The sequence below is a fragment of the Lepidothrix coronata genome, unplaced genomic scaffold (assembly GCF_001604755.1).
Source record: "Lepidothrix coronata isolate B3197 unplaced genomic scaffold, Lepidothrix_coronata-1.0 Scaffold18, whole genome shotgun sequence".
Lineage (NCBI taxonomy): Eukaryota > Metazoa > Chordata > Aves > Passeriformes > Pipridae > Lepidothrix > Lepidothrix coronata.
In genome coordinates, this window is record NW_016690198.1 from 2,369,824 (window position 1) to 2,441,912 (window position 72,089).

Sequence of the window (72,089 nt, forward strand, 5' to 3'; positions counted from 1 at the left end):
TGGCAGCTCCCAGCCAACTCCCTCCTGGAAGGATGTTCTATGATGTGGAATAACCCTTTGGCTAGTGCATTCAGGTCAGCTGTCCCAGCAATGCTCCCTCAGGGCTTTTTGTGCATACGCTTGCTGGCAGAGCATGGAAAACTGAAAAGGTTGTGATTTAAAATAAGCACTATTTAACAACAATTCAGACATTGGTGTGTTATCAGCATTATTCTCATACTGAATCCAAAATGCACTGTACCAGCTGCTGAGAAGGTTAACTCCATCCCAGCAGAAACCAAGACAATTGTGTTACTATGTAATGTAAGAATAGTACTATCTCAAGTTCAGCTTTCAGCTCCAAAACTGCAGAAGTGCATCTAATGTCTTTCAGATGACTTCTCACTTCACCTGTTCTCCTTCTTGTTTTATTTTTTACATTTCTTCAGCTGTGGAATTGGACTTGTCCCCAAGTCACAGTGCTTAAATAATAATAAATGCTCAAATCAATTTTTTTTCTATGCTTTCTGAAGTTTGTGCCACTGGTATGCTTACAGTTTAAGCTATTGGGATCGTATTTTGGTGAATTTTCCTTTCGTCTGAGAAGCTTCTAAAAACTTACTGCTATTACTTTTGGGGTAGCTCTTTCTGGTCTCTTCTCATATGGGAAGGGCTAGAAAATAATACTATTTTATTTTCATCATGTTTTGTTCAGTTGAAACATGGGATTCATTCTTTACCAGTGTGAAATCTCAGTGGGAAAATACCTGTAATTAGCATCCTTTTTGAAGCAACCATGCTGTTTTATGTAAGGAAAACCACTGAGATCTTTGAACATCATTTTCTTAGAGTGGTTTTTAATTTTAATGGCATTCCCACGAAGTCACTGTAGCTTAATAATTTAGGATCTGAGAAGAGTTTTGTTCTCCAGTTTGTAGGACCCTTCTGCATGTAGATTGAGTAGCTGTTAGGCTAACTGTGTGGCTAAGTCCTTCCATCTGTGGCTTTGCTGCTTCTCTTGTAAAGATACATCTTGCTGTCAGACTACATATGAAGGAAATTTTCCCAAGTTCTTGACGAAGTGGAGTTTTATCAGGCACCTCTCCCAATACTAGGATTATGTTAGTCTTTATCATCAATCTGCTAGGATAATAGTCTCCCTTGGGCATAATGGTAATGTATTTTATAGTGCCTACAGATTAATTTAAGACCAAAATACTAGTTAATAAAAACCTGCCCAGTTCTGAAAATCTGTTGCTCCTAAGTTTTTTGGCATTGTAATAAGAGAACTGATCTGATAAAATTCATTTGAAGTAAACCTTATCAGGTCTTGAGCCAGAGGCTGGGAAGGGAAATGACCAAGGTGATGGAGAGGGGTACACAGAACCGTGGAATGCGTTGTGTTGGAAGGGGCTGTGTAAAGATCATCTAGTTCCAACTCCCCTGTTCCTGCGCCTCAGTACTTGAAGTTAAGAATTTCTACCCAACATCTAATCTGATTCTCTCCTCTTGTAGTTGAAAAACATTTCCCCTTGTCCTGTCACTGTCTGCCCATGTATAAAGGATCTATCCCTCTGTTTTATAAGCCCTCTGAGGACTGGAGGGCTTCAATGAGGTCTTCCCAGAGCCTTCTCATCTTTGTGCTGAACAGCCCCAGCTCTCAACCTATCTTCACTGGAGAGGTGCTTCAGCCCCCTAATCATCTTTGTAGCCCTCCTCTGAACTTGCTCCAACAGTTTCACATTTTTCCTGTACTATGGACCCCAGAGCTGGATGCAGCACTCCAGGTGGGGTCTGATGAGAGCAAACTACCACATGGAGAGAATCCCCTCCCTCGACCTGCTGGCCACTCCTGTTATGATCCAGCCCAGGATGCAGTTGACCTTCTGGGCTGCCAGCACGTGTCCAGCTTTTCATCCACAAGAACCTGCAAGTCCTTCTCTGCAGGACTGCTGTCAGTGAGACACACTCTGTGTCCTCATGTCTGTGATTGCTGCAACCCAGGTGCAGCACCTTGCACTTGGACTTGTTGAACTTCATGAAGTTCTTGTGGGCCCGGTTCGCAAGGTTATCCAGGTCTCCCTGAATGGCATCCCATTCTTCTGTTGTGTCAGCTGCACTGCTCAACTTCATGTCATCTTTAGATGTGCTGAGGGTGCACTCGGTCCCACTGTCTGTATCATTGGCACTGGTCACAAGACAGAGCCCTGAGGGACACCACTCATCACCAGCCTCTGCCTGAACACAGAGGCATTGACCACACTGCTCTGGCCTCATCCATTCAGTCAATCCTTTGTCCACCACATAGTCTATCCTTCAAATCCCTTTTCCTCCAGTTTGGAGATAAGGATGAGGAAATGCATGTGTGCCAACAGAATCTCTGGTAAAGTGAAAGAAACTGTTTTTACAGTGAGGAGTTTGCTTCCTCTGAACACAGTTCCTGAGGAAGCAGATCTACAGGTACCAGTAACTACTGTTTTCGAACTTTCAGTATTTTGCTGCTACCCATTCCATGGTGATGATACAGAAATCATTTAGAGCAGTTTGATTAACACTGTGTGATTTCTGGCATGAAATTAGTTTAATGTATTGAGGACTGGAATTGTACTTCCCCAGCTGGATTTGGCATCTATGTTAAACGAAGCCTTTTGTGAAAAACAATTGTAACAACAGTGGTTTAGTTTAAATGAGCTCCTGATGTCATGGCGAAACAACTACAATTTTCAATATTTTTCATCTAAGATACAGGTTGATAAAAGAGGAGTTTTATTTTGAGCATCATCAGGCTTAAATCTGCTGGTGTAAATGAACAGGAGAATCCTTTATGGGGAGTAATAACTGGACATTTTAATTTGGACTTACGGGGCTATGTCCCCTTGTCTTGGGACCTTTTAATGACCATTACTGCATATTATATACTGCTTTTCCTTCTTGAAAGACGTTTTAGTTCTGGAGGAAGGATTCTGTTCAGCAGCCTGTGCCACTGCAGTTTCTTATAATCACTTTCATCTCTTCACAGTTTTTAGTCTGCCAGTTATCAGTTATTTGATGCAAAGAAGAAAGTATACCTGTAGTAGTTGGTAACATTTTCCCCTAGACGGATTTGTTCTCAGTGTCTTTGCTTTGTTGTAGAGTGATCTACTAGTATGTTGCTTAGACTTGGTAGTTCCTGGGAAGTTGTTTCCATTTTTACTTCCTTGTTGACATGTTAGACAGTGATATAAATTGTTCCTCTTCTCATTTTTATCTTAGTGTATGTTCTGAGTGACTTTGTCACTTTATCACTGTTTATTTGACCCTTCTACTTTTTTTTTTTTTTGGCATATGATTGAAACAGCATGCATACTCCCAGACCAGAAATTTTTAAGTTAATTCTGATGCAGATGAGGCTTTCCCCTAGCAAACTACACACTGAATTGCAAAGTGTGTGTTTCTGATTCCTCCTTTTCATCTGTCATGGTTTACAATTAGCATTTCATTTTTAAACAAACTAGCAATAACAAATCTAAAAGGATTTGACCATGGTTTTTGGAAGGTGTTTAGTCTTTTTGTCATTTTATGGCCATAGGTGATGGCTGTTAGCCAAGGTGCACAGTATCCAACAGCTATACTCTGTGATATTGCTGGTTGTTAACCCAGTTTTTGGTCACAGGCTCTCTGGTAGATAAACTCGTGCTGAATACTGCTTTTCTTGGGATTTAAAGACAAGTTCAGGGGATCATATTTGTTTATCTAGAAAATGGTAATCAAGACAAAGTTGTTTTCTCAGGGGAAAAAATCAGCAGAAGTAACAATAGGAGTAATGATTGTAGTACTGGTACTGTGATATTTTTCTTATCCTTTGTACTTGGCAAAATAGCAGTAACACTGAACTTCCCAAATTTTTTATAAAAAAGATCCATCTGGTGTGACAAAAAAATCAAAGCAGAAAATGGCCTTGGTTGTTTGTTCGTTAGGACTGTTGCTGTAATGTGTAAGTAAACTATAAGAAAATATTAGCAACAGCTTGTTTTACTGCATGAAATTTTTTGGTGATGAGCGCTGAAGATTCCCTGTTACTTCTCAGAGCTTGTCATGTTTAAATCTTGTTCTGATTATGCAGTTGTCTTGCCTGGAACCTTTCTTGTTGTACAATGAATTGTGAAGCTTTTTTTGTGTTAGTGGTAATAGTGAGCTGATTTTCACAATACTTATGAATGGTAATGCAAACACACTTTTAAAAAAAAACGTACTGATCCAAAAGAATCTGAACTAACAAACCATATTTGTCTGTATAAAGTTAATTACAAATAAGTCCTTAAGGCTTATGTGCTCCATTTATTCTGGAATGCATTTTGTAGTTTACTCTGTTCCAGAACAGTAGATGTTATCAAATAGCTGGGAGTGGTCAGCAAACCTGTACCAGGAGCAGGTATGAAAGTTGTGTACAACTGCACCTTTCTCAGCTTTCCTTGGTTCCAGTTTGGATATAAAAAGGATATCAATAAAAAAAAATTCTGAGAAAAAAATTACTCTTTTAAATAAAATGAACAGATTCACAGAAGGACATATTTTTATTCTTCAGAGAACTTCAGTAAAATTTGACTCAAGTTTGTTTAAAGATGTTCATAAAAGAGGCAATTTAGAAATTACTCATTTTGACTATACCTGCTTTGACAATAAAACTGGATAAAGAACAAAAATGCAGATATTCAATCAAATCTACACTTTGTTATTTAAGTGAGAGCTCTTTTGAACTGTGTGTTTTGTAGCTGTGTTCTGGATCTGTCACAGAATTAGTGGCTTGCTAGCTACTGTCTTGATGAACTGTTTTAGATTCCTGACTTCGCAGGAGTAGTGGCAGAGTAACCCAGTACTGTGGTAGTAACATATTACTGAATTTCATTTGTTTCTAAAGTATGTTAGTTATATTTTCTACAGGTATTCCTCTGTTCAGCAACTTTAGCTGTGACAATATTGTTACTGTTTTAGATTGTTACTTGATCAGATGATTTATTTAAATATTAAATGTGTACATGGAATTTCTGGAAGGAATTTTCAAGGCTGTATATGTGTAATGAATAAGTGCTATGTATTTTGTAGCTGGTGGAAGTGTTGGGAAAAGTCTGATTGTCTCAAGTAGAGCCAGAAGGGGTGAATAAAATACCTAAAAATGCCTATTTCTGATTGATATTTTTGTAGACTACTCTGTGTAAGTACTTTAGACAACAAACATCAGGGGCTTGGTGGGTGAATTAAATCTTTAATACGTGTATGCTACTGAATACCTAGTGAAGTCAAGAAAAGCAAATTTAACCCTGATTTCCTTTGCTTGCTTTAATAGTTGTTACTCAACCAAGCCCATCGGTTGCCCAGCCTAGTACTTCAGAGAGTGAAGAGAGAGCTGCTGAACTGCCGAAACCAAAGAAGAACAGATGTTTCATGTGCAGGAAGAAGGTTGGCCTTACAGGTATGAGAACACTTTGTCAATTTTGGACAAATCTGGATGATTAGTTACATCTTGCTAGATTAAACTTGATAAATTATGTGTTCTACTAAATTTATTTGCAGCCATTCATTTTTCTTGCTCTGTATGTCAATGTAGATGAACATACCCCCTTTGTGGTAACTATGCTTTTAATTAACAACTTTAACCTAATTAAAAGCAAATCTTCCTAGTGATGTTGCTTTTTTTTCTGTGTACAGGATTTGACTGCCGATGTGGAAACTTATTTTGTGGACTTCACCGTTACTCTGACAAGCATAACTGCCCATATGACTACAAAGCAGAAGCTGCAGCAAAAATCAGAAAAGAAAATCCAGTTGTCGTGGCTGAAAAAATTCAGAGAATATAAATTAACCTGCTTGTGAAAAGACTGACTGACTTTTTGTGGGGCTTTTTTTTTCAATACATCCTAAAAAACATGAAAGAGCAGGTGCATGGCCATTTTCCTTTGTTCTTCAAAATTTTACTTCTAGTCCTGTCTGTCTAAATGATATTTCGAAATGTTTGGGTGTTTGTTACAGGCAGAATTGGATAGATACAGCCCTTGAAAATATACATGCGCTTCCCAGAATATAGTTGGATGATCAGAAAGCTGCACAGGAATACACATGCACAGAGGACAGACTCTAGTTCATGCGTGCCAAACAGATGTGTGCTGTCTGCATGTATGCAGCAGATCTGCCTTTTGAGATGTGCTTGAGGTATTTAATGTTTGGCTAATGTTACTGGCCTGTTTTGGAGAAGGATACATCAAAACGGTGGCAGTCTACTTCTATCATTTAAAATCTCATTCTACTTTTAGTTTCCACACTCCATTTTAGTTTTCCAGCAGAATGTGAGCAGTATAAAAGGGTCCACCATCCCAGAAATATGAGTGTTGGTGCCATATTTAAGTCACTTAACAATTGCACTGAGAAAAATGGAAAAAATCAGATACATAGAAGAAGAAAATTGTTTTGGAAAAGATTACATTGACTTTGAAATCTTGAAAAGATGTTCCCAAATGAAATGTCCTGTTAAGAGCTTATGAACTAGCCTGCAACAGAGTTGTCTGCTTTTCCTTGCATAGCTAAAAATGTGTAGCACAGTATTGTAAGATTGGTTTACAGAATAAGGTTACATACGTTTCTAGACATACCACAGCAGCTCTATCAAGCAACACGGGTCTAAATAAGTTGCTGAAGTATTAGGGCAGTTTATTAGTCATATACTACTTCTGTTCTGTGTGTTCCAAGTTCAAAAGAAGATTAGGAGTTAATTTTTCTAGTTTTAAATGTAATAACAGTTGCACCATTCTGCATGGAAAACCATACCCAACATGGCTGCTGTAGTGGTAGCTGGAACCACTCTTGGAGGGCTGCTTTATCATTTTTAATTGTACTTGGGTATAGGACTGTAGTGTTCTTGGGTGTATTGCATGGGCTGCATTATCTATGGCATTGTACAATAACAACTCTAGAAAAGGCAGTATTCTTCACTGATGCTTGTCTGGTAATATATATCACTTCTGTGTTATAATGGAAGGGGGTTTTGTGATGTATGAAACTTGTGTTTTTATATAAACAAATACGGTTTTAGACTAGTGTTGTGGTAATGCCTGTTCCCATCTGTAAATAGTTACGTATGTACACAAGGCGCTACTCCTGACCTTCTGATTTTTATTGCCGGTGTTCAGTCTTAGTTTTTACTTCACTATTAAAAGTGTCAGGTTTTTGCTTCTAACTTTGTTCTTCTGAGTTATTAGATATGCAAACATGTACAGATAGTTCTTATTTATGTATTGCACATAAACTACCCAGCATCTATGCTATATTGTATTATGTAAATAATAAAAATAATGTACAGAAGGAAATACTTCCTTTTGTGATAGTTCATTGGTTTTAATTATTGCTGTAGTGAGGATATGACCTTGTAGAAGTTGAGGTGCAAAGTTTATACTGAGTTCTTACAGATGTTGTCTTTATGCTTTAGCCTGCCTACATCCTTATTTCTTATTTGGATTTACCAGCTTCTTTTGAGACAACTTTCATGAGCAACTGGAGTACAGGTAACTACTTGATGGCCTGACAAAAATGCCAGTGAACAACAGTGTGCTTAAAGGGAGCAAAGGACAGTACTAGCAATGAACTTCAAACTTATTTCCAGTGGATCTGTTATGATAGAGCCAGTACGCTGACTACATCATTCTGTCCACATCTCACCAGCAGACCTGGGCAGAGTTACTGTCAGTGTCAGCAGCCAAATACAAACGGTAAATATGCCCAATTTATCCTTCCCAATGGGGAAGAGAAAGGACACAGTACGCAGCATGTGTTGCCATGGAGGAAGACATCTTCACTACTGGATGTTGCACAAAAATTGCTGTATCAGAAATGGATAATGTGTATGCCACCAGTCAGCTGATAGTCAACATAAGTTAATACTCCAGCCACTGTGTATACGTCCAATAAGGAAACACAGGCATGCTCTGGGACTTCATTTTCCTGGATGAACTTTAGGATGTCATCATGGAACTGCTTTAAAGCACTAAAGTTATTTTTCTACCTTTTGTATTAAAGCAATATCAGCAACTCCACTACAACATAGAATGTTTTTCTCTTTTTTATCCTTTTTTTATTCTTCCCTTCTGAACTTGAGAATGCCCTGTAACTGGATATTTGAGGAGACCTGTCTGGTTTTGATACTGTCTTGGCTAGAGTGGTTTAGGACAGGTAATAGTACTGATACTGTTAGGTAATGATGATGATGATGATCTCAATCTCATGGTCTGCATTCTTCTGTACAAATCTGTACTTGTGAACTCTTGTTTAAATATTTAATCTTGGTACATCTGTACAGGAAAGTATGAAATGAAAAATTCCTCTTTTTTTCTAAAATTGTGAATGGTATCATGTAAATTACACTTAAGAGAGGTATGAGCTTGTTTTCAAAACTAAGTCTGCAAGCTCCCTGGAGCTTTGTTCTTTTGATAGTGTATATAGTGTGTATAATCATTCAGGAACTCTAATTCTGTTGATGCTCACAGAACAAAGGAGGGGAAGACTGTTTAAAAAGAGCAGGTGTTGACAAAGTGTGTGGATTGGGGCAGGGGGGAATGTTTAAACTTATGTGGTACATCTTCCAAGAGAGAAACATAATCACTTCACATATCACTGATCTCATTTAACATTTGGCTGTTAGACTGAGATCTTCTTAACTCATACATAAACACACTGTTTTGGGAAGAGTCTTCCTCTGTTCCAAACAACTTTACCAGATGATCAGGACTGTTTTACGTAAAAACAAATAAATAAGTGAAAACAGGTGATGAGAAATGAATAATCTTCAATCTGAAATACTTGCCTCACTGTGTTATGGCTGTGCAATACTGTGTTCCACAGGATTCTGAACAACTGTTACTGTTGACCTCAAATTTGGAATCTAAAGATGACCTTGTGGTGGTTCCAACCTGTTACTGCAGAGCTCATGAGCTCCCAGATGACGTGGTTGGTTGTGATGCTTAAGGATGCCATGGGGTCAAGAAGCCCTGACTACCTTCATGGTACTTAGCCCTTTGGAACCATGCTTCTGGTCATTGTTTACTCTGTTTTGGAAGGTAATTGTTCACGGGTGTAAGGGAGTGTCTTAGGTGCTTGTATGTCATGTCTATCAGTCACTGAAAGGGTACTACAAGGATTTTGACTCATGTCTGGTGTCTGTAATGAGTCAAAACACAAAACACATGTCAGTTTCTGGGTGTTCCTAAGCTGTCCTACAGTATCATCTGATGTGTATGCTTGAAGGAGGAAATGTACAGCAAAAAGCAAATTAGATTGTTTTAGGTACCTGGGTGTGTTAAGCAGCTATGATTCAGTCACAGAAGGAAATTTGTTTTCTGTATAGATGTGTGCTTTTTATGTGTGTTTCATTAGTTTCTCAGCCAGCCAGAAATAACAGTTTCTCACAAATGACCTATTACTGACTCCCTCAATCATTTTTTGTTATTAAACACCTAGGATATTTGCTGAATTGCACTCTGATTTGGGAGGGTTCTGGCGGTACACGTGAAAGTACCTGGATGACATTGAAATTAATAAATGACAAACCTGAACAGTTAAAGAACTTGAGCTGGAAAAATAGTGAGATTGGCTGTGTGTGGAAATGTTGAAGCATAATCTAGGAGCAGAATCTGTAGTGAGAGTTAGTTATCACCACAGAGTTTTAAATGCCATTTTACAGACCTGAGTTATCCCTTAATCTACTGTAAACACTTATCAGAAAGTACTTCAGCCTTTAAATTGCCTATTTTAGAAGTAATTTAGTGATGGCCAAAGAAGCAAGGTTGGAGTTTGAGGGTTTTTTTTCACTGAAGGAAATACAGAGACCATTTCTGCTTGAAAGGGCTCATCAGCCTAATAACACAGAACCAAGGACAAGATTTCTGGTGGTATGAAGAACTGAATTCTGTAGGATGCAAATCAGCCGAATATCAGGACACTGTGATTTAAATTAAATTAAAATAAAGGTAAAGATGGCAACACTGAAATGCAAGAATCAACACCCAAAATGGTAACGAAAAACACTGCCTTGACTGTTAATTTATGTAGGTAAGATCTATACCATTTAAAAAAAAAAGTTGATAATTGAAATTATTAGTGTCATAGCTTCCTGAAGAATCTGTGTCTCACTCACCTTTTTTACTAGATGGTAAGATGAAGATGACAAATTCTTTTTTCAATGCCAATTCATTTCAGTGTGTGTTTCTCATGTCAGCTCATTGTAGCTATGTGGGAGGTTGGGTTTGTCAGGTGAGTCTTACTTTGGCTCAAACCTGCTAAGTAAGATATCTATATCATTATTAACCCCTCTTGTAGTACTAGCTCTTTTCTGCCTGTATCTACAACCAGCTCACAACGTTTATTCCTAAGCAGCAATAAGCCTGCTTATCATAACCTAAGGTTTATTAATTATGGAGAGAAAACAAAAAATAAATGGGATAAATATATCTACTCTTGTACCTGAGTACAAGCATGCAGGGTTGGACTTTGATGATCATCGCAGGTCCCTTCCTACTCAGAATATTCTGTGATTCTCTGATTCTCTATTGTGTAATGAGTCCTGGCTCAAGGCAGGTTAAGCCTGACTATGGGCTTCTGAGAGGGTTGTAGAGTGAAGTGCCTCTGTGTCTGTAGGCATTTTACAGATTACCCATAGCCTGAACCCTCCTGCTCCTCCTCCTTCCAAGTTGGCTGCCTGTAATGCTAAACAAATACCATTGCTGTGTGATGCTATTTTTGACCCATACGCAAGTGACAACATCTCTCAGCTATGTTACTATGACTGTAGAGCAAGTTCTTACTTTGTTTTGTTTTGCATAATGGTTAGGTTTCTTTTAATATATATATAGGGGGTTGTATTGTATCAAGGAATTTTGTAGGTGAAATATAAAATGCCTTCATCTTTTTCATTTTTCTTCCTGGTTAACAGTGTGTACCGCAAAGGATTCAACTGAACACAAGGCTGATACATAGTATTTACAGTGATCTCTGTTTAAGACCAGCCCGAATATCAGTGTAACATTACTTTCTCTACTGAGAGAGAGTCATGTTTGCTACATGAACCACCAAAGCTGGCACGCCTCATGAAAAATGTTGAAATCCAAGGAAAGAGTTAGAATCACAGACTGCATAATAGTGAAATGTATTTGCCTGAGTGGACTCAAGACACCTTAGCTGCCCACTGAATCATTTGCTAAGCTACTGCAAAATGTGTCTCCATCTGAATTGGTTTTACTACCAATCATACCCATAGCCAGCCATCCTCACCATGGTTTGAGTAGGGAAAAATCAACAGTTTTAAACTGCTTTGTTTGGGGCTTTTACCAGGATTTTGAGATCGTTTTGATAGGGCTGTGAGCACTGTTGAGGGTAAGGTATTTTTAACCTTATCTTGATCCCTGTGTTTCTAGATTCTTCCTATAGCGCCTACTGATGGTATATTAATGAAATCAATATAAATGGAGGCAACGTGACCTAAACAGGATAAACTGAAGTCATGATTCACTACAGGGCCCTGCTCACTGCAGAACTTTTATGTCAGCTTCATGTTTCTGCTGGGATCATGTCTGATAGCACAGTGCTAGTAACACCAAGGTCACAGGTTTGATTCCTGTGTGAGCCATTCTCTTAAGAGAAGGACTTGATGATCCTTGTGGGTCTCTTCCAACTCAGAATATTTTGTGATTCTGTAAAAAGCCTTATCAGTCCCTTTATCCAGTGTCCGATAGGTGCCATTAGATGTTAACTGGGCCCATTTAGAGATGTGTATTTGGACTTCCCTTTATTAGTTGGTTTTATTTTCAGATTTCATTGATAGTGGTCTTGACATGTAGTTAATGTATTTCGGTGTGTGAAAAGCATTTTGGTGGTGATGTTTTTTCAGCTTGTTGGTGTACTCTTGTGAAAGAGGTGTTAGAAGCACAAACTATTTGCCAAGGTACTGGGTAGCAAACATGTAGGTGAAGAAATGCTCCCTATAGTTCAGATCTTTCACCTTTGGAGACCTATAGTGCCTGCCTTTTTGCCTGATTAGTTTCCAATATAGGAAGGCAGAATAAAGTCCCACTGTGAATCTTCACTTGGTAGTATCATTGAGATTGTAGCACAGATCTGAGGAAAACAAAAGCAATTTAATTCGCTGTTCCTCATTCCTGTTTATGTACTCTTTACCACAGTGTACATTTTATGTTGTTTGAAACCCACCCAACCAATGTCACTTCTTGATGAGCATTTTCCTTGAGCAGCCAGCATTTTTAGATTTGACTGAAGTTTCCTTTGGTAGGTTTGTGAGATGTTGGAGACATGGAGACTATACCCTGAGTTCCCAAGGAAACCTATGAAACAGTTTGTGCACGGGACTGTTTGACTTGGATAATGCTTCTAGGAGACCAGGTCAGACTAGGTTTAAACAAGATTAGGCTAAAGTAGATTTTTCTTAGTTGTATTTTAAGTAGCATGGGATTTATGAGGAGAAAGTAGATTTATGACCCTGGAAAAATCTTGATTCCTTTCAGTCTGGTTTCATCTTCAAAGTGAGACTGAACTAGTTCCTTTGATTGCTATACTGGAGTCATCTGATGGATAATACCCATATGGATTTGTGTATTTCTACTAGAAGCTCAAATTCTGACAGGCCTTGTGTGACCAAAGTGTTGGATGTTTTGTTGCCGGTTCAGTCACCACAGCAGCTCGTGGAAACCACCAGATTTAGTGCAAGGATGATGCACAGACAGGCAGGAGAGGTGAGACCACCACACATATATTTGCACACACTTCTAGGGAACTGCAGTTTCAGTCTCAGTGCTAAAACAATTTGGCTGGTAGCTTCAAGCATGTAGCAGTGATGAAAAGGATAGCATTTGCCATTGTGGCTTCAAGGTTTGCTAGCTGAATCTGAGCCAGTCACCTGCAGGTTGCAGAAATAGGTTTACACTTGATGTAATGTGATGGCACTAGTAATTACATGTCAGTAAATGAAGGATCAACAGTGGTAATAGTTCACTGGCTCCTCAGCAACATTTTCTAAGCTAGAATTTGGAAAACGTATTATGTTAGGAAATGGCCTTGAGGTTCAAGTTTATTTACTCATCATTTCACGTAAGCAGAGGTAGTTGTGTTTGTCATCTGCTGAGGCTGAATCACAGTTCAGCATGGAGTCATTTCTTAGTGTTGACCAGCCTTCAGTAAATAGAGACGTTTAACACTCAGTCTGCAAACAGCTGCTGGAGACCAAAGGTTATATCAGTGAATAGCATTAGGACTTTTACAGCCTCTTCCTCTTTGTTTCCCAGAGCCCTTCGTGGTGGTGGGTAAGAGTTGCTGTCCCAATGCACAGAGGTGAGGATGAAGTGCAGAAGGGGTCAGTGAGGACACACATGGTCCTGCAGTTCTGACTCCAGCTGTTTCACGTTAGCAGACTACTGCCACTAGCTGCCTGACTGTCCTAGAGCCCTAGTTATGGCCCCCTGCTCCACCCTAACACATGGAATTTCTTCCTGATTTGTTTTTGGTCCGGTGATCTGAGTTAAAAAAGCCACATTTTAGAGAGCAATGCCACAGATCTCAAAGAGGGTGAGTGAGTTACATTACCAGGAGCAGAGATACAACATCTGGGGATGCTCCAAGTGCAGACATCTGTCAGCAAGAGGAGCACAACGTCTGAGTTCTGAACTGTCCCCTGGCTGCGTAAAGCAGCAGTGCCAGGTTGTGGACCCAGCTCTCCCTGCTTCTACAGGAGTGTCTCTGCTACATACCTGCTTCCCCCAAGCTCTGGAGTGGCAACAGTTTCTCCCCTTTCATAAAGGAGGGCCAGGGGATGTTCAGCAGCCCCTTGGCGGGGGCCTGAACAGACACTACCCAAGGCACAGCTCCACCATATCGTGCTGGTGGACAAAACCAGATGAAGCCTAGAGTGACCATTTCTATTTTTACCTTACAACAAACACTGCGCCAAAATATCTGTGAACTCCAGTATGCTTCTCTGCAGGCTAAAATCCACCCACCACCACACTTGGTTCTCATCAGGCTATTAAAATTCTTCAGTTGCTGACACTTCAGCACAGGAAACAACTGTGTCACACCCATGCCAAACAAGAAAAGTGGCAGTAGGCAAGAATACCTTTACACTACTGCTGCCAGACCTCAGGAACACCCTCTGTAACTTAAGTCCTGCAGAAGCTTTGGTTGGCCTTTGCTTTTCTCTTTCATTTCATCCCCCTCTCGTGGTAACATTTTAACAGTCTGAAACAAACTGATTTTTTTAAAGCAGTTCAAATAATTTGAAAAGCTGCTCTGTGTGTGTGTGTTGTTTTTTCAACTGTGGTAAAAGGTTATGCCAAGAGCATATCTTTGCAGACCTTATTAGTACTAAAGAAAGTATGTTAATATATGCACAGCCTGCAGTGTAAGTAGTATGCTATTTTGGGCTACAAATCTAGAGCTAGTTTTAAAAAAGCTGGCACAAGAATCCCACTATTGACTGTAAGTCCTAAGCAAGTCCACTTTTCTTTCAGCTAAATATACCCTCTTATACCTTTTTTAGGGAATGTTTTACTAGCATCAGTTAGGTTGCTGACTTGTGTTTATTTTTTTAACTAAGCACAATTTAGTTAGGTAAAGTACAGACAGAGAGATCTTATGAAATCTCTGTTTTTTCCCAAGCCTGGTCACTGTGTTTTTTAAAAAGTCTGTAGTTCAAACATGCCTGTTTTCTGTTCTAGACGAGAGCTGGATCTGAAAATCCCTGCCCCTCACACTCCCATCTCAGTTGTCTGAGTGCTGCTTGCAGAGAAGCAAAGCCTTGTGTTCAGAGATCAGATACATACTTTTGCATTTCCAAAGCTCTTATGTGTGCAGAGTTACAGTCATGAGCACACTTTATAGCTTTTTTTCTTTCTACTTCAAGGAAAGAGCCATGCTCAGCCCACAAAGGTAATAACAACCAGCTCAAGAGACTGATTCAGCTTGTATAACACTCTTCTCCGTGCCTCAGCTCCCTACTGACACGTCTGAAAGGGATTCACAAAAATCAGGTGTAGAGGAAGGATGGACCCAACAGCCCAAGAGGGTCTCATGCTGCAGGTCGAGCCCTGACAATGCCATGCCCATGCAAGCCATAGTCCCACCTGCCATCTCTCTCAACAGTCCTGTTTGGGCAACCTGTGTCCCTCCAGCAACCCTGGGCAAGGCTGGCAAGGCTGTGGGGGTTGTAACCATTACCTGCTGCAGTGCCAACCCCAGCCCATGCTGGCCCAGCAACATATCCTCCAGCCATAGCAAACCTCTCCCTTCAGTGACTCTAAATAACAGCTTTTTTTTTTCCTCCTTCCCAGGTATTTACAAGGAATTTCAATATAAATAAACTACATTTAGAAGAATGTTACAATAAAATAAATTAACTGATGTGTTAAGGCTCCCCTTTCCCAAGGCTACAAATTAAGGACAAAACTACCCCATTTGTTCAGTTAAAAAATTTGTCAGACATTGACTAGTCCCAGAATAAGACTTCAGGAACAAGTAAATATTTTGGGCAGGCATGTTTGTTTTATTTGTGCTGATAGTGCCAAACTCCAGCACCACAAAATTGGATCACTCTGGCCATATCCTGCTAAGCATGAGAGCTCAGAGGGACTTCCAGTAGCCCAAAAGGCTATCTGAAGGGCAGGGCATGGTGCCCCAGTGGCTGTCTATGCCACACCACCACTGTGATGCTGGATGTGGAGCTTCAGCAGTGTGTGGATGTGGTCAGCTGCCAGGCCTTGCCAAGTGCACCCTGAAGGGGGTGAGTATTTACACCTGTCATATCACCTGTGCTGGTCCCCAGGATGCTGAAACAAGTGACTATCAGATGGAGAAAATGTTTGAAGTCAGCAGGCAGAGCTGAGCCTGCAAGAGGACACGACAGCATCCCCTCCATCAGCACTGCTTCAGCATGAGCAGTCTCATACCCCCACACTTGCTGCAAGTGCCAGGGAAGATTGAATGTTACCAAGAGATGCTGACATCGCTTTTACTTGTGCTCAAAGGTAAGGCAAAAATGTGCCATCAAAGCTTGCACAAAGCCTTGCAAGCTGCCACGAAACAGAATGTCTGCAATATGTGATCATTCTTTATAGGGCTTCCATGCAAATTTTTTCCATATTTGATCTGACTTGGGAGATTTTTAAAGCAAAGATTTTCCTGGCTGCCCATTGAAACTGCAAGGAAAACACTACCAAAAAAATATTATTTCTTGTCAGCGTAGAGAGGGAGTACTTCTTTTCCCCTGTTTTATGATTTTATAGAGATTTGCAACCAGGAATTTTATGTCATGTTTAGGTGGTTTGACATGCAAACAGCAATAAATAGGAGTATTTGTTCTGTTTTTATGATGATACGATAAATTATGAAAATAGGAGTCTCAAAGTCCAGTATACACTTTTTTTAACCTCCAGTGTCATGTTGAGGCCACTATTACTTCAAGGTTCTCACCTTCTGCGCAGTGAATGGACCAAGGGAAATGCAAAGAGGAGTGTGGGAGCTATTTATGTCAGTGAAATCACTTTCATACTTAATTTTGTCTAATTATTAGTACAGATTTTTGTGAGCAGTGGAATAATCTACTTATCAAATACTACTTGGAAATACATTTTTATGAAGGTAACATTTAGAGATTTAGCAAACTGGATTAGTCACGATCTCAGTAAATGCAAAACACAGCTCAGTGCACTTAACACTAATACCACAGTTAACACTTCAGAAGCCTGCCCAAATTATAAGAACACCCAAAGCAATTATTTAGATGACATTAGTAACCAAGGTGCAATATTGTTTGCTGAACAGGAAAGAATCTCCTTTATAAAAATCTTTGCAAGCTGTTGAGACTGGAAGCAGATGGTTAAATTATGCCTGCAGAAAGGTTTAACTCTCCCAAAGCAGCAGGGCAGAAATATGATGCAATCTTTCACTGCCTATCAGAGCAAGATGCTTAGACCTTTGCAATCAGTCAGCATTGGCTTCCTTTGCTCCAGAGAGGGACAGAGCTGATGGGTGAATCCTTGAGGCCAAGGGAGATACGCATTGTTGTACCCCCTATCTTGTCAGGGAAGCAACAGTGTCCAGCTGGTCTCTCCTGGGCTCTGCCAAAGACATAAAAAGCAGTGGGGCCATTCTGTTAGCCTTGCCCTCTGGAGTAAAAGGTTGAGTAAGTCTTGCCAAAAGACTGTTGTGGTTATTATGAAGTAACTCTTGGTAATGTCTAATACCTTGGTTTTATGCCACAAAAGAAGAGCAAATGAAATTTTCATGGTCTTTGCATCTATAAGAATATTCAGGTTGCATGGGTTTATCTTGGGTTTAGAAAACAAGTTCCAAGTGCTTTACCTTGCTGTTAGTAATATTGCGCAGTTCATTCCATCCACCCCACATTTGTCACCAAAGCATCTGGATGTTTATTGGGAAAATTTAGAAAACAAAATGTAATTTTTCTGAGTGTTCATGTGAATAACAGAAGTGAGTATGAATAGTGATCCAAAGGGATATTTTGCACTTTGTGCATCCATTTGCAGTCAAGCTACTTTAAATTTGCTGAAGTTAGAGCTCAAGTATGTCTGTGGTTTGATGCAGATTTTTAAACTTCTCCCAGAACATAACGTTCTGGTAGCGCTTACAGAATGCACACCGGCAGGAACTCAAAAAACATCTCTGAAAGGAGCTCTGAAAGGTGATACTGCTGCCAGTTCCTCTCATGTCCCTATTAGGAGGGTAAAATACCATGTCTTATTGTATTCATTTTCTTTCAGAAAGGATCTGTTTTTGAGGTTTTACATACATAAGGGCAAGTGGGTTGAAATGAAACACACTTCTCTTTCCTCTCTCCCCTCTTTCTGTGCCCTGCCATAGAGTTATTGCTCTCCTCTTCATAGTGGCTTTCAAGGCACACACCATAGTTGTACAGGAAGGAAGAAAAGGTGGACACTTGATGCGGTAAATCAGTCTTGGATCAAGAGAAGGGTGTTAGCTGCACGGTATGTCTTCTAAAGTCTGGCCAACCCTGAATTTGACACCGTCCTTCAGCAATGCCCAGCTCAGCATGTCTATCAACCTTGGTATGGAGAAACAGGATATATTCATGGCTGCAGGCAAATGCAAAGCTGTTTGGCACTTGAAAAATTTTCTGCTGCTTCAGGTCTATGAAACCATGTGTTTTGGGGATAGGCAGGACCGCCTGTTCTTCCTGTGAAACCAGCCCAGTCTGCTTCACGTGTAATTTGCCATTCAACTCTAATCTTTCTCTGTTGAACCAAATTACAAAATAAATACATGAAAATACCCTTTTAATAAGTCTAAACCAAAAATATAAGAGGCATAAAACATCCTTACTCTTCCTTGAAACCAATTTTTCAGGATAGTGATGCTAATGGAAAAAGTGACATTATACTGTTCACTACAGCTTGCCATCTGGGGAGCAGGTATGTGTTTAGGCAGCCAGCAAAACAAACAGAGGAAATGACTTTGCCAACCAATACAAAATGAACAGGTAGGACTCAGTCACTGGATGTTATAGAGAGAAAAAATGTTAATGTAGCAGAAAGGAATTGGACAAACTAAGGAGCTAAACCAAACTTCTCTGCTGCAGCGTTGCCCTTAAACTTAATTTGACTTGTTGGCTGAAAGCAGGAGAGTCTACAAGGGAAGGTTTGTGCTGTGCCCTGCTGTCCTCCTGCACATCCTTATTCATCAGCCTTACTAGAAACAGGACAGTTTTGTTCCATAGACCTTTGGCCTGTCTCAGGTCTGTCCCTTTCACATCCTTGCATAATGAAGACGGGAGTTATCCCTGCAGGAGGACACAGAGTAAGCAATGGGTGGTGCACCATTGAGCACATACCTGCTTCAAGCAGGACAACTGCCTGGCTCTCCTTGTAGGGGAAAGCTGATCTGAAGTTGCTGACTATGAGGAAGAATGATTTTGCATCTTTGCTGTTTATATTTAGGGTAACCAGAGTAGGGGGACACATGTTTGGTGAGAAATGGATCAATTTTTGCACTGCCCTTTCCCCAGAGGGCACTCGCTCTGCAAATCCCCTCCATCATTTCAGGTGACCCCAAGCCCAAGTGCCCAGACAAGGAACAGGAAGGCTACCTTGGACCCCAGTGTCCCAGTGGTTTACAGGCTGCTTCCATGGCCTCCATACCCCTCAGTTTATGAGGTGACGTGATAATGAGGTAGTCATTCATTTTTCTGTATTTCACAAAGTTTTGATTTTTATTGTACCAATAAAGCCTCTCTCTCTTTCTGCACAGTCAGTGGTGCCTGAATACTTGTATCTCCCTTTGCAGTTTAACATCTGGATAGAAATAAAAGCCATCCCTGACAGCATTAACAACAGATGTTCTTTACTTAAGCAGGGATTAAGAATGCTCCTAAAAGAATATATAAAATAAATTCTGTGGTGATCCATTCTTCTGATTGGGGTTAAAACAGAGGAAAAATGCAGGAACATTAATATAAAAGTAGACTGTCTTGGAAATCACAGTTGTACTGAATAAAAGGACTAAAAGAAATGACTGACCTTTCCTCCCCCAAGGAAAACCTGCATTTTTCTTGGTTTTCTTCTCCAAGCTCCCCTTTTCTGATGGGGAAAGCCTCCTATTCCTCAAAGTGGGCACACTACGGTTACGAGGGCAGGGACAGTCCTGTCATGCCCTCCTGAGAGCCCTTAAGGGGCCAGTGCACAGGAGGCTAATTCTCACTCAGAATTATAATTGACTCCTGTGCTTATGGTGAGTTCTATTGAATCATAGAATCAGAGTGGTTGAAAGGGACCTCTGAGATCATCAAGTCCAACCCTTGGTCCACTACCACCGGGGTTGCTAGACCGTAGCGGTAAGTGCCACATCCAGTCTCATCTTAAAAACCTCCAGGGACGGACAATTCACCACCTCCCTGAGCAGCCCATTCCAATGCCTGATTACCCTCTCTGTAAAGAATTTCTTCCTAATGTCCAACTTAAACCTCCCCTGGCAGAGCTTCAGACCATGCCCTCTTGTCTTACTGATAGTTGCTTGGGAGAAGAGACCAACCCCCACCTGGCTACAACCTCCTTTCAGGGAGTTGTAGGGGCCCCTGGTGGTCTAGTGGTTAGGGTGCAGGACTCTCACCGCTGCGACCCGGGTTTGATTCCCAGCCCCCCGGGCAGATGGAGCTTGTGCAGATGAACCTCAGGATTAAAGGGTGGGCTCAGTTCAGCGCATGCTGGGTCTCACCTAAAAAATCCACTGCACAGGCTCGAAGGGTTAATGACCTTTCCCAAATCTTCGCTCGCGAAGACTGGCCATTATTATAGAGTGATGAGGTCTCCCCTGAGCCTCCTCTTCTCCAGGCTAAACAACCCCAGCTCCCTCAGCCTCTCCTCATAGGACTTGTGCTCCAGTCCCTTCACCAGCCTTGTTGCTCTTCTCTGGACCTGCTCCAGGACCTCAATATCCTTCCTGAACTGAGGGGCCCAGAACTGGACACAGTACTTGAGGTGTGGCCTCCCCAGTGCTGAGTTAAATTTTGTTAGTGTTAAATTAATCAATGATTAAGAGCTCTTAAACCTTTAAATATAGACCATTAATCAAGTCTGAGGCTGAGTCTGGACACAGCTGCACCCAGGAGTTTAGAAAGTGAGGGGGTCCTTACCAAGCAAGTTCCAGGCACTTTTCTTTAAATTACATTTTGCAAGAAAGACCTAAAAAATACTGAAGAGGATTAGCTCCAAGCACAAGCACATACAAGTCTACAGCTTCACGTCCTGTATGGGGACTTCCATGAGGTCTGGCACAGATCCTGCAGCCACACACATATGATGGTGCTGTTGACTCAAACACTCATACAGGACTGAGACAAAATGAGGCAGTGTGAGTTGGGACATGCCATGATCAACCTTCGTTTTATGCTTTCACAGGCTGTAGCCCTCAGCATTGCAGCCTGTGCAGCATATACTCTTCAGACAATAATCACCTGGCAACTCCACAGATCCTGGACAGTCTACGTTATTGGGGGGTTTTTGTTATTGTTGTAGTGGTTTTATAAATGCAATCTGCATGACCTAAACACCAAGGAATCAAGTGTTTCTTTGGGCAGGTTGTGTCGTCTTCTCCAGTGCAGATTTCAATACTACAAGAAGGCTGGAGGACTGTTCAAAGAAGTACCACAACTGTCAGACAGTGTAGCATCCACAACTCTAATCCCTTTGCCTACCCTGGATTTCAGCTATTACTCAACTATCTGTATGGGTCAGACATTTTTAATGGAAGATTTATATGTCATTGGAGGCAAAAGTATGAAATGGCAGTAGGCATGTAGGGCAATGGCTGCATATTGCATGCAAGCAGTTGCTTCTCTAGGTGATGCACTGTACTTTGAAGGTCTGAGAGGCTCACACAATGTGATGTAACATGATACTGTGACAGTATCATGAGGGCTGTGGTGTACCAAGAGTTTAAGATTACTGTAGATGTCCTGCCAGCCAGCCTTGAGAAGACATGCTCCAGGAGAGGAGCAGAAGGCCCATGCAGGGATAGGAGAGAGCAGCATAGGCAAGTACCACCCTCCATTCACAGTCCGTCCCCCTCCACCCAGATCCCTGGGCTGCTCCCACTGGTATGAAATACCTCTGTAAGATACAGTCTTGGAAATACAGTAGGAAAAAACAGGAGGCCTTTTCCCCTCCCATTTTTTTCCCATCCTTCTCTTCTTTTCATTATTTCTTCCATTCTTCCTGTCTTTTTTCACTTATTTTCATTCTTTTCCTTTCCCTGTTAACTCCTTGAAGGATTTTAGAAAGGAGAGGTAGTACTGGCAACCACTGTTTCTTTTAAAGAGTTAAAACTGAAGTACAAGAGTTTATGAAGGTTGCTTGTGGCACACACCACTTCATGATGCCTCAACCTTGTCTCAGTTCCACATTAGCACCTATAGCCAGAAGTGGCAGCTGCTACAGGGCAGCAGCAGCTAACAAACCAGGCAGAGGTGCAGCTGAGAGCTGTTAGTGCACACGAACTGCTTTGAGATGGCTTTTGTATCAGAAGAAGTGCAAATGCAGCAATTTGAACTTAATTTTATTCTTGACAGTTTGAGATGTCATTGAAGTGAAGATGCGCCAGTGATGGGAGTTCCCTGCTCTCCAACAGGCCTCCAGTGAGAGTTTAGGCTGCTTGTGTAGGTTGGCTGAGCAACATGGTGTTCGAGCAACCTCCTAGACTGTTAGCACATTCTTCACTTAAGGGAACAAACCCCATAATAAGTCAAGACAGTGACTGTTTAGCATGTGCATGCCGCTCTTTATGTTCAGTACCTGAAACAATTCTAGTCCTGGTCACTCAAACTCACACTGTGTGTGTTTCATCGAGACATTCAGCCCCAAAGGTGGGGCTGAAGACATGAGACATGGCTTCATGGGATGCCTCAGCCACCCCTTTCTGACCTGGAAAGGTCAAAGCAGAGGATTGCAACTGTTCACTTCTTTATAGGTTTAGGCTTAAAAATCTGTAAATCTCTGTTTCTGTAACAGCATCTTCTGCACACAGTTCGAACTCTTCTCTTTTCACTCAGTTATCCCTTGGAGAATATGAATTTTTTATAACAATGGTAGAAATGCCCCCAACAGATACAGCCTCTCATCTGGGTAGGGAGGATTACTCAGAACTGGCTTCTGTGTGGTGCAAGACAGCACACTGATCTTGTTTGGCACATCTGTTTGCTATTTCACAAGCCATAAAAATACAACAATTGGGATTCCTCCTCAAAAATAAAAGCCCAGGGAATAATTTTTAGAGTACCGAGAGAATACAATGAGCATTAGTGCAGTACACAGCTAGCTGGAATTGATTTTGTGGCATTTATGGCCATACATTTAGAGGTAATTCCTAAAGGACATATTTACTCAGAATTAATGCAAGAATGCAGTCACAAACTTGTTGCTTTGGAAGGAAGACAGCTAATTACAGAGTACAAGCATAGGGCAAGGAACCTTCCTTTTGCATTTTAACTATGATCTCATGTCACGAACTATAAACCCATTCAGCTCAGCTGTAAGTGATCCACTGTCTGATCACAAACCAAGAAGGGTCTTTGTATTCTTCTTAATAGGCACAGGAGAAGACTAATGAAAATTACACTGGTAAAGTGTGCAGGATTATCCAATGGCTTTTTTTTTTAAGATTGCAAACCAAACTCTGTGTTGCCACTTATGCAATATGTGTCTATATCAACTCATTGTAGCGAAACAGGTAATTGTAGCTTGAGATTTACTGAGCACATACCCAAAGGCTCTCAGATTTTCAAATTGACTCACAAATCCTCTACACCAGAAGAACTGTGCTTTCATCTGAGTTTTATACTGCTTTAAATAGGTAAGTCTCAATTTAGTACTCCAGTGAAATATTGCAAAAGCATTTATTATTGCTATTTTTTCAAAATAAAGTGTTAAGTGGCACAATTCTTATGCTGAAAGCCTAAATGGGTCCTTCTATTAAGAACATTAGTATATAAATTCACTTGTCTTTTCTTGGTAGTTTGCATGACTTGTGTTGATAAACTGATTGATGAAAATACAGACCAGTTTTATTTCTTGTGTACACAATTTTGAGTAAGTTGATAACAGCTGCACATAATTCTCAAAATTTCAGTATACAATTCCTCAGTGTGTAATTAGTGGTCCTCCTATGGCAGCTTTTAAGAAAATCCACTTCTGGAGAGTTTCAGGGCTGCATAGACTGGAGACATTTTTATGCTTAAGCTTTGAAAAGTAAGAAAGTGAAGAAACACACATCAAAGGAGATGTGACTCTGTATGCTTGCTGCCAAGCACAAGAAGCAAACATTTCAGGACAGTATACTTCAACACAAAAAATAAAATTTAAAATAAATAAAGAAAAAATTAAAAGGTTACTGAAGCTCTGGCTTTGACTTATGAAGCCAACAAGTCTGGTTAAAAGATACATCAAAAGCTGTAAGATTTCTGGATCTGGAAAAGGATCCCCTAAAATGATGCTGTACATACTATGCAGACTTTGCAAACTCCTGTGATGAGGGGTTGCCCAAGTTTCCCAGAGAGCAGTGTATTTTGCTGAGTATTTTGGTCTTCATTCTTCATTAGTCAGCTTACCAGCTTTCTCTCCCTCCTCAAAAGTCAAACACAGAAAGAGATGAGGGTTGGTGTAAACACAAGGCCTCTTTATTTTGTTTCAACATTACTTCCCATTTAGCATGACCAAAACCAAGCAGAACAGTGGAAATCACATACACCATTTTTCTTAATACATTGCTCTTCCTTGAAACTGCATGAGTACAACAGGAAGGATAAATTCAACAATATTAACTCCAGTTAGGCATTTTCACATGTGAAAGTACCAGAGCTTATATACAACAGGTCACAAGCAGACAAATCAAAGACCAGTATCAGGAAAACCTACTCCAGTGAGATGTGAACTCACCTTTGGGGAAAGAGTTTGTCTTGAAGCAAGGGATGCAAACCTCCTTAGCTAAGAAGTATGTGCAAATGTTTTTTAAAAACTTTATCAGTAAAATTTGTTAAAGGGGTACAAAACCCAGCTTCAAAGCTGCAAGGCCAGACAGGATGCAGTTTAAAGCCTTCAGCTGTCACTAACGCTAGCCCCATCTCCTAAAGGCTTATCTCCAGGGAATTTTTTTACCTAACTGTGCCTAGGAGCCCCTGGCTAAGGAAAGCCATTGGTGATTTAAGTGCAAATCATGGTAAAACATTTTTAAGTTTTTGTCAGCTGCTCATGGTTTATGTCTTGGTCTTGGCTGAGTCTAATTGTTACCAGTTGACTCAAGTCATTAAGAGCCAAATCACTGAGTCTAAGAGCTGTGCAAACGCAATAACACCTACCTGGAGGGACAAATATTTTGACTGAAGCATTAGGCAGTTAGTGTAAGTAAGACTGCCTTTCAACCTTATCCTTCTCCCAGCTTCATTTCTTCAGCATAATTATTTCCAAACCAAAACCAAGTATATGAGAAACCATAAACCAAAGCCAGAATTAAAGCTAATACACACTTCTGAGTCATGACAGTGTAAAGAAGTGTGAATCTACGCATGGCTATTGCATTCAGTTCTACAGAAGTGACTGCCTCTGCAAAAGCCACAGGGAACCTCCTTGGTTGGAGCACAACTCTGCTTCTGGGCATTTTGTAAGAAAGAATTTCCACTCAACTTTCCAGGAAACTGCCCTCCAAAAATATTTCTCAGCCTTTAGACAAAAACTAGCGGTTCTATTAACCTTAAACAGCAGATTGTTTTTAATGTTGCTAATGTCCTTTTGGCTTCCCAGGAATTGTTTCTGCTGTTTTTGTTACTCTTTTTTGTACAGAGAGCCTTGCAAATGTAATTTGCTAGTTTCTTGTTGAGAGAAGCACAAGTTGTTGCACATATTGCGCGAAGCCTCAAAAGCCCCACAGCTTTAAGCCAAAGCTCCTAGAACTTAAAAGTTCAGTACTAGATACATGATTGTGCAATTTAAAATGTGCTGTGGTCTCTGCAATATGCTTAACTTCAAAACAATCTGATTTTTAAAACAGCTTGTATTTAGTCACTTCAGTCACACCAGAGGTTTAGCCTGTGTTGGACTCAGTCAACAGTTACATGACATGGGATGGTGTCTGGGGCATACAGGAACAGAGATTCTTCCCTGGGATCAAACTAATTCTGCCTCTGTCCTGATCAGTGCCAAACATTTCATTGGACAATTGTAGATAAAACAAAATGTGCCCTTGAATTACCTTTCTTCTGGAGTTCTTACAGGTAATTCTGATTTAAATCTTGAAGCAGAGGTTGAGAGGTTTTAAACTGCACTGTGAGCAGGTACAACTATTTGAGCTTGTATTATTAAGCATGTAAGCAACTCCTTTGGAAATCTGCCCAGTTTTTGGACCTCAATGACTTTCTGAAGGAATGAAGTCCACGAGTTAACAAAACATTGTCTGAGAAGGTATCTTCTTTAATGAGTGTTTCCCACCTAAAACTTCACTGACGTCATCTTCTTTTTATGAGTTCCTCTAATCTATCTCATTTCTGCTTTGCAATATTTTGTATTCTGCTACCACTCTTTTCAAATCTCTTCTGCAATTAATTTTGGCCCTGTCCTTTCTCCAATTTTCAAAATCTCTTGGCTTTTCTTTCTTCTTTTCTACACCATAACTTTCCAGATGAATTGACCCCTGCAGATAAGGGCTGTAGATAATAATAAATAATAAATAATAATGGCCAGTCTTCGCGAGCGAAGATTTGGGAAAGGTCATTAACCCTTCGAGCCTGCGCAGTGGATTTTTTAGGTGAGACACAGCGTGCGCTGAACTGAGCCCACCCTTTAATCCTGAGGTTCATCTGCCGGGGCCGAGTGAAACTCAGACAGTGGCAGTGAGGGCTGTAGATAAGGCAACACCATTTATTCATACAAATATAGAATTTTAAAAGCCATCCACCATCTGTTATGGATTGTTCCTGGAAATGTTTAAAAGAATATTTTTAAACAGCTTGTCTGAGCTTTTTTCTTTTAAAATTTGAATATTCTTTGAAAGAATTTGGGCCTTTTGTTTTTGAAGACTTATGTATTCTTTTAAAATTAATAATCCAGAACAGTTATGTTCACCTTTGCTCAGTAAAGCCATAGATATTTAGCAAGAATTTTTATTACTTTTTGCTAACTTGCATTGCATGATCACAATTAAAATATAAAAAAATTCTATTTATCTGAAAATATTTTTAATTAAAATGTTTCTCTTCAAGTTCATAAAATCATTATAATTTTTCCATTCATGAGTGAATAATCAGGCACACACTTTTAAACAGGGTCATTTTAAAGTTCCTTTTTCCAACAGTAAGTCCACTTACCAAAACTTTCAGTACAGTGAACAAATACACATTTTTTTCCCCTACAAAGCCATAGGATTGCACAAAAAATACAGAATAAATATAAACATTAGGCCAAGGCAACATTTTAAAGTGCAGAACTCCACTTGCCACACATGAATAATTCAAATAATGCTGCATAATGCATAGGCAATTCTTACTAGTATTTCAAAACCTGAAGTGACACGATGAGATCAACATATAACAGTAATTCAAATACATTCTATTTATAATAAATAAGAGCTTATCTGACCATAGAACAGAATAAGCATATTGTCCCAACAAGCAAGCTCTTCACAATTATCCTTTTTTTCATTTGTCTGAATGGTGTGCCACCACTGAACATAAAGACAAATTAAGAAACAAAGATCTTATCCACCATCTGGTAAGAGAACTCATGGGGAGAGACATCTGGAATCTCATGATGGTATATTCTTCCAGAGGTTTCATCTCAAATCAGTCAATTTATACTGTCATATATCTGTCAATTTATACAAATTGAAAATTATCTCTTAATTTTCTTCCACATATTCATATTCATATCCCCTTAATGTTCAGTTGTCTTGGTTTAACTTTTTTTCTCTTTTTTTTTTCTTTTCTTTTCCCTTTTTTTTTGGTTTTTTTTGGTGTGAGGAAAATGCAGGAAAGGGGAAGAGAGTTGCTTCACTTTGTATTCAGCTACTAAGTTCTGTGACAGTAAGGATGGAGGGAGAACATTCGAAGTCTAGTCTCCATTAGCATTTTGCTTTGAGACAATAATGCTGTTCTGAAGTGAATTCCCAATCATCGCCCCTTACTGAACCTTGGTTCAGTTTGCAGGGTGATTTTCGTACACAAGAATTAAGCTTATTTTGGAGGAAACTACGGTGGAGGCTCAGCTGCCTTTCAAATACACTCCAGTCTCTAAAAGAGAGACTAAGAATCTGAACCCATTATTTGGCCTGCTTCAAACTGCATATACAGTTGAGGCATTTGTCCAAGGAAACATAATATATGTAGTCTTGAGTTGCACATAGTGTAGATGTACAAGTCTCAGCAGTAACTGCTTTCATCTACTGATCCTCCCCAACTGTAATAAGTATCTTGGCAATGCACACAGGTAGAGAGTCCCAAGGACCAAAACTTCTCCGTGGGATCCTCAGTGACTTTCCCAAAATTACTTCAGAGAAGTATGACTACTAAATACTTCTCTGTATGACCTAAAACCTTAAAATTTCTGTGCATAAGCCATTTTCCACTGAACAAGCTTTTGGGACTGCCTCAGATGACTCCATTTAATTGGGTTTTTTTTGGCATACATTATTTTTCCATTCAATTCTAATTAAGATGTTGCTGTCAAAAGACCCTCACAATTTATTTGTTATCTGAAGCCACCACTGGTTTTCTCAAATATCAAAGTCAGAATTCTTTTCTTTACCCCTAAGCACCTCAGCATAATCTTGGTCCTCGCTCCTCCTTGTCTTGGGCATTGCAGGGTGGTGCAGGCAGCCCATGGCATTACCTGCAGGCAGAGCTCCTCCTCCAGCTGAGATTCTTAAAAAGTTAATTTTCCACTTCTAAGTCTGGGTAAAGTCTGGATACTAGACACTAGTAAAGCTATAGGTAGCTATATAAAGGTAGGCTGAATTCCTATCTTGTTCCTGAATTTAACAAATATCCAACTGCTCATGACACAGCAAATAGTCAAATACAAAGCTCATCGGAGCAGTTATCCTAGGGAGTCCCTTTGTAACTGGGTCAGCAGTGTAGTCTTGAACTTGTCAAAGTTCTTCTGTATTCCAGTTTGCAAACAAGCAACCTCTCCACACCCACATATTTTAAAAAGAAATCCTGAATCTCTTTCTTAACAACACCACAAAATAATGGAAAAACAATTAAGTCAGAGACAGTTAAGACTACCACTAAAATAAAAGCACTGATTTAATTCATAGCTCTGGAGGCATAGCAGTAGAGCACTAGCATACATTGTATACAAGGCTGTGTGATCTTTCTTCACAACAGAAAATATTCTTGCAGAAAAGACAAAGTTGGAAACCATGTAACTGCCTAAAAATAGTTTCAAACAGTAACTGGGAGGATTAAAACATGTGTCTCACACATCTTTGGTTTTGGAAAGTGAAATCTGGTCAATTAAATTCATGTCAAAATTCATGAGAAAAAGTTCTCCCTGAATCAGGAAACCAAGTTAAAAAGCTGAAGATTGTATTTGCCAAATGACTGTGCTACTGTGTAGGTGATTGGGACACATGAGAAACAAAATGGTTGAGAAAACACCCCGATGGAATGTGGAAATCTGAATCCTTACATCTTTACTCCTAAAGCCTCAGGAATGATTGAACTCAATGGGTAGGGAGGCTGTATCTCAGCCAAGCAGCAGCTCAATGCAGCACCCTGGGAAAACACCTGAGTGAACTCTCAGTGTGCCATGCAGCTGCAGGACTGCAGGACTGTTCCCTGCTGTTTAGTAGGGCCCCTCAGCTTCAGCAAAAAAAACACACTGGGCAGACTGTACTGCTTTAAGTGCCCAAATTAGCTATTACATTTCCCCTTGATGCTATGCTGTCTTGTGTAGATATAATCATAATGATACATAGGCTCTGAAAATGCTTTTAAAATCAGAACATTATGAGTGATTTTGGGCCAAGCACTCTCTCTGAAGTAGACATGAAGTGAAACTTTGGTGCAGTGACCTCCCTTGTTTTGTGAACAGAGGGAAGTCCTATATCCCCAGGCAGTGAGATAAAAGTGCAAAACAAACTTTAGTGAAATCGAAGAAGTTTGAAGCAGGCCTTAAAACCATATTCAACCCATATTTATAGTATCTAGACACAATATTGTTCTAATGACACTGAAATTAAAGCTTACATCCTTTGTGTTGCAAAAACATAACAGAGAAACAAGAAGCAATTCCCTCCTCAAAAAAATCTTATTTAAAAAAAAAAGGCTCTGATAAAAAGTAGGGAAATACGTTTTTTTCAGGAAAGGAAGTCACACAGATTTCTAAAACCAAAAGGGCATATTTTATACCCAGAATTGTACAGAGCTGAAAGTATGACTGCCATGTTGAAAGACACAAAGAGCACAGCGGAGCTGAGCTGCTTTTTTCCAGTGACAATCTTCACCTCAAGTCAAAGGTGATAATGGCCAGAAAGAGCCCATTTCTCTTGAATATTTTTTAAATGCGCTCACTTCCCTTACAGAAAGGAGAAGGGGCATCATATCATCCCATCTGAACAGCCAGGAGTAAATGAGTTTGGGAAGATTTTGCAGGAGGTTGAACTAGATGGAGCACTCCCTCTAGTCCAGAACACTCTCTTAATTTGTTGACCATTGTGTAGCCTGCATAGATATCTTAATCCCTGCTTCTTATTTAGCAGGTTTGATTCAGCTGTCGCTCACATGAAGGTAATTCAATGAAGTGTCTGACTACAAATGGTAATTCTAAACTCTATGATAAGGACCCTGAATTATTTATAAATACACACTTCTTACTTAATTCCTCTTAAAAAATAACATTTTAAATTAAATAATTACTTTTTTCTTTTTTCTTTTTTTAAAAAGTTCCTAAGAAAAACTGGAAACTGTTCTAAATTCCCCAATTTTTTTCCATACCTGGTGATAATACTACGGAAATTGCCTTCTTTCATGATATTCCTTAGCTGCAAAATCTATTTACTAGAAGTGATTTTATTTTAATTTATATGCATTATAGTCAACGAGTATCTCATTGTTCCATATAATGCTTCCTATACTATTATTAAACAGAACAGCAGGTGTCCTCTTTAATTAAGGTATTTATCAAATCCCCTATCAATGCAAAAATGCTATTTTTGCAGTGAAATTTAAATAGAACTCTAGAACTATGACAATTTTGGTAAAGTAACTCTTGAAAGGTCTAACAAAATCTTTAATGTTTGTAAATTTTATAACATAACATTAAACAAAAATGAGATGTCATTCCTGATGATCAGGCACTGTGTTTAATCAATCTTTTCCAGATCAGATGGAGAATGATCAGCAGAGTATTTTGCAAATGGCAAATGGATTTATACAGAGCTTGAGAAAGGAACCACTTGCTTTCCAGCCACATACACTTCGGAAATATTCCGATCATCACCTGAAATAACATAGTCAAAATAGAGATTTGCACATAAATATATACACTGACTTAATTAATGAGAATTACGCAGTCCACTAAATCAGTTTTGGAATACATAATTTGCAATGACCTTCTAGGACAAAGAAAGTTTATTTGGAGAGCAACAGACAGAGCTACCACAAAGACCAAAAAATGTTTAAACTACCCATGCTTTTTTTAAGAAAGAAACATAGCATTCAGCTGTTGAAATGGTGTAATGGATTTTATGTATATTCAGTAGATTCAAACCATGAAAATATTATATATCTGTACAGAAAATGCATTATTGCACAGTATCTGAACTGGCTCAGCAGTAAAGATGATTTGCCCCAGCCAGCTTCTCAAAAAGGCAAAAAATCTAGTTAGAGGGTGACACAACTGTGGCCAGAGCTAACACCAGTTACCTCAACATAACAACACAGCAGGCAGTGCAGCTATGGTCCAGACAGTGCCCTGTAAAGCATACCTGCTCCCTTAGGGGTGGGATTATTTGGATTGGGTTTTGTTTGTTTTAAAGGCCATCATTTCTGTTTGAAAGTAGAAAAACCACAATGACAACTGGTCTACAGAAGTCCTTCTGAACTGAACTGGTCCTGAACTAGTGACTAGCATGTCAGTGTTACTTTATTGAGAAATACAATTTAGCTCGTGCTATAGATAAAGATAAATGTGGTGCAACTGATCATATGAAACTGACTATTTAACTATGTCTCAAAGATCAAAAGTTAAACCACTCAATTCTTACTCGGTATTTTAAAATATATATTAATAAATACAAGTAAATTTTTATTTATTAATTTAAAACATTAACAGTAATTATCAGGGATATGTTAATGTCAATAAGAGTTGAATAAATATACTTGGTTACTGTAAACAATTGTATATTTAATTATGTATAAATTTATTATTAATCTCTAAATTAATTTAGACAATGTTTGATGTAGGAAATGAGAATTTTATGTGGACTGAAAATCAGATCATACCTAGATACAGGAACTTCTGGAGAATGTCCTATAAAAAAAATGGGAGAAAACCAAATTCAGAAAGCAGTATCTGCTGTCCCAGATCATAATTATTCAAAGCTTGAAAGAACTGATAAAAATTGTTTTCCCAAATATTCTTAGTAATAATGAAATCAAAACTTAACATGCACATCATAATTAACTTTCAGAGGAAGAAAACACTGCACAAGTTTGATGGCATAAACAAGTATGTGCCCTTTCCCTTATTTAGAGTTTTCAAATTCACTTACTCATTGAAAAATAAGACAACACCTAAACATTTTTAGGGTCCTAACAACTGCTAACTTAGCTAAAAAGGTTTAGACTTAAACAGAAAAATAATTCTTTTACAGCATTGGAATTGTTTCCAGACAGTCTGGCCACATCAATAAATTCAAGTAACTGCTATTAACTATCTTTCTTGGTCAGAAAAGGTTTTTATATGAGAAGGTGTGTCCATTGCATGAGGCCAACACTGCTTTAACATAAAAACTGTCCTTTTAACTCAAATTAGCTGTCTTGAGTTCTTGCTTAGTTTTATAACAGCAGCGCAGCAAAGGCAGCCTAATTTTTCTCTGGGAACAGGTTGCCATTCTTCAGTTTGAACTTGAAATGTTGACTAAAACTCAGTTGCTTTTCCTTGGCTGCCATTTGTCAGTGCAAATAGCTAACTCTAATTGTCATCTTGGGCTAATAAACATGCGTTAAAGGTATTACCTGCATTTTTGCTCATGGGGTTATGGGACTGTCACTGAGGACAGCAAGATTCTGAAGAAAAAGAAACGCTGAATCTCTAAGGCTGAAGCACAGACAGCAGTGGTACAGTACATCTGATTCCTGTCACCAGAATAACTCTCAAGAGACTTATTCTGTCTGTATCATGGACCTTCCCCATAACATTTCCATTAATTTTTTTTATCATTAATCCTGTTCTGATTACCTCAAAATTATCAGCAGCGAACAAGTCAAAAGGGCTATCTGAAGCCTTCGTGTTGATTAGCAGAGCATCAAATTCTTTGCCCACCTCGAAGTTTCCAATCACATCATCTAGTCCTAGAGCTGAGGAAGAAAATAAGCTCACAAACACGTCTTCAGCACCAGCCTCTTTCCACCGTGTAAAAGCACCTGGCAACTTACTTGAGATATTCATAAGAAAAACAAGAATTGAGATGATTTTGAGGAAAAACACAAAGGAAAATTCAACAGTGAGTTTGTCAGTATCTGAATTCCTAAGAAACCTAAGAACTTAAGAAACAATCTGTTACATTGCAAAAACATTAAAACTCCAAAAGAGGCAATGAAATTAAGTCAAAGAAACAGTAAAGTATATAATAACACTCACCTTGGTATGGCAGCATTAGATTTAATTTTTTACCAAGTTTAAGCAACTTTGACGGGTTGTATAGACCTATTAGAGTAGTAACATATGATAACAAAAGAGGTGTACAGTGAGGATAACTAATTGTAATTAGCAGGAACAAAGAACAATGTGGTGTGGAAAAAAAATCATAGCCAGATCTGAAGGTCTCATACTCGCCTGTAAGGCTTGCCTTGTAGTATATTATTTATTTGTTTTTTCAAAGCTTCCTTACAACCTCTGGTTCTCAAGTCCTCATACACTGAAAACCTACATATTCATCTTCAGTGACTGGATGCTTGAAAGTGCTTAAAATACTTAGAGAGAGGCCTTTGTGTCTCTTTGAAACAAATTAGGATAGTTTTAAGTTGTAGATAGTACCAGTGAATTAAATCAACTTTTCCAATACTCTGAAACTAAGTTATCAAAGAGGATAATATCGGCAAATAACTTGTTCACTTTTTTTCAGATTGCTGTGACAAAGGAACTTCAGCCTTCAGTGAAGTTTGAGTGTGGCAGGAATACCACAATACCTTAAAGATGTTTAAACTCCTACAAATGGTGAAATATTTTGACTACCTACTAGTTTCAACTAAAATGATCTCGCATTTCTTCAGGTTTTTGAGCATAATGCAATTTTTAGATTAAACACAAGAGGGTGACAAGTGTTCAGGACTCTCAACAAAGCAAATTATTCCAATGAAGAATCACTCATATAAATTTCTGCTACCGGAATTTCTACTTCCAGTGTCCAGGCTAGTGGAAGGTCATACAAGTAATTTATATTCTACCCTTGAATATGATTCAGTAAGGATAAAACAGCTCAAAATCAATATATAAAATCACCACTTTACTAAGTAAACCTAAGAGAGAAAAAACATAAGAGTAGCTGGGAAGGGAAATCATGTATGAGTTTGGGATTTTTAGAAGTTTTCCTTTCTATGTCTCAGCTGATTTATTCTCACACTTTATGGAACAATATATACTGGGGGGAAAAGATCCCTTTTTTTTCCCTGCCCATCTTCTCTCTTCTCTATTTCCATTACACTCTCCAGGAATTCAAATATAGTCCTTAAAAGACCTGTTTGATGACATTTTCACTACATCTTTCAAACTGCCAATAATAGTTCCCAATCATGCTTTCTGACATCTACAAAAATGTTACACAGAAAGACCAGTTCTTTAGCAGGTAGTGACTTCATTTCTGCTAACTGAAATACTAATAAGTTTTCACTTACGTGTGGATTTGGTCTTCGCTAAATCATACCAGTTCCACTAACATTTTAAAATTGTATATATTAGTAGGTGCACACTGATCATGACAAAACTTGCCAGTGAACCAGGATAACCCATATACTATACGACTATTCTGCAGATACAACTGTGTCATAAACAACCACGGTGGGTATCGTTGTGCTTTTCTCTGAGTGAGGAGTGTCACGGGATGTTTTGATTTGAGATAAACTGCCTCACTGACAGCTCAAAAACCAGAAACAAAATTAGAAATTGATGACAAACAGGATATATGATCCTACAGTAATTGCACAGTTTTTCCTCTATATGATGGTTGCTTAGAAAAAAAATTTCCAGTTGGTGAGATAAACATACAACTTACGACCTTATGACTAAGAAGTCTGAGGATCTTTGCAAAGCAAATGTACAATCCTGAAAAGCCATTAAGATTGCATTATTAAACTCTCCACATCAATGTGAGTACTCTTCTGTAATAAGCATAGTATGAGTATGAGAGACTGAAGGATATCTCTGCCCACCAGATACCATTTTAAACTTCACTCCAGCACCAGGAAATCTGTGAATCTCCCATGAAGGCAGGGAGACATAACATGAAAAGCAGCTGTAGCGCTCTGTGTACCCACCAAAGAATTTTCTTCTTACCTTGGCTTCCTCCCAGAGTGGCAAGTTGAAAAGCTTCTCCAAGAGTTAGTCCTGTTTCATTGACTTTATTGATCTGAAGGCTATTAGATGCCACCATTGCTTTCCTGATAGCATCAAGCATAGAAGCGGAATATCCACCAGCAACATCTAGAAGGGATCAGACTCTTAGAAACAAGCTTTGGGTATAATTCTCTATGTTAAATTTCTATTGAAAGTTACAAAGAGACAGATGTGGTAAACACAGCAAGTTTTACCACTAAGCACTGCCTCTGAATACATAATTCCCAATAAAAGGTGTTCTCACATGCAATCAGGTGCAGAGAACACAACACAAAATCAGAAACCTGTGAAGTTGTTGTTCAAGCCCTATTTACTCTCAAAACAGGAATAAAACTCTTTGTTAATTTTTTTTTCTTTTGAAACACTTTTGGAGCAGCCCTAGATTTCAATACTATACACTTCCTTACTCTAGAATTAGTGGGGGAAATAAAAGCAGGACTACAAGTTGGAGACAGGCTGACTTCTAATACGAAGGGGTGGGCATGTTTTTGTATCTCCCAATGGTTTCCAAAAGAAACCATTTTTACAGCAAATTACTAACCTGTGCCAAGACCAAGCTTCACATTGTGTTCCAGGACCTTTCGCACATTTAAGACACCGCTGCGCAACCTGGATTTAAGAAGAAATATGTTCAAGAAGAGCGGGGCCACAGAGCCATTTTATGACAAAGGCTCTCAGAATGTGTGCAGTGGAATTGATTTATTATTTATTCTGGCTGGATACTGTTATTTCTGCTTAATAGAAAGAAGACTATATAGTCCAGTTCCCAAAACACAAGCATAGTTTGGGGGGAAGGGAGATGGCCTGAATCTGCCATTGATAGAACAGTCAAAAATATTTTTTTCCAAATAAATATTCATATAAATATAAATATAGATATAGCGACTAGACTGAAATATCACAAGACAGGCCAGAGCACACTACACAGAAGTGGATCATAATGGTTATGTTCAGTCCAATAGGTCATTTATGGTGAAGTGGGATATTACATTAATAGCATTTCAGTGGTAGTGTGGACTCAGAGTACTACATGAACAACAGTTTTATTTGATTATACATCATTCTTTTTTAATTTTTTTTTTTTTTTTTTACTTACGAAAAGTTAGAATTGGGGCAATGTGAAATTGCAGCTCCACGAAGACTAAAAAGTTTCAACTCTTCTTCAGAAAGATAACAGGCATGAGCCATCACTGTCTAAAGAAAAAGAAAATCACCAATTTACTCAATATTGCATTTACTTAAGTGGCTGTACATTTTGCTGCACTGCTTTCAATAGCCAAAAGGATACGTTACCATCAAATGAAATTAAGGTACTTCTTGAATGAAGCTCTTAAAATTCACAAGTGTAAATTGGCATTTACCTTCAATATGCCTGAGATATTCCCTCACCTTTTTTTATTTTATTAATGTAAGAAGATAGGGTGCTGACTGTTGCAGTGACTCCTGTGACCTAAGAGCTTCAAGGAGCAAAAGCAAGAATTCCCCAGTTGTCCTAGCACTGTAGTAACCTTGTGATTTATATTTTGTAGCTAACACAGAGATTAAGTAGGGGTTATCAGATACAATGGAAGAGGTATGTACTCTTAGCATGTTTCTCATTGGCTCTCTAAAGGTTGGCACCAGGTGGAGATAGATACATATATATATATGAAATAATCTTTAAGTAAAATAATGAAATTTGTTGTGTAGCTTTTAATTCTTAGCCTACATAGTTGACTTTAAAAATAAGTTCACTAGCAGTATATACAAAACATAGTATAGGATAGTATAATTTAATAGTACATAAACCAATTATTCCCAGACAAATCTAATTTGCATTACCTCATATACCAAATGCCCACTGAAAGAGAAGAGCAAGAGCTCTGTTATATCTCGCAATCTGCTGATAAAAATGAGAATGGCACAGAGGCTGTTTCCACTCAGTATCTCCTAATAGCACTGTACCCTTGCCATCTCTACTCATCAAGCTCAGTGCAGCTGAAAATGCAAGGACAGCCACGTCTTCAGTTGAGGACATACATATGGTTGTTGCTGAAGCATCTGTGCTGATCTGTACTGTTCTTTAAAAAGAAGGAAATATTTTGGCAACAGCTTCAAAAAAACCCATGCTTTTAAAACACTTTAAAAATTGATTTGATGTCTTAGTTTTGGTGGCTGGACAGCGGAGAATGTCGGAGGTTCTGTTATGCTTGTGTTTAATAGAATGGTTTTCCAAACAACCAGAAGCCTGACTCCAGAATACACCAACAACCATGATTTTTAGTTACCATTTTCACTTCTGTGCATATAAAAGTCTGACAGAATTAAGAACCATGTTTTTCCAGCACTAATATTCGCTTTAGCACACTCACTGACACATCAAATCAGCATGCATAGGACTGTGCTAGAAAACAAAGGTTAATACTGTGTACCTACTTCAGTAGTCTATATTGATTTCTCAAGTAAAAAAGGACAGTAAACAAGTAATTTATTGGGATACAGTTTCAAACACAAAAATGGCAGTTCAATAGCTAATTCCTGGGGAGTTTCCAGCTGCCCTTTATGCCTCTGGAAATTCTCTCCTAAACTTTTAAATCGACTGATATTTATGCATTTTGACTGTAGTTGAGCTGTTCATATTCACTTTTGCATGGGTTCTCCACTCTCTAATAACGTGTGTCCTGGGACTCCAACCTGTAATTACTGTGGGTTGGTATCAGATCTGGTTACATTTATCTCACCAGCATAAAGCTTTAATGAATTTCAACTCTTCAGGCCACTGTGTCTTTCAATGCTGGGCAAAGTCAGGTAATGAGATGAGAATGCTTTTGGATAATGAAGCAGTAATGTGTACTTGTCTGCATGTGAGGTTGAGACTCCGAACACAACAGGGTAGGATGCTTTCCCTTAGGAAACTGACAAAAAAATGAAGTTGGTCCTACCATAACACCATAGAAGAAATCTTCAGGCAAACCAATGTGCAAAGATATTGTAATATAAGGATAAGTGAGTATTGTCCAAGAATTACCAGCTCCTACAATAACAGCTCCTTCTAATCCCACTGCCCTAATTCTCTTTGGAGGTCTTGGAAAATGGATCAGGGACCATAAAATATGTTTATTGTTCATCTCTCCTAAAATGCTTAGGAAAACTGTGGGCTTGTCTAAAGTTCCAATACGTCAACAGAGAACATGAAACGAATCCATACTTCACCCCAAATGTCTCTGACCTTGACAAAACAATATAAACTTCTCAGGTAAATGCAGTAAACCACCATTTTCTCTATATGGATTAATCTAAGCTATGTTGTTGAAGTTTTTATGCAGCTACCTTGCTGGTTAGCAGCTTGTTTTTATCATACAAATCAGTGTAATTCTTGTACGCAGGAAACATGTTCTCCACAAGTTTGACTTCTTCTTCATTCTCACTTATGTGACTCTGAAATAAGAAAATACATAGCAGTGAAAGCTTTAAATAACATTGAACCTCACATTACAACCTTCTGAGCAACCTAGTGGTGCTAAACATACAATGATAGAAACCATTGTAAAACTACAGTTAGATCTAGTCCTTAGGTTTCTCTTTTCATCAGAGAGATCCCTGGGACGCAAAGGAGTAGCTCCATTTGTTCCTTTAAAAGTGATATGAGATGGTATGCATGTCCATCCCAGTAGTGTGGTGACATAATGGTCAATTTAGGGTTTGGAAAATGTCGAAATAATAGATAAAATAAAACATGATATGCCTGTGAGGTAAAAGAGAGAACCAGCCTACAACAGAATGGACCCTGAGATCAGGGTAGCTGATAGGCAGCTCCTCCATGTATCTGCAGATGGGTTGATTGATTATTGGCCTCAAATAAAAATAAGACCTCTCTGTACTCCCACTGGGGCATATATTTTCAAAATGTCCACTTTGTAATGAAAAAAAATCTACATGTACCTTAGCTTTAAAACAGTATATGCTTAGAACTGTATAACAAAAAAAAAAAAAAAATCATTTCAACACACCTGCAAGCTTTAAAATACCGCTTTTTTAAACACAGAAACTTTATCAACTAGAAATCCTACAGCTATATTAAAAATGTTATGTAAGATATGAAGATGATTAATACTTTTATATACTGAAATCTGTTCTGCAGAGAAACAATGGAAGGCAGGGGGACAGAACTGACTAGAGAGAGCAACCTTCAGCAATCCAAGGGTTGCTCTACCCTTTGGTACAAGGTGCCAGTCTTCCTGTGTGACCATGCACCAGGACTTGCTGAATTGTGCATCCAGCTGTGAGCCTTCTCAATTCCTGTACAAGTTACAGTGTTCTTACAGAGTATCTTTTGTAATTTCAGAGGAATTAAAAGGAGACTCCAAAGTGGAGAGGCTTAAGTGTTTTCCTGCAATCATGAAAACTCCCTGGTCAGTATGCTGTCTGTCCAAACTATTGAAATTGTATATAGAGCTCTCAGAGCTTACCTGCACATGGAGATCACGAGCCTGTGCTAAATCTCCAAGTGCACACAGCAAGTCCTCTGTGCAGGAAGGGCCAAAGCGGGGAGTTATTACAGGTTGTACTCGTGGATACTGAAAATATTAAAAAGACAGGCTTTGTATTCTACACGCACGCACGTGCACATGCGTGTGTGTATATATATATATATACATTTACGTGGCAACTACATTTCGTCTTCATTGCTTATTGCATACTGCATCCTCACCAAGTCAAATTAAGCTGTATAGTTATTTCCTTACTTTTATTAGACATTTCATCACAGAAATAGAGAATCGAAGTGTGTGTGTGTGTGGGGGGGGGTGTTTAAAACAATTTTAATGAACTTTATTAAAGAATTTATTTTAATTAGAAGTCTCTCATTGAGTCACTGAGATTTTACCAGTCTTCAGGAGCACTGGATACTTTTTCATCCTTGCCGACAGTCCTATATGCATTACCAGAAATAAGTCAGATGAATGACCAGACATTTTTCTCAGTTCCCCTTCTGTGACAATCAAGGATGTAATGATGCAAAACTGTAAGCTTCTGTAAAACTAAGGCCATTTTCTTGTTTAATCTTTTCTACTCATACAGTTTTCTACTCAAACTATCCCCATACTATCTAGATAGGAAGAATAGTGGTAGAAAAAACCAAGAGCAGAGCTACAGAGGTTTACACTTTGCACATCTAGATCAAAATTTTTATAAAAAATAGACAACAGCATTACAATTCTGCCTTTAGTCACAGGAGAGACTTGTGCAGAAGTCAGTATATGATATTTTGGATCGCAGTTTCCTGTATCATCTCCCAGATACAAGACGCTCAGGACTTTGCAGATTAGCCAACTTACTCTGCTAATAGATATCATTTAGGCGTCAAACTCAAGGCATCTGCCCTCGAATATTTTGAGATACAATGTCAAGAAAGCCACTGAAAACTAAAGGCTGATAGGAAAATACCTCCACTTGTAATATTGGAGTGTAAACATCTATGTTTACCTCAGGAGTGTGAACATGAATTTCTTTTGAAACACAGTGTAAGATATGTGTTGACCAAAATTACTAATTTTATAATGGATTACTAACTGCACTGAAAAAACACTGATTTCTGCTGGTGAGAATTTCTTTAATTAGTCTACTTATATACCACAGAGGATCAAGTGAATTCCCCCTTTCTTTAACAGAAAATTATCCTTTCCAGGAAGCCAGATATTTTAAAGTCAATAGAGAAACACACAAAACATTACTCTGCTTTGCTCTGACCACAGAAAACTGATTTTACACTGTTACAAGTCCGTTTTTCAACAACATGGCTAGCAGAACATTTTTCAGACTGATGGCATCTCTTGTACAAAGAAAGAGGTTTATTTTATTGATTTTTCATTAAGACAACAGCTTTGGACAGCATGATTAATGATTTCATATATTCACAAAATGTCTTCTGAATACAGAAGTAGATGCAAAGGAGAGCTCTACTTACTTTCTTTTCCAGCAGTTCTTTAACAAACCTGAAAAAAGGTAAAAATTAGGTTGCTATAAATCTGTGATCTATGTCATAAATTATGAAAAATATAGAAAATATATACTTGGATACCCTGTTAAACACTCCAGACATAGATCAATTTTTCACAAAAAGCTGAACCAGATTTTCAGATGAAATAAAAACAGACAACGTAATACAGTCAGAATAGTTATGCCAAATTATGCTAGTTTTGAATTTGATCCCAAATATGCAGATTACTTTTTTCATTTGCAATAATTACCATTAGACAAGTGGTAATTATTCTGTGTTCTCCCTGAAAACCAAACGCATGCTACATTAAAGGAATTGAAAGCATAATTATAAGGTACAGATGCAACATTAGAGATAGAAAAAACAAACCATCTTAAATTTGTCTGTCCATGAATTTAAACTGCAGTGTTAAATAAATTCTTTTAAAATCCAGTTTTTAAAAGATGCAGCAATATTTTATACCTCACTTACATTAGTTACAAATGTCTTTGTTCACTTAAGGAACCTTGATTTTCTGGAAATTATTATATTAATGTTAGTGTACAGATTATCTACCTTATGGAAAATACAGATTTACTTACTCTGTTAAATAAAAGGAGTTACCTCAGATACCTACAAGAAACCCCAAGCAGTCAATATGAATAATGCAGATGAGCAAATAAAACTTCCTCTGATTTTGGAGGGAGGAAGTTCTTTGAAAGCTCATTATGTTCAGTGTATTTAATTTCCAAAAACCAGACTGAGACGGTTTCTGGACAGGAACTCTGTGAATTTTTATGTCATAGTTTATATTCAGAAAACTGTGCGATTCTAATTACAATAAACATTGAATCAAATTTATCAAATATCTTCAGATGGAAAAGAAAAAAATGCTGGAGGACAGATTCACAGCACTGGAGCTGGTGCTAGATCACCAACTGGAGCTAAAATACCATAGTTCAACTTCTGCAATGACCAAAGGAGTTTGAGCCCACCCTTGTCTACCTTGGAGAGACAAAATGCAATGTGAATTCAGTATCATCTGCCTGCCTCTCCCCTTAGTGATTAACCTGATATAATAAAAGATTCACTTGAGCTGAAACTGTAACAGAAGTATAACGCTCAGATGATAAGCCAAAACTTCAGTATGGCTGTTTTCATTCTTTTTCACATTCTTTGAACAGCGTGAACATTGTTTCAAAATTGAAATATCTTTACCAAATATACCTTATACTTTGTTGGCTTATGTACTTCACTGTGAGAAAGGAAGCTCAGCTTCAAATCACTGCCTTCTGTAGCAGAAGAACAGACTTGAACATACATACTCCTTTTTCCAAGTGATTATAACTATTAGTAGCATATATTGTATTCTGGATTTCCATTTCCTACCTTTTCATTAAATCCCCTTTGACAGAAAATAGTACATTCAAATTTTTTCTTGAATTTAGATTTAATATATGAAGCACTTGGAATTGTATCTTATTTCCATGCATACAATATAAACAGTTCTGCTGGTAACTGTAAAGAACTAAAATCAGTGTAGTCCATTTTCTGAGAGTGTGGCAGATCATATTTTGTTGGGAAAAAAACCAAATAATAAAAAATCCACTAAAATATTGCCCTCTTAAAGAGAGAACTTTTTCATCTTTCTGCAATTGTATGGCTGTGATTCAGTAAGTACTCCAGATCCATGCTGAGAAGCACACAGCCCTCTTCTCTAGTCAGTTCTGGACTACTTGTGGCACATTCTCACTCAAAGCTGAGAAACATTTTTTATTAACACAATTAAAAAGGAACGAGTTGGAGGCACAAGATAGATATTTAAAAGAAAGCTATTTAGATCATTCTGAAGCTTTTAAAAATATCAGAACTGGGAGTTCTGCTGCTTTCAGGCCCATTCAGCAGGATTTGTGCTGTATTATGAAAACTGGGAATTTGTAAGAGGGAAAACAAATGTTAGTAGAGTGAAAATTATTAATACTACACATTTTAAAGATGTCTTTAAATATAAACACTGTTAGAAACTCATGACCATTTTTGACTTTTCTGTCATGCCTCTAGCATGATTTGCAAAAATAGCATAGCTACTTCACACAAGTGTCATAAGATGTTTATATTCCTCTTGGGTATTGATATTGGAAACCTTCATACAAGTAAACAAACAGTCCCATGAGAAGAGCTGTATGTCTGCTTCTGAGCAAGGGTGCAAAAGACACAAGAAACATTAAGACAGTAGGATGTCGTACTCCAGTCTTGGGTCTCCTCTACAATGGGCATTGCCTTTGTTTGATTCTCCTTCATTCACTCAGCTGCCTATTAGAATAGTTTGACTGGTGCTGTGATGCAGAAGAGGAGAACCACAGCATGTTTAAAACAGGGTATATGAAAGCTAACTTCCACAAGGAAGGAAATAGCTCAGACGATAATGGTGGCAAAGGAAGTGGCTGCCACCCTACCATCCCATGTCAGGTCACATCACTCTACACACATCTGTGAAGGGAAAAGAGGAGGCAGAAACCACACATATTCTCTCAAACCCTAAAAGGCTTCTCCCTTTCTTTGCAAAAGCCAGAGAGATGCTACTTGGGCTGTGCAGCAACTGGGTATGCAGAAATTGCCAGAACTGTAGGGGACAATACTGCTGGAAGAAAAAAACCTGTTCCTAATAAATTCACACCTCTAAGTTCTTAGTCAGATTCACATTCACTATTCATATGTATGAAAAATTTTATTTTAAAAGGTTAGGCCATCAATTTAAACATTTTACCTTTCTGTCTCTTGGACACAGTCAGCAGTAATCTCTTTGTACTGTGGCACACTGTCATTCATATCCATGCAGACTTTTCCAACAAACGCTCGTTGACCAAATTTATCTGTTGAGATGCATTAGAATATAAATCTCAGAATCACTGGTCCTCAAAAACCACTATCAACGCTTATACTGAAACATGAAAGTAAAGTCCACCCCACCTAGCTTAATTTATGATGAACAGAATTCATGCTCATCTTATCTCTAAGTTGGGACTATACATGTGACTTTTAAGGATAAAAAGGAAAAAGGAAGAAAGCAAACAAACTATATTTAAATAGGAGTTCTCCTCTTGCACATTAGTACCCAACTCTATAATTGTTATTACTGAGGACTAGATTACTGTAGTTTAACTACAACCAGAATTCATAATGGTACTATATGAAGAATGGCTGTGAAATAGAGGATGAGAAACACAAGCACCAAAGCACAGTAGCTGTAGTAGATGACTACCTTGAGATGAGAAAAAGCACAAAGATCTCAGCAAACCATCTCTCCTTAAAAGAAAGGAATGAGGTTGTTAACATGCCTCCCACACACAGTTAGAGGGAGAAAATTTTCGAAGCTATTCTAGCATCTTTCTAAAGATTTATCCATGCTAGATGAATAAATCAGAATTCATGTGCAAGACATGCATATAATATTCAATTCTAAGCTGTCAAATGTGTTTCTAAATTAAATTTCTTTGTCCACTTTTACTGTTTGAGTTGCTGAATGCAATGGCTTCCAAATTTTCCTACCAAATCAGAAAGACTAGGTAATTTTTGAATAAAATTTATTACATTTACACTTATTACATTTTTCTGCTTTGGGAGCTGTCTGAGCCTTGAGAAATCCTGCAAGAACCACAACATTTTCAAACAGGAGACATTTGCAACTGTGAACAGAAGGGAAAGATCCTGATGCAGCTTTCATTTTTCTGATTTCAGAGGGTGTGTGAAGATTTTTTACATTGATTATCTGCTACAACTTGGGAGTATTAGGACATTAATGTGCCAACATTTAGCCTTTTAAACCTCAAATAACAAAAGGTTAGAAAGAGTAGAGAGCTGCAGCTGGAGAACAACTCCAGCAGACCTAATTCAAGCTCAGTCAGCAGCTGATCTGGGAGTGAACAGACAAGCAGAAACAACAGCAGGACAGAGGCAATGAAGTGAATAAGTGTAATCAAGGTGGGGTTTGGGGACAGAGGTACAACAAATTAAAAACAAATTAGAGACAGCCAGACCCCTAGCAAGTCTGAAACTCCTAAACTCTGCTTCCTTCAACTAATATGATACATGTGGCATCCTTCAAAACTCACTGTTAGTCTTACCTATAATTTCAGCAAGAAGAAGAGAAGTATCTGTGTGAATTGTTGCAAAGTAGCAAGCTGTAGTCGTGCCATTCTTTAGAGTTCGTCTCTATAAAAAGAAATCAGTTTCAGCTGTCTGAAAAAAAAAAACAGTAAAGCTGCCAAAAAGCAGAACAGGCAGACTCATTTCAAACTGTGAGAACATTTAGTTATTGTGAAATTGTGCAGTGAAGTGGGAAGGTAAAATATAGATTTTTAATTTCATAATAGTTCTTTTAAGTCTGTGTGTTAATAAATACAAAAATTCCTCACAGAATTTTTGCAATGACTAAGCCCATAGAAACCATTCTATATTTCTTCCATCAAACAGGAAATACTCCAACTTATATTTAGATATACAAACAACTAGTCATTTTTGTTATTTCCTGGTTTTGAAAAGCTCTCCAATTTTCACAGTGAAGCACTGTTTATCTGGTGTTAACAAATCAAGGCTTTTGGGAAAAGCAGTGGTTTTCTTTTGGCCATCTGATGTGGCTGGAAAAACTAATCAAGTTTTTCTGTATCAAAACCATTTCCTATTGCCAAATACAAAGCAACAAACTTAAAAGTAAAAGTAAACTAAGCACAACTGCTCAGACTGTAATCTAATTATTTATTTAATTATACCATTTGAAAGGAGATGGTGGTTGACACCTGTTCATATTACCTTTGGAGAGCGTAACAGCAAATGAAGTGCAATTTTAGTTACATTAATTCATGATGAAATTTATAGCTTCCACTGATCTTGGGACTGATGACTATATTGACTAATCATCCAACATAAGGGTTTAAATTACATATTTGGATTCTTGCTACCAAGTAATTTAAGAATTTTCTTCTATTTTTTTTAGTGAGATAGAAGGTGAGATATCCAACACAATATTGAGAACAGCTAGGGCTAATTATCTGACAAACACGAAGCCAAGCTGTCTTTTCTTTACAATATTCAAATGAAAGTCTTTAAGGGTTCCCAAAATGAGTCTCAAAAATAACAATGTCATTACTGAGATAAACTACTTTTGTCGTTTTTAGCTTTTAAAATCCAGAATTCTCTACTTCTGGAATTCTAACAACATTGTTAAATGAAATCCAAAAACATTCTGTTTCCAAATCATCAGCACAAAGAATTGACTTTCCTAAAATTGAAGGGACCAGAGAAGGTTCCAGCTGAAAGCTGGCAAATTTCACCTAAATTATTTCTTTTGCTGAGTATAGAAAGTGTTTACTGGAAATAAGATTTTGGTTTGAAAAAAATTCACTGTGTTTTCATTACAACTCCAAAACTACAATGATACATATGAAAAAATATCTGCTCCCTGTACGTTTAGTCCTGTTTCTAACAGCTGAAGGTTATTGTCAGCCTCAATGAACACTGCAAAGTGACTGGTATTCTGTAGCTTTTGTGGGTGAAGGCATTTTCCTCCCCTTTTCGATACACATGGGGAGAGCCTTACCATTGTGTTGAAGCTCCTACAACTAACTTACATCTCTCACTGGCAGTCTCTTTCCAGATGATACTGTTAAACACCTTGCACAGTAAGTACTTTGAGGTCACTGAATGTGAACTGTAACAGAGTGTTGAGGCACAAGCTGGAAGATGAAATCACCTATATGCTTTAAGCAGCCTTATGCTTTTATGCATGGTGTCTGTCACTAGAACTTATGACCAAGCTGCTCCTACATGTTTTTATTATGGCAGATGGCAGAAAGTAATTTCTTTTTAAATTTGTGTGGCAAGGACAGTATAACTAATCAGTTCAGATTTGTTATATTATTATTTTGACAAAATATGTTGTCATAGTAATAGAAAAATGGAAAGCAAATTATGCTGGCCAATTAATTTAATATATTGAAGATATTTCAGTCCGCATATTACAGGATAAATTTCAGTCATAGGACAAAACTATTACTTTGCAATGTGACCTAGCTGCTTATTGTCCAGTAGACCTTAAAGCCTTCATATTGTTCAGAACCCATCTAGCTCTAACAAGGTCTCTCTTTGTGTCACAATACCATTGACTGACTCCATCTAAAGCCTCTGCAGTGAAATGCCCTTGCATTCCTGCTGCAAGGACCTCAGCAGTAGATATGTCTTCCTTAACCACTCTAAGACACCTCACATTTGTTGCTTTTTCTCTTTGATGTAGTCTTTGCAGAAGATAATTTCATAATAAAGGATTTTTATGCAGAAAAGGAAATATCTCTTGAATTAATATTTTTTTTTTACTAAGCTTGGTTATTTCTGCATTGAAGTTGTCTGCACCTTCTGGCTATACTAACTCTGAAAGTAGTCATAAGTGTTGGCCATTGTACTGAGAAAGGATGATAAACAGGTTCATCATTAGCCTTGTGATTAAATGAACTTTCTTGTCAACAGAACAAGACTGGAGCTAGTAAGGGTCGGCAATTAGAACAGGGGCCATCTGTTGGTTTTATCTGGTTTTCACGACATTAAACATGCTCTACTCTTTCTGCTGACCTTCTGAAAACATATCTATATTTCACAAATATGAACGTCGTCAAGTAGGTAAATGTTGTTTGCAGGACTTACAACAACTCTGGTGTATGCTTCTTCTGCAAAACCACTGTCTTGGTATTTGGCTTCTGTTGGGAACGTGTAGGTAGTCAACCACTGCAAAAGAGGCAGGTCTACTCTTGTACCAGTAAATAAATACTGAGGGGCGTGAATGTGTGTATCAACCAATCCTGGCATGAAGAATTCACTAGGGAAGGAAAATAAAGTTATAATAGTCCAAAATGTCTCAAAATGTTCCATGGTAAGTAGCTTTGTTTTAAACAAATCCACCAGAGCAAAATCCACCAGAGTAAATGGCAAGTACAGATTACCCTGCCTCTTTCAGCATCAGCCTATCAACTCCTACTGTAACTCTACCCATATCCCTTTTTCAGTATGAAGTAGTTGAATAATAACATTTACACAGAAACACATATATAAATAGCTAATTGTGAGAAAAACAATATAAGAGCATGATGAATCCAATTATCTCTAATATTGATCCAGTTTAAATAGCAACAAATGCAAACTGACTTCACAGTAACTAAAATTAATAATGGCCAGTCTTCGCGAGCGAAGATTTGGGAAAGGTCATTAACCCTTCGGGGCCAAGCAAGCTTGGACAGTGGCAGTGAGGGTCTCAGGACGTAGGTTTGTTTAGAGTGACCTTCTCTTAGATGGATTGCCTTAGGCTGACGAGCTCCATCTGCCCGGGGGGCTGGGAATCGAACCCGGGTCGCAGCGGTGAGAGTCCTGCACCCTAACCACTAGACCACCAGAGGCCCCAACTAAAATTACTCCACTGTAGAATCCACCTGAAATGGAGATGATTTGGTCACAGTCCTGCTTGCTAGTATGGATATATTTAGAATGCCTCTGACTTCCTGACCATTATATTTACAAAAATATCCCAGTTTTACTCTCTCTATCTCTCTATCCTCTCTCTCTCTCTATATATATATATATACATATAAAACTAATGAATTTTCAGGTTTAACGGAAGAACAGCCACTGTGTCTACAAATGCAGACACGGACATCAGTTAAAAAAATCTCTCCTCAGTATCTTGACAGGAAAGGCATATTTATAATGGAACTGTAAAACTATTTGTTGTCATGTAATGTTCAGGGATGAATATATTCATACAGGGATGAATATATCAACATTACTAGGAAGTTGCTATAATTGTTTTGGTTTGGGCTGAAACTCCATACTGTAAATTTCTCTCATGTCTCTTCCCTTCTCCCTGACTATTGAATGAACAGTGATTTCATCTCTTTGTAGTTCCCCTTCTTTCTGTTTTTCCTCTATTGTATAAATACCGAAAGATCTTCCTCAACCTGATCCATATTCTCAGCACCTTCCACTTTCCTCAGGCTATTTCAAGTTAAGAAAACATCTGATGACTCATATATACTATATGATTAGCCTTTCAACAAAGCATACAGATTTTTTAACAACTGATTACTAAAAGGATGCTGCAGCTAAGCCACAAGACATTTACAGTGCTGCTACAGACAAAGCATAGTCATCATGGCTAAGCTTCGCGAATGAAGATTTGGGAAGGCTCTATCCACATTTGTTACAGGCACGCTGGTGGCTTATGAGGCCAATACGAGACAGACATATCCAATTGCAAAAGGCACAGCAGAAAGACTCCTTAGGTGGTATATTCTGCAAGACACGATTCTTTCTGCGTTGCCTTTTCTCCTTGAGAGTGATCCTGCGTGTGTTCTCGAAGGAAACAGCAGCGTTATAGATGGTGTGTCTCCAGGCCTCCCGATTGGAGGCCAGAGCAGACCAGTTATGATGATCAATATGACCAAGGCTGAAATGCTGGTTCAGGGAGCCCTTGTATTATTTCTTCGGGGCTCCTCTCATGTGGCAGCCAGTGGCAAGTTCACCATAAAGCAAGATCTTAGGGAGGCGGTGGTCCTTCATCCTTGAGACGTGCCCTGCCCAACACAGCTGTGTTCTCAGCAACATGGCCTCTATACTTGTGATTGCTGCTTGCTGTAGAACAGATGTATTGGTCACATAATCTGACCAATGGATGTTTAAAATTGTACGGAGGCAGCGCTGATGGAAGCATTCTAGGAGACGCAGGTGGTGGCGGTAGATGACCCATGATTCAGAACCATACAGGAGAGCAGACAACACTATGGCTTTGTAAACACTGATCTTTGTACTTTTCTTCAAGTGTTTATTTTGCCAAACTCCTTTATGGAGTTTTCCAAAAGCTCTATATGCCTTTGCTAACCTGTTGTCTATCTCTCCGTTAATTTTACCATCTGAGGAGATGATGCTACCTAGGTAATTAAACTGCTGGACTGATTTAAGCTCTGATTGACCAATGGTGATATGGGGATGATGGAAGACTTCCTGAGGTGCAGGTTGATGGAGGACCTCTGTCTTTTTTAAGCTCACTTCCAGCCCAAAGAGCTCAGCAGCATCTGCAAAGCAGGATGTTAAACGCTGCAGAGCTGCTTCTGTGTGGGCGACAAAGGCGGTGTCATCAGCATAAAGCAGCTCCTGGACAAGATGGTTTAAGGTCTTGGTGTGGGCCTTCAGTCGCCTTAGGTTGAATAGACTTCCATCAGTACAATATCGAATGTAGATACCATCCTGACCATTGAGGTCTGCCGTGGCCCTTTGGAGCATCATGCTGAAAAAGACTGTGAATAGGGTAGGAGCGAGAACGCAGCCTTGTTTCACACCATTCTTAATTAAATAGGAGACAAAGCATAGTAAGTGCACTCAAAACTATTTCATTTCACCAGAAAACTAGGGGACTTCACTGGCTGAAGTACTCTAGGTGCAGTACAGTGAGAAATCCAAGGCTCTGTGTTTAGAAGGTTTAAATCTTCTAATCGTATTAACTTTTATTATGAAGTGTGTCAAAGTCCAAGGCAATGAGTTTTATATCTGCAACGTCGGTGTTACCTACATTTACTAAGTCTAGAGTTCCACTTTAGTTAGGCACAGCTCACTGCTAACAGAATGGATATAAAATGCAATCTCAAGAAAGAACAGCATTTACATCTGTGACTATAGAAGTGGTTATGTGTGAAAATTAAATACAGCATTTGGTTCTGCGCAGTGTACATCAGCCAGCAAAAGTCAGCCATGTCTGCAGTCCCAAACTAAGGAATGCAAAAAGCACACGGACTGTCCACCCTCTGAGTCCCATCTGGGACACAGGCAGCTATGGGTAAAGAGCTCTCATGGAGCTGAAATGAAGTTTTGCCCATTGAATTGGATTTTACGCGTTCCCTGTGAAATTGTATTCACAGAGACTCACTCTACTTCCTTCAAAGAATAAACTGCATTTGCTGAAATTAATCTAAACAAAACACATACTGTTTACTCAGTTGTCTTATGTCAGATGCTTTGAAACCCCACTTCTCAGCCAGTTGCTCTTGCTGATCACTTTGTTCCAAAAACACAATCTGAAAGAAAGAAAACATAGTTAGGTACTTTAAGCCTGTATCCCACATCAGCTTTATGTAAAGGCAAAACTAGTTATATCTTAAAGCAGATTTTACGCACTTACTACAAAGGTGACAGGTTTGCATTGAAATACTTGTTCTTCCTGACTATCAAGCATGATTTTGAAACACCTTTTCACAATCCAGTGAATAACCGCACCCATCTTGTAACTTGGAATAAAACAATTAATTCACTTTCAGGTAATACCCAGGCACATCTGCAGAGATTTCAGTGTCCACCGGCATTCCTGCAATGTAACATCATGCCAGCAGTAGTCACTTGCTGTGGAGGTGTGCAACAGCCTTATGGGAATACAATTATAGTATTCACAACCAAAGGGGGCAAATAATTTGCTTTGCCCAGCAGTAATTGACATCAAGCTAAGTATTTCTAATTTTCTGTTTGTGTCATTAATGTTAGGGTTCTTTTTATTTCTTCAGTGCCTAGGATGACAAAAGAAATTGAGGGGAAAAATGCAGATAGCATTTTCATTTTACAGAACAGGCTAAAAGGAGGCTAAGACCTTCATTTATTTCAAAACAAAACCCCACAATCTGGAACCAAACTAAACCCCATTTGACTCCTGGAGAACACTGTACTGATGATGAGTCGCTGTTGCCAAATCATAATTTTAGAACATTTTCTATTTCTTTTTAAATTCCATGGTATTTTAATCTACACATGACTCTTGGCAACTGAATTCTCAACTCTTTGATTTTCTAGTCTATCAATAATAGGCATGACAACTCTCCAAGAAACAAAGGTTGTGGCGCCTAGGCACTGCACTACAGGCTCCGTGTGGGATCCAGGTTTCCTCAACACTCAACAGAGTAGAGAACCCTGACGCCTCCCTTGGCCAAAGACTGCCTAAACTGGGCTTTTAAGAATTCTTGCTATCGTGATTTGACCCTGGTCAGATGCCAGGGGCCTATTAAAACCACTCCACTACCCTCCCTCCTCCCCTCTGCATCAGTGCAGAGGAGAGAGGAAGAAAAAAACAGCAAAGGAATTTCATGAATAGACATAAGGATTGAGAGAAGGCAGTATAACAGGCAAAACAAACTCAGAAGGACCACTTCCCGTGGTCCTTCCCACGGGAGACAGTCCTTGATGAACCTCTCCAGCGTGAGTCCATCCACCCCTTGGGCAACAGTTTCAACCTGTTGCCCCATGGATGACTTCCCCAAGCGGGTGCAGTTCTTCATGGGTTGAGCTGTAGCGATGTGGTCTCCCACGGGGGCCACAAGACCTACCCGGAAAAAACTGCTCCGCTGTGGGCTTCCCCCTCCGCGAGCCACAGGTCTTCAGCAGGACTTTGTTCCATTTTGGGCCTCCCACAGGGGGTCAGAGCCTCCTTCATGTATCTTCCTGCTCCAGCATGGACTCCTCAATAGGCTGCAGGAGGGTTTCTGCACTCCAGTGGTTCTTTATGGGAAGCCCCCCCCCCCCCTCCCTCCCTCCAGCTGCACCGGCCTTGGTGACTGCTAGTTCTCCCGGATTGGAATTTCTTCTGCGCGACAACCTTCTCTTCCCCTGTTCTTAAATATGTTATCACAGAAGCGCATCTCATTGGCTCAGCCTTGGGCAGCAGCAGGAAATCCCTCCTGGAACTGACTACCATAGGCTTTTCATAGGACAGTGAAAGCTTCTAGTGGCTTCTAACAGAAGCCACCCTACAGCCCTTCCCTGCTACTAAAACCCAGCTATAGGTTAAACCCATGACACTTGCCTAACCACAGCTTCTGCCAGAAACCAATTCATGGTCTTCTAACTCCCTTGGTATAAGAGCTCATTCCTCTAAATTCAAGGGAATAATCTTACTGCTACCAGTATCCTTCTGCTCCTGAGAAGGTGTCCATGCTGAGGGCTTGTATCACCCTTATAACAGGAGTTTCTAAGGCAGCAGTTAAAAAAATCCCCAAAGAAACACCAAACAAAAAACAACAATAAAGAGGTAAGACCAAGTAGTTGTAAAAAAGGTAAATAGGAAGGAATTTAGGAGGAAGGGCAAGAGAAGCAAAAAAGCATTGTTTGGCCGTTATTTGCATGCCATTTTTTTGTATGTGTGACCTCTTGCATAGAAATTTACCATTTTCTAAATTTTCCATAGAGGAAAATAAGCAAAGGCGGATAAACAAGAAGTTTTTAGCTGACTAGTCTTTTAAACAAACATATGGCTTATATGATTTACATGGTCTAAAGATCAGATGTTTTACATTTTTAGTTAGAAAAACATATTAAAATCACACCTTATAAATAAATACCACACTAGCAAAAATTGCAAGATTATAGTACTCCATTAATAATTCACTTGAAGCAGTATCTCTCTCCTTCCAAAGAGGAATACAGCCAACTTAATGAACTGTATAGCAGTGGAATGCTTGGAATAAAGACCTACTGAAATTACTGATGGGCAAAAACGAAAATGTCATTCAGATACTGAAATCAAAATGGATGCAGAATGAGTGAGGTTAGATCTGCTGGGGGAAGAAGGAGAAAGAAGGAGAAAAAAAAAGATAGAGAGAAACATGAAACACCAGATGACAAATTCTGGAAACAGGCGTTGCCATGGAAAAGCAGTGGCTGTTATGTACTCTTAGGGTGCAGATAAATAAAATACTTACATCATGAAAAAAATTAAGAAAATATGATCACAAGAAATCAATTCTAAACCTGACAACTTGTCCATTACGGTCAAATGAGACTATGGGTATATCAGCAAGACATCTACACTCCCTTCAAACAAATTTGTCAATGGAACTCCTTACTCAAAATGTTCCCCATTGCTTTACGATGAATTTGCTCTGGACACCTTTCTAAAACTGAATTCTTTAAGGTCTTTGAGGTCCTACACTTGGACATTTGCTCCAGTATTTGCTTGTGCATTCAAAGTAACCAACCTGGTGGACAGTTCTTTAAATTAGTTCTGGACCTTAACACTGTAGAAGCAAGAAAAAATTCTACAGCAGTGTCACTACAGAGTCAAGAAGTAAGTGCACAGGCACTTCAGCTTGTCAAGAAGGAAGTCGAGGAGAATAATAGGCACTTTGGGAAAGGTATATTCACAAAAAACAGCATCAACAGCTGCAAAAACGATTGCTCAAACACTTCTGTAAGTTCTCATATGCCACCCATGTGATGCGGCTAAAGGATCCAAAGTTGAGGAGCTGAGACCTCCCTAACTCAGGCCTTTTATATTCCAAGTGATGCCCAAAGCTCCTCCATAAAGCATAGGTGGTCAACTAAACTGTGCATCAAAGCTGACGCAGAAAACTTTGAGTGCCTCTAAGTACCACAGTGCAAATAACTTTGCTAACAAGAGAATGGAAAGTGAATGATATCGGCTGAAGGAACACAGTTTTTTTTGATCCAACAGTGCCTGTGTTTCTTTATTTCTGGCTATGAGATTCACAGATGAACATGGGAAGGGGTCCATCCCTTTTTTCCCCACCCACATGCTCTCTTCCCTCCCTGCTTCTACAGTTATTAAATGACTTTTGCATTAGAGACTTGAGGCCTATTGCTTGCCTAGTTCCCAAAACTGGAATTTGAGGCTTAATGAGAGACAAGAACACTTATTAGACTCAGTTGCTACGGGAACCACACAACCTGCTGAGAAATGTTAAGCAATGAACTCCATATGGATGTTGGTACCTTGGTACCTTCCTCCTTGTACAGCTAACACACATCCTCTTGTTGTCCCAATCGCTTAAAAAAAAACCACTTAAAAATATTAACTCTTATTCCACAACTAGCAAGAGTTTTCATGACTTCATCAGGAGCTTTTAGCTTAATACTTTTTCTGTTTACTTAATACTCTACTCAGCTAAGTTAATTACTCCAACATTTCAACGATAACTCACATTTTGCATCTGTGTCTGTTTTCTTTAGCCTAAGGAAGGCTGCTCTTTCTACTTGCTGTTCCTCAAGAATGACACTACACTGCTCTGCAAATCACTCAGTTAACACAGTCCCTGCTTTGCTAACTTGAAGATAGTTTGGGTTTTCACACCTGACAGCAGTGTTTTCCTTGCTAAACCTTCCTTTTCATCTACAGGCAAAGCAGAGAGAGCTGACATTTTATGTCCCTTGAAGGACAGGCAGGATCTCACACTGCAGTACGGGACCCAGCTGTTCACAAAAGCTGATCTGTTCACGGCGTCAGAGACCGCGCAAGATTTTTCTACAATGGAGTTAGCAACATGAGGCAGAAGAACAATATCTGTTTAGTTAAATTTACTTCTTTGGGAGTAACACTGAAGCAGGTTTGGTGTAAATTTGAATAATAAAGATAAGTAATTTTCTAACCACTATGCCTTTCTTGAAAAGCCAACTCTTTTGTGATTCCAGTGGTTGTTCTGAAAGAGATTACATTTCATGTAATAGGGAGGGAAGAGAGCATATGGGGGGATGCCAAAACTCACTGAAATAGTAAAATGCCAAGAATTTTTTTAAAAAAAGAGAATAAAATAAAAGTGATTGTTACCATACTCGGGTGGGTATTTCATTTTTGGGCAACACTGTTTTAATGGAAAATATTTGAAAGAAAAAAAAAAACACTTTCTGCCAGTTTATGCAAGGAAAAGAGTATACTGTGAATCCTTGTTCCCTAGGAGAAGAGAAGAGAGTGAGAGCACAGATCCCTACACATAGCTTCCTAAGGTATCTGTTTTTCAAGAAAATCACTTAAAAGTCTTGATTTCCTATGGATGCTGTGTAGAGACACTTTAATGGAAATTGCCATTAGAGAGAGTGGGATGGGGTATGACTTTTTGTCTTCTGCACCTGAGTTACACCAACTAAATCCTTTTTTCATTCAACTCTATTGTTTTTAGTGGACACCAGCCATATATAATTACGTAATTCCCCTCCTGTACATCAAAACACAGATTCTCACAGACTTTGATACACCTTGCACCAGGCATCTATAAAAGATGATCCTCAACATCTATAAAAGATGCCTGGAAACAGGTCCTCACAGACATGTGTGAATAGAGAAAATAAACACTGTTAGGTCTTAAAATGTGCTTTGCACAGATTTCAAATGTTACTGAAGCCTGACACAGTGAAGCCTGTTATTTAGCCACAAGAAAGAAAATTTTACATAGGGTGCCCACATATGTTATGGAGTCTATAAGAAATCACTAATCTACCTACACGACCTGCACTGTGAAACTGAGTTTCAAGTGTGATGCTGTTAAGGGAATGACACAGCTTCCCTGCCGGACTCGATCTTGCATTATCAGTAAGTGCAATGCTTTTTTAAAGCTTGGCTTGTACCACTAACATCCCTAACTCTTTATGGGTATATGCCATGGGTTATTTTGCCAAGAAAATAAAAAAGCTCCACTAGGAAGGCTGTGCAGGGGGCACATTGCAATTACCCACAATCACTGTTTAGACACTTTGAGAATGAAAAACCTGCTTCTGAAACTGAAAGAAAACACAGAATCTGAAAGCATGTCCAGACGAGGCGCGCTGCTTTTCTGGGAACACGCAGCACACCTCAAAAACTGATTTCAGCTAACTGCAGACTCGTGCTGAGGGGACGCTCCATCTCGGTTACCTCCGGCTCCTGCAAGTGCGAAATCACTTCTCCGCGGCGCTTTCCCCGACGGACATGAGTGCGAAAATTTTCCGCTTTCTCACCACAGACCGGCGGAGCCAGCCCTGCCCCTCGCCACCCCCGGACGTGGACTCGGCGCTGAAAGGGGTTATTTCCACCGCCCCTCGCGGACCCTTGGGGCGCGCAGGACTCCCAAGGACCAGCTCACCGACGGAGCGAAGCGGGGTAGCCCCGAGGGGTTCACCGGGCACCCCCCGCGCCCCCCGCCGCCCGCACCGGACCGGCGGCACCCGCCCGAGCCCCCACTCACAGTCCCGTCATCGTCCACCCCCAGAAGGTGTCCGTGGAGGATCTCCATGGGTACGGAGGCGCTGGAGTGCACGAAGGTCCCCTTGAAGACGTGGGCGAGCGGCGGGCGCTGCGGGGAGCCCATGGCGGCGGGCTGGGCGGGCGGCGCTGCGAGCTGCCACCAGCGGGCTGCCGCCCCTCGGTGTCTCCCGGTGCCGCCGGCGGCTTCCTGGAGCTGTCACCATTTCCCCACCCCCTGGTGACTTTCTCTTCGGGGAGTGGTTTCGACGAAGGGAGGGCGGGAGGTGCCCGCGGGCAGTGCGAGGGGTGCTCTGAACCCGGAACCCTCCGCCTCCCCGACGCTGATCCCCTCTCCGAGGGATGGGTCCTCTCCCGTGCAAGGGTCGCGCAAGCCCGGAGCAATGCCCGGCGTGTTTTGGGGTCCCAGTTACTCCTTGGGAAGCGGTGGGTAAGCCGACAAGGTGTCTGTTAATTCTTTACTAGTGTCTGGCAACTCACTTTTGCAAACAACATGAAGGTTGTAACCACTTGCAAAAGTTTCATTTACAGTTGGTTGGGTTTGTAGGTTGGAAAAGACCTTTAAGATCTTCAAGTCTCAGGCAGATTCCTCGGTCCTCGGCCTCTGTGCGAGGCACGTTTGTAGGGTATAGGAGTAGAAAACAGATGCCTTCTGAAGTACCAGAACTACCAGAAATAGGCAGCCTCATTCAGTGAAGATGATCTACAGAAAAAGAGAGAGCAACTTCAGGAAAATGAAAGACAGGGAAAAACTAATTTTGTTAACTCAGAGAACTGTGTTCCCAGAACCATATTCCCTCCAGCAACCTAAGTCAAAGTATATCATGAACACATGCTAAGAGGATCACTATTGAAAATATTGGGATAAAACTTCAGAGACAGAATGATGAATACCAAGGATAACACCATGAATGTCCTCTGAATTCCTGTTTGAAGACACCCTTATTCATCAGCTTGTCAAGTTATGAATGAACTTGGCACCAAGGGCACTGACACTATTGCTCTCAAGGCTGCATTGCAAAGTTTGTCATTACATGGTTTATCATTAAAAGACCTTTGCACTTCCCACTGTGCTGACACTATACAAATGCATAGCAGATTATCTTTCCGACAAACTCTCCAGATTAGTGCTGGTAGGAGAGAGAAACACACTGGGAAATCACAGAATAAATTTAATTTTGATCTGCTATGGACAAGTCACCAGCCTTTAACTTGCCTCCTTTCTATAAGAATATGTTAGGTTGCTGAGAATTAAGTTTAAAAAAATTGTATTTACTGATATCAATGGAATGTCCTTACCTGGATTTTGAGATCAACTTAATTGGGCAATAAAGGGTGTTCAGAATAAAACAAACATGTGAAAGTGACTTTTACATACTTATATTGGCAATTGTTGTGATAGGTCTTGAAGTTTAAGATGACTTTACAAATAATATCCCAAGATAAAATAGAGTGTTTTAAGACACAAGGCAGTTTTTTGTTGTATTTCTATCTTCTTTGACATGAGAATCTAACATGCAAAAAAAATCATAAATTGGTCTTGCAGGTTAATCTAGTTTGGAGAAGAAGCAGGCATAAGAATCTTTCATGCAGTTTAGTTTGCTAACAGTAATCCGGCTTCCTTGAAGAACAGAATAATAAATGTTTAAAAATAGAACCAAAAGTCTTCTAAATTAGCACTTGCAAAATCCCTCTTCCAAAGTTGTTTCTCAGGCTGATGCTATTGTGTTTCTTAAGGCTGCAACTGAAATGAGCTGTATTCCAAGTTGTTACTCCAAGTGAGGAAAATTGGTTTTTGCTGTAGGAAGGATAAATAGTGAGAGAGAGGCTGTTTTTGCTATTGAATAATAAAGGTAGAGGGGGTGGAGATGAGAAATAGGGTGAAGGGACCAAGCCCTGCAGAGGTAAATTCGCTTGCTCTTTCTGTGAAGAGAGGAGTGAAAACAACTTTCCCCAGAAATAGCTGCAGCTCCATACAGCTTGCCTTTGCCCTGTTGGCAGCAACTAGTTTGATTTTCCTCTCCAGTGTGCCGCCCTAGGACAGCTGTGTGCTTCACTTAACGCAAATCAGGCTACACACAGCTTTTGGTTCAGAATCCCAAGCTCTTGTGCTGGCTGCTACCCAGACTCACGTACACTGCTGTCCAAAATAATATTCAGCAGAGCTCACAGTTCCCAAGAAACCTTTTGGTTGTGTTCAGTAGGGAAGTGGGCTGCTCTCGAGAATCTCATGCTCCTTCAACTCTGGTTTTCCATTGAAAACCTCAGAGATTTCCTCCAGCTTCCTTACAAAAAGAATGATAGTCCAGTGATTTCAGTGAGATATAATCCAGAGAGTATTTATTCAAGAGAAGAAAATAAAAAAACATTTACAGTTTCTTCCTTCAGCGCTTTTGGTGGAGAAATGTCAATAACAAACATTGTTAATGATAATTTGTTTCTGTTAGTGGGTTCCAAACACTCTGAAGTTGTATAATTTCACTGTCAAAAGAACTAGAGGTCTCTTCTGCTTTTTCCAGCTGTCACATGGGAGAGCATAGAAGTCGTGGAAGAGTGCTAACACCCTTCTCTCCTCCCAGAATTTTTTTGGTTTTTAGTTTGCAACAGTTACACATGCATGCCCTAGATACTTGCATGACTCAGGGTGAGACCTTGGCCAAGTATGAAAAACTGAGTCATTCTTCCAGAATATTGTAAGAATCTTACACTGATGTATGTTTAGTTTTGCTGGGATATGCTGGGCCAGGCACTTCACCTTTTGGGATAGAAATGTAATGCTCAGTTGTGACTGTTACATAGTAATTAACTCAACAGTGAGTGAAATACCATGCTTTTTCTTTTTTTTTTTTTTTAATTGATTAAGAGTCTGAAGAGAGAGATTTACCTTCTTTAAAATTATGCTTTTTTAAATAGCATTCAAAATAAATCTTAATTTTCAAAACTCTTTGAAATTATCATGTATGTGTTAAGACATTCAATAATTAATAATATGTAATTTGTTCTAATGCTGTTTTTAAAAAAATCTGCCTCACTATTCACTAGTTTATCAGACTCTCTGTGTCTTCTAAATTATTGACTTCTGAGCAATTATAGAAATGACTCCTTAGTTGAGTCCTGAAGCCAAACATATTTCAGATCAGAAGAATAATCAGTCAATATACTTCCAGGAGGACGGGGAAGATTTTAATAGGATTAGAGTGCCTTCTTTCTCCTTAACACTTCCAGTTTCTGATCTTTTTCTCATTTGTCACACTAAACAAATGAATAATTCAATTACTTGTTTCAAAGTTTCAGGGCACCTAAGCTGATCCTCCAACATCTGAGAAATAAAAAGAAGAAGAAACCTGCTTCTCTCCACTGCTTTCAAAAAGTAGTTGATGGGGTATTTGCCACCAGCCAAAAACACCTGTTGTCAAGAGTCTGTTGAGGCCAGTGCCTGTGGAGCCTGAGCACCAGATCACAAAAATTATTATTATTCTGATCTAGCAATGAATATTATTACAGCATTTATTATGAAAAATGTACCTTGTCTATAATTTGTAACATAGCAACTAGGTAAACGGATTGAAAAAATACAGTTTACTTATCTGCTATTAAGAGATTTTTTTTTTTTCTGTATAAGAAAGAACAGATTATGTGGCTAATACTTGGGATTACTCTGAAAAAAAAATTAAGCATGATTTAAATACCTCTTCTCAAGTCTGAAATTAAGTTGAGAGCTAGGTACTAATCCAGCATAGGCTACTGCAGACACCTCATTTTCCCACAAACATTTATATAATCAGAATCTGTTTATATTACTTAATTTTTCCAACTCCATCTAAAATTGAAAATTGACCCACCCAAAAAGAGTAAGAAGCAATGACCACACACACAACTCCATGTCATTTACCACCATGGGTATTCACTCTTCAGGTCCCAGATAGAGCTTTCAGCCTCTGATATCCAGTTCTAGAAAGGCTTGGGAAGCCAAGCCTCAAGCACTGCAAGGGGAAGCTGGAGTTACCTTCTGATGCTTCTACCTCCAAAAGGGGCCATAGTACTGTCATAAAATATCCCATAATTAGAATTTAGAGATGGTGTGTCCTACTTATTCACTGATACATAATTAACTGAAACACAGATTGGCCGATGTTAGTTCTAACACTTCTGAAATTTTTCTCTTTTACTGCCAAGGCTTGTTCATAACAGGAATTGTAGTAACTAATCTAGTAAAGTTCTTTAGAAGAGCCAGGAAATATACAAATATCAGAAAAAGTCATCTCTCACTAGAAGCACTAGCATGAATGGGTGAAATATGTCAAAAGATTTTGATGGTAAACTTCTTTCTGTTTTCCACAAGACACACAGGATAAATCAACACATTTGCTAGACTTAACCTCTGATCATGTTAAAAGAAACCAGAATGGAATTTGGGTGTCTGCTCTTGTTAACAGGGGTTTATGGAAAACAAATTGGACATGACTTCCTGTTCCCTGAGACATTTCACTGTCAAAACTTGATCTGTGGAATTACATTGCATGGTGCATGCAACACACTTAATATAATGAGATCAGCCGATCTCTGGTCATGGCAACATTATAAACCATTCTATGCAACTGTTCAAAAGTCACTCTCTTGCTAGTCTCATTTTCATGCTTAAAACCAATAAAAAATAATATTCTTTATATGCTCTTAAGTGACTAGAGATTTACCTAACTTTCAAATGCTAACAGAACATAAAACACTTCAGACATGTAAACATAAATAAATTGTCATAAGGAATTCAAGTGAGCAGTTACTATTGATTTCCCATTTATTGCTGTCCACAAGTGAACACTTTTCCTGCTTTATTTAGGAGCAAATTCCAGTAATACTGGAATTATTTTCTTCTTAAGTGATTTGTGAACTCTGAACCATGATGACTAATCTAATTTAAAAATTTAATTAATAACATAGGCATCCAAACATACTTCTGTAAAATCACTTAATAATTGCAATGTATCAACCAGCAATTGCATTTCTAAGCTGTTCAAAGGATCTCTTCATGTGTGCCAGTGTTCAGTATAGTAGTAAAATTGTCATGAAAGGTTTCATGATCATGTTGGAGACAGCCTACTAGAAATATAAAATTAATAACACAGTATTATTATTTCGTCACTTTATTCCAGAAGGTAATAAAACATAAATGTATAAACTGTGAGAATTAAAAAAAAAAAATTAAAAATCAGACACTTATTGAATTCCAGTGGTACTAGCGATGTGTTTAAACTGAATTAACTAACTTATTCACAGGCACATAGTTTCATTGAATCTCCAGCAGAGGAAAGAAAGGACTTGCCAGTGTGGGTCCAAATGAGGACCGCAAAGAGGAGGAGGGGACTGAAGCACCTCTCCTATAAAGACAGGCTTAGAAACTTGGAATTGTTTAGCCTGGGGAAGAGAAGACTAAAATTGAGATTTTATTTTGTCCTTTCAATATATATTTTTATTACATATATCTTATATAATTATTTCTTCTAAGAAAGACTTTACCAGGGCTTTTAGTGATAGCATAAGGGGTCACATTTTTAAACAGAAAGACAGTTGATTGAGGTTGTACATAAGAGAGAAAGAGGTTCTGTACTATAATGGTGGCAAGACACTGGAGCAGATTCTCAGAGAAGCTGCGGATGCCACATCCCTGGAAGTGTTCAATGCCAGGTTCAATGCGGCTTCAAATAACCTGGACTATTGAAAATTATCCCTGCTCATGGCTGGGGACTTGGTCTAGATGAGCTTTAAAGGTCCAAAAACACTCAAACCACTCTGTGATTCTAAGTAGCTGCCACCTTCTGAAGATACCGGTCTTTTTCCTTTTTTCCTTTTTTTCCCCCCAAAAAGTAATATCAGTGTTCACAATTTTACAGTGTGCTTTTCCTCTTGTATCTCAAGTTTACATCAGGGAAACACAGTCACACATCCCATGCTGGTTTTGATGACTCCAGAAGAGAACCCTGACAGAATTCACAAAAAATTCAAATGCTTCTGCCAAAAATAATGCCAAGGCAAAATTGTTCTGCTGGAAATGCATCTGCAAAAGCTGTGGAGAAGCTTTATTGCCTGGAGCATTATAAACACATACACAGACAGCATACTGCCACAAAGCAGAACACGAAGACATAGAGAAGTGTTGCAGAGGCTACAGAGGAGTGTTAAGAAGCATTGGATCACTTGCCCTGTTTAGCCAAGTGTTGTCCAAGAACATCGTTTCATCATGCTTGTCATCTTTTACTTCTCTCAAGTTATTGATTAGATGGTAGCTAACAGCACTTTTTCAGTTTTGTTTTAATGTGATTCCTGTTTATGCTGTATTTTTCCTGCTGTTAATAACACACACAGAACCACTGCAGATGGAAAAGGCCCCTAAGATCATTGAGTTCACCTTTGACCTATCACCACCTTGTCAACTAGATCATGGCACTAAGTGCCACATCCAGTTGTTTCACACACACAGAATAGTCTGAGATGGAAGGGACCCACAAAGATCAAGTTCAGCTCCTAAGTGAATGGCCTCTTTTTTCCAGGCTGAATACCCCCAGGTCTCTCAGCCACACTGATCAGACTTTTGCTCCAGAGCCTTCACCAGCTTCATTGCCCTCCTCTGGACATGCTCCAGCGCCTCAATATCTGCCTTATAGTGAGTGGCCTAAAACTGAACACATGACTCAAGATGTATTGCATGGCTGTTCCCTTTGACCATAGATGCAACTAAATTTTATATAAAAAAGAAGGGACAATTTTGATCCTGTAGTGTGATCACCTATGTAATATGCACCGTTGACAACACCTGAGGTTATGTGTGTTTACTCGTGTTTACTCAAACATCTCTAGGAAGACCTTGATAAATAATTTGCCAGTAATAGAGATTCATTATGGCTTTCAATAAGATGTGCCAAACTATTTTTCCTTTCCTGGAAAAAACAAACAAACAAAAACAAATCAGGAAAAAAACACCTTATTTATAATTTGAATTTGTTCACCTTGGGTTTTCAGACAAACAGTATGTTTATATTGAGTAGAAAAACTCTTTATGAAAGCTGTGATTTTTTCGACATCAAGCAGATCCCTTCACCTTGACAAGCTAAATAGATCATGGTTTTTGTCTTTCAAGATACAGCCTATTTTCCCAGCTTAAATGTTCCTTATGTCACTTTTCTGATTTCAGTTTCTGTTGTGGACATTGAGAACTGAATGCCATATGCCGGAAACAATCATGCTAAAGGCAAATGCAGGGGTTATGTAATGTCCCTATTTATACATCTGAAACCGGCATATTTGCCATTTTGCTTGTGCTACTGCACTGACAAGTCATTTTGTCTTACTTATCAATCACAATCAATCCTATGGAACAGTTGGCTACAGAATAAATGCAACCTACATTCTTCCGTCCTGAGGATATACCTTACACTTGTTTTTGTTGAAGTATGTACTATTTGCTTGAGATAGGGCAGTCAAGGTCACAGAACTGGACTGTATTATTTGCTACTCTTCCTATCTCTGTGTCTTTTGCAAATTCTACCAATGACAATTTGGTTTTTTGTTTGTTTTTTTTTGAGTGACTAGTAAAAAGAGTGTAGAGTCAAACAGCAATATCTTCACAATTCTAGTAGAGACACCCATAATGTACTTCTACGTGTATAGTATGGCTAGAGATCTGTCTTTGTTCTCATGAGCTGGTGGAGTGGTGAACAGCAGACTGTGTATGGTACCCCATCTTGTGTTTTATCTGATACAACAGACTGGCTAAACATTCAGATGTTGTGAGAGCAGTGGGACCTTCACTCCAAAGCAACTGCGTGCATCAACTTGCAGCTCTGAAATTCTTTCAAAATTATTAAATTATAAAGCATATGAAGCAACCTGTCAAGGTTTCCCAAATGAGGCAGATTGAGTGACAGCCCACCAAGGATCTGGGGATTGTTTAAGACCCGTGCACTTACATCTTCACTTCCCTTGGCATTAAGCTCCAAGCTGTCGGCCTCCGTCTACAGCACAGAGCTCACTACTGATCAGGTAGAAACTCCTCCTGCTGTGCCACCTCTCTTGTGCAGTTACCTCTCTTGTTTGTTGCTGGCTAGGGATGCTTGGCATTCCCTCGTGCTCATGTGTACTCAGCTCTCTGATCTCCAGAATCTTCCCTCGTATGAGGAAAGTTGCCTTCAGCCAGGATCTTCACCTGCTCTTTTCCAGGCTCCAGCTTTCCCAGCCTGAATAGTCTGTACACAGAAGCAGATTGTGTGATCAGTCTCTTAAATGGTGTCTCATGTCCCTTCATGAGTTGGAGGATTCAGGACTTGCCATCTCTATTTAGACCAGGTGTTATCAATATTTACAGTTGTACCCCATGACTCTTGCAAGTAGAGAAGTAGCAGGCTGCTTCTTGGGAATGTAGAAGTTCTGCCTTGGATGTCTACTCACATACACGCAGGCATTCAATTATCTGCTGCCTGCTAGCATTCACAGTGAAGCTATTTTTTCATCCATGGCACAAGCAAGACTTTTTGTGATTCAGAAGTACTTTCATGACTCACAGGCGCTTTTGATATGCAAGTATGATGCTTTAAATAGTACACTGTGACAGAAAGACAAGACGGAACAGGCAAAGTGAATTGTCTCCTTCCACAATGTTGGTCCCTGGTAAGTAACACTCATTCACACACTTTAAGTATTAAACCACTGTATTTTTGTATTTTTTTCTGTTAGATACAACAGCAGAAAAAAATCCAACAAACTAAGCCTTTGTAAAAGGTAGTTAATTTATGCAAATCAAATGGGCTCCTCTTTCTCAATCCTCCCCACAGAGCTGCAGAAAAACAGCTAAGGCACTTACCAGAGATTCCCAGTGAGAGCTTCAGTGTCTGAGGGAAAAGTAGTTTTATACTACTGCCCTGTCAGTGAGAAAAAAATTAAGGTCTGGAAAATCAGGCAAGTACCAGCCAAAAGTATTGTTTCTGCTCTAGCTGTGGCACTGGAGAAAGAGAACTTCTACACCGTGACTCTACAGCCACACTAGTTTTGATGTGTTCCAACCCTATTGCTCCCAAGGGAGATGCAGGCAGAAGCATCTGCTGGGCTGAGGGAGAAGAACAGATACTCCCGTACATACCCAGGAGAAGTTCTGTAAGTCTCACAGTATCAGCACCAATTTCAAATTTTGTTCTCAAAATAGATGCTATAGAAAATGCATCACTCTGTGTTTTGCTTTTTAAATGGTTTTTTTTCCAAGAGATTTTGGTAAAGCATTGCCTACCTGCCTAAAATGTGACAGATGAGAAGCTTGTGTCTGTTCTTGCAACAATTACACACCTCCCAAACCTGAAAGATTAGGGGTCACATATATGTATCATTCTTTGATGAAGGGTCTGGATAGATGGATTCCATTATAAAGTCAGAGAGATTTTGAAACTGTAATGTAACTGGTCTCCAGTATTGCAGCAATGGTTAATGAGAAGGAAGGCCATCTTCATCATGCAGAAGGGGATTGCCAATATTCAGGGAGAATTCCAAGTATCTACTGATCTTCTAGTTGATGGTATGGGATCAAGAGATGTGTGGCAGCTCCTGGTTTCTAGGAAACACATGGTATGATTCAGAGGCATTTGCACAGCTGGGGCAGTGCTGGAGGACACTGGGAGACCAATGAAGTTAGATGTGTGGGCTATTTCAGAGCCATGTGCTAGGGAAATCTAGAGCACTTTAGACAATAACTATGTTTCAGTGATGCCAGGTCTGGTGTGCCACACCAGAGGAATCATGCAAAATGTAAAATATCCAAGAACGTTTCTGAGTGAAAAGTGTTATAAGCATCTCAGCTACCCTTATTGATCACTTGCTATGAGTGGTGATCCTCCCCAAACACTGCCCTAAAAGTATGCTCTGTTTTTACAGCAAAACTTAAGTCCCATATATGTTTGAGAATCTTGAATCATGCTGGAACTAGCTAAACTGAAAAAATAGGTAGAGATTTTGAAATGGTTGCTGTCAGACTTCCTGATTTTACTTCACTTTTGTAACCACAAAGTATCAAATTATAAGGAAACCTGATCTGCACAGGGAGCCCTATTTGCATTATTGACTCTACAGATGAACAGTTAAGTTTGAACTGAAAAAGCCAGGCTAATTTGACACAGGCAAATTACAAATGAAAAAGTGGTCAATTGAGGGTGTTTTTCATTCACAAATTGAAATTAAGGTTTACACTTTTCTATACTTTTGGCAGTAAAATACAGCAGAAATACAAGATTTTGTGTGTATTAAATCTTTCTTTTATTACTGATAGGGACCACTTATTTCTCCAGGCTGAAGATTGATAAGGAATGTTTACATTGTGAAACAACTTTTTAGAGTGAAGGAGTTAATCTGAAAAGCCAGTTTGTAGCATTTTGTAGGCAACTAAAATGAACTGATTTTGAGACTGAGCAGATGCCTCTTCTAGTACCTTGTAACAGTTAAAACTAAGCAACTCATTAGTTGAAGATGGTATGAACACTAGCAGCAACTCAGTCCATGTGCCTTAAAGAAAGATCATAACACCCACCAGTATTCGTTAACTCCTCACTGCCGAATACTTTCATTCACTTCCCACATGCAACCACCCACTTTGTCGATAACTCATTCCTTTAAATCATGCTCAGATGCACCTGCTTAAATACAATCTTGAGTTTCTTAAAGAGTGATAACATTACATACTTTCTCAATGAAGGTGTGCCTGCTAAGACAATATCTATTTCACAGGGGGTGTAGATAAGCTGGTACATGCAAACCTAATCAGTACTTTTGGGCCTGCTTTTTTCCCCCTATTTTCTGATTTTAGGTTCTGAAATTGTATGTTTCACTTAGCAGCAACTCTTTTTGTTGTGACTGTCCAATTATCATTGAGTACTTGCTCTCATAACCAAAAAAGAAAGAGTTTTAATAGCTTTCTGCTTAGCAGATCGTCAACTGAAGTATAAAAAGTTTCAGGGAGGCGGTTTCAATGTGGAGGATGTGAAACAGCTTACTATACTAGCCTTGAGACTCCTGCCCCCAAAGTTTTTTGCTAAAGGACTTATGAGGTTTCTATTTAAAAATTTAAAAGTTTAGTTTTACCTCAGGAAGACAGTTCAAGGACTATGCAGAGAGGAATAACTGAGTTCACCCAACCTCTTATAATGAGGTGGCCTACACAGGTAGTTGTTCTTTCAGATTGTTCTTTCAGCTAATAAGTTGTTCTTCCACAATCATAATGGCTACAGCTATTTCTGTCATGTCAAGATCTGACTTCAGGTCATATACCTGTTCCCTAAATCATTTGGAGGTCCTAGTTACAACAGATCATGACTGGATGAACTTTAGATGGAGCATCTGAGATTTCAGTAACTGGAGGACAAGAAGAGAGAAGAGAAGAGAAAAAGCCATAAACCTACTTCACCTCTGTCCTGGTTCTGACCAGGACAGGGTTAATTTTTGCAGTATCCAGGAGGGGGCATGGCCAGAACCTGGAGGTTATTCTATACCACCTCATGTCATTGTGAGGAAACAAATCTCTTTCAAGGAGAAGGATTCTCTTCTGGTTGAGGTGACATGCCTCCAGTCAGGTCAGGCTCCGTGGTGAACATTTTGCATGTGAATCACTCTCTATGTTTCATATACTTCTGTTATTAATATTGTTGCTGTTACTGGTTGTTTTCTTATCTCATTGCTGTTTTCAGTAAATTGTTCTTATCTCAACACGTGATCTTTGCCTTTTGTGCCTCCAGTTCTCCTCTCCAGCCTGCCACAAGGAAGGAGGGAGGGGGAGGGGGAAGCAGGTGGCACAGGCTTTTACTGGGAGCATTAAATTGGAGAACACCATTCCTAAATGATGATACATCAAACTAAATGCTTTATTTCCAGCTAGGAGTTCCATAAGGGGAGGGTGTAATGCGAGTCTCACCTGCTATGACCCAATTATACATCCCTGCAGCTGCAACAGTAAGAGGTGATTAAGACTACATATGTAAGATTTGTGACAAATACTGTGAATAGCATAATAAAGAAGGACAAAATTAAACAAGCTGATCATTTTATTGTGGAAAAAATCAATCCAGTGTCCTTGAAGAAAGGGAATGGAATTTTACCTTTGTATAATTCCCTTCTTTCTGTCTTGTTACACTACGTAAAACTGCTTCTTCATTATTTCCCATCTTACTTCTACAGATGCAAAGCTATTTGAGCAACTGGCTGGTTTTGTATCTGAAAGTCAGGGCTTGAAAAATTATTGACTGCTTTCTGCATAAGGGAATAATGTAGACATTATGTCTCGTATATTTCCAGACCACTCTTCTTCACAGTAACATATTTTTTCATGTGTTTTTATATTTAGCTAACTATTTGGGAAGTGTGATTAAATTTTCATTTCAGTTCTTAATAATGGGAAGTCCTTATCTCATAAAAGTCCTTATCAGTACATAAAAAGAGATAATTTTCATGGCTACACTGAATTTCCCTTCCAAAGATCTTCAGTGTTGTGACACTCACAGGCCACCTTGCTTCATACATCAGTCCTTAATGGAGCTGATCTGACTCCCACTAGCTGAAAATGAGGCTTTGTATTTCCAATCAATCATCCTGAAGACTCAGTGAACACTAAATGATGAACGTATACTCAAAAATCCAAAATATTGTTACAGATCTTTCCTTTTGGGTGTTTGTCTTCCTTGAAAAAATGTATATTTTGAATCATGTATTTTCAGCTCTTGTTCAATAAGAGAAATAATGGGAAAGCACTTTGCATTTTACTGTCTTAACTACTTAGAAATTAGTGCGACTAGTGCTGCTACTAAGATGGTACATATTGACTATCCTACAAAATGATCGTTCATTGTATCCAGGGAGACTTGGCAGAAAGCAGGAAAAGAGGTATTCTGCATAGGATGAAGCCTAAGCATTTGTACATTACATAAGTATTTCAGCAGCCCACATATCACAGCCTGCATAAAAAACAATGAAATGCAGCAAAAGTAAAAGATCTTTTCTGCTGAATAAAAACAAAATTGGGTGATCTTCTATCTAGTCTTTGGAGTAACAAGAATTTGGCATTGGCTCACACTTTCCAATCACCCAACCTCTGACAAAAGACTAAGCGTTTCACAGCAGAAATAAATATCATATAGCTCAATTTGTGTTTACTTCAGTTGAATGCCTCATTTACTTTTGCACAATGTAAATTGTTTGGATTAAGAGTTTTACTAAGAATCTTTCTTCTGCAGCAACCAGGAGAGAGGCTATGAGGCAATAAAAGCATTTGGCGATGGCATGAAATCATCTCAGTCCAGAGCTTACTGGTGCTCAGGCAGTGGGCATTTCAGTGGAGCCATGGCTAGTTAATACCAATGGATCACTCTTCTCTCCTTCCCATTTTTAATAGGATTGCTTGCTTCAATCAAAGAACACAGCTCAAGAAAGACAGCTCCATAAATTTTTCCTTTCATTAGTTCAGCTCCGTTGGGGCTTGTAGGCATAAGAGCTCCAGCACCCTATCTGCAAAGAAGGCACAAAATAGGGGTGAACACTGATACCTCACCAAATCAAGGGCTTCCTTTCTTGCATCAGAGTCCATATGAATCAACCTGTTCTACACCACTGTTTTTGAGCTACTCACCTGCTGAACTACTTTGAAAAGCAGAACTGACTCTGCTGTGTGTTTGTAGGGCTGGTTTGGACATGTGTTGGTAACTGTTAAGCCAACAGCACTTCATATATGAAAGTTTTGACCCTTTCCATCACTGCTCCCACCAAGGCACATTTCAATTTTGCACTATGTTTGAAGAAACACAAATCATGTCATTATTAAGAAACAGATGGAGGGATTAGCTCATGAAGTTAGGAACCTTGCCATGCTGCAGAGTCAATGAAAAATCTCAGTTAAGTGCTTAAAAAAGATACTTTCCATTGTCTGTTACATCTGAAAGCAGCTTTGTATTTATTTTAAACTAGAAACAATAAGCTTCTTCCGAATTCATCTACAGTTAATGTCATCCCAGATTGAATTCTATTATTATTTAAAGATTAATTATACTTATATTAATATAGCAGCAGGACGGACCTCCTCAGTCACTGAGATCAGCCATCTGATGCGATCTCATGAAGTCCTATAAAGCCATGCAATATCCATTTCCATCTTAAAGCTAGATAGGATTTCTGTCCTGACTCTTGAGAGGTGGCACATTCTAGATCCTCATTTGCCTAATGGAAAGGATTTCTCTTCTAATTTCTAGACTAAATGTATTCATGGACATTTCATATAATAGATGAGCAAGGTCTCTTAATCTATGGATGAAGTAAAATACAGATACATTCTTTCCATCCACCAGTGGGTTTGAAATCAGAGAGATTCCTGTTAGTGATTCATTGCAAATTATCTATCTTGGTTTTTACTTTTTATTCATACAACACTAAAACTGTATTAATGTTTCCCAATTGATATTATTTCTTGCTTTCTACAGGCTCCAAATAAAAATTTTTCTATCAAAACTCTTACATATTCTATTTGCTTTAATTTTTATGAAGGGAACAGAAATGGAGACCATAACTGTTCAGAAACATGACATCAGGATACAAATGCTCTGTAATTCTAAGCTGTTATAGCATGTATTACTGAAGAAAGCATAGGGTAAAGTAGGAAGGGATTTTTAGCCTCAGTACTTCTTCCAGCACTTCTGCGTGCTTCTACATTGCTATGACCCGCCCCAGGAAAAGGGGA

The 72,089-nt window shown here is 39.1% G+C and overlaps 2 protein-coding genes across 7 annotated transcripts in view; one reads left to right on the forward strand and one right to left on the reverse strand.

Moving 5' to 3' along the window:
* ZFAND5 (zinc finger AN1-type containing 5) overlaps window positions 1-9,562 on the forward strand; it is an 18,389-nt gene extending 8,827 nt beyond the window's left edge. For 3 of the 4 annotated variants that reach the window (XM_017807326.1, XM_017807327.1, XM_017807328.1), the window contains exons 5-6: window positions 5,303-5,428; window positions 5,665-5,938. In XM_017807326.1, coding sequence (XP_017662815.1) covers window positions 5,303-5,428; window positions 5,665-5,813 — 275 coding nt within the window. In that variant the 3' untranslated portion in view covers window positions 5,814-5,938. Of the gene's footprint in view, window positions 1-5,302; window positions 5,429-5,664 lie in introns of all 4 variants that reach the window. The other variant, XM_017807325.1, reaches the window with a different exon arrangement.
* Window positions 9,563-27,482: 17,920 nt separating this feature from the next.
* Window positions 27,483-58,189, reverse strand: GDA (guanine deaminase). Of its 3 annotated transcripts, none has more exons than XM_017807323.1 (14): window positions 57,827-58,189; window positions 51,325-51,413; window positions 48,001-48,172; window positions 45,432-45,519; window positions 44,075-44,180; window positions 41,296-41,323; window positions 39,800-39,907; window positions 38,661-38,768; window positions 36,448-36,545; window positions 35,893-35,960; window positions 35,292-35,438; window positions 32,979-33,097; window positions 32,021-32,048; window positions 27,483-31,016 (listed from the first exon to the last, which is right to left on the reverse strand). In XM_017807323.1, the coding sequence occupies exons 1-14, from the start codon at window positions 57,869-57,871 to the stop codon at window positions 30,946-30,948; spliced, it is 1,275 nt and encodes a 424-aa protein (XP_017662812.1). In that variant the 5' UTR covers window positions 57,872-58,189; the 3' UTR covers window positions 27,483-30,945. The 3 variants fall into 3 exon arrangements, with proteins under 3 accessions (XP_017662812.1, XP_017662811.1, XP_017662813.1); XM_017807322.1 differs by lacking the exon at window positions 57,827-58,189 and adding an exon at window positions 57,330-57,510; XM_017807324.1 differs by lacking the exons at window positions 39,800-39,907; window positions 57,827-58,189 and adding an exon at window positions 57,330-57,510.
* Between the last annotated feature and the right edge of the window lie 13,900 nt (window positions 58,190-72,089).

Coding starts and splice junctions, on each gene's coding strand:
- GDA (XM_017807322.1), bottom strand. CDS start 57,452: ATGGGCTCCCCGCAGCGCCCGCCGCTCGCCCACGTCTTCAAGGGGACC. Junction 48,173..51,324: donor ATAAGACAACTGAGTAAACA/GTATGTGTTTTG, acceptor TTCCTTCCCTAG/TGAATTCTTCATGCCAGGAT. Junction 38,769..39,799: donor CTCGTGATCTCCATGTGCAG/GTAAGCTCTGAG, acceptor TTCTTATTTCAG/AGTCACATAAGTGAGAATGA.